The sequence below is a fragment of the Carica papaya genome, chromosome 2, assembly GCF_054855325.1.
Source record: "Carica papaya isolate Zhongbai chromosome 2, ASM5485532v1, whole genome shotgun sequence".
NCBI lineage: Eukaryota > Viridiplantae > Streptophyta > Magnoliopsida > Brassicales > Caricaceae > Carica > Carica papaya.
This window is the reverse complement of record NC_142310.1, coordinates 27,299,652-27,352,353: the sequence shown is the minus strand read 5'-3', so window position 1 is coordinate 27,352,353 and position 52,702 is coordinate 27,299,652. Positions and strand designations below refer to the sequence as shown.

Here is a 52,702-nt window from a genome sequence, read left to right as displayed (position 1 = left end):
ATGTATAATTTTGTATTTTTGTGAAAAATTAAAAAACTTAAAAACTAATTATAAGTTACTAGTGGAGCCAGAACCGGTTAGTTTACAATTTTCTTGATTTCCTGTTTATTTTCCTGTTCCGTCCTACCTGCTTGATTTTTGTATAATACATGTTCTTAATTTATAGTTCAATAGTCTTATCAACTTATCTGGTTGTTTTGGTTATATACTGTCAGCATGAATGTAGCATCATTGATATGTGAATGTGATATGAGATATTGGTATGAGTTATTAGTAGTTTGTTGATGGAAATCTATATGTAAAAGACTTGCTGGTTACCTAGAAAAATGGTAAATAGACATGGTATATAGGAAACCCTACCGTGAATGTTACCTCAGTCGGACGGGGCTGAGAAGTCGTTTATCGGAAAGGTTTAGGATATATGGTTTACCCTCATACCGAACGGGGTATCCAGGCGATGGAATGTTTGGTGCTCGTTACCAGACGGAGTATGGGGACGGTCGGTCAATTATAAAATTAGATATTGGATTCACGAGTAGAAAAGACACCCCTATGGACCTCTAGGGGTACTAGTAAGCTAGTAAGAAAAGAGAACTATTGTTTCTCGTTCTCTTATGCGTGAAAGTAAAAAGTGATATGGACATGAGTTTTCATAGGTTGTCTTTGAAAAACTTGTCATGGTAAGTATTAAAGAAATGTTTTCAAGTTTCAAATGTATTTAAATAAAGCAAGGGCTCCATTAGTTATTTTTCTGATTTTTTTACCAATCTTTAATTTTCTGTATATGTGATTAGTGTGATATTTTTACTGAGTTTGTGTATCTCACAATTTTATTAACTATTTTAAATCAAGAGGACCAAGATTCAGATTCCGATTAGTAAGAGGGTTGTGGTAGTTCACTATTTAGACTCCATTTAAGTACTAGTGAAGGTTGTCCTAAGATGCTTAGTTAATTCACTTTTCGTTTTATTTCTTTCATTTTCATTTGTCTTTTATAAGGGACATTCTTGTATCCCTATTAAACATTCAAAATTATTGTGTAAGGAATATACACCCCTAACTTTATTAATCGTTTTCACATCTAATTTATGAATTTATTTTATTTTAAGTTCCGAGTCTCTACAGTGCCTAATAAACTCAAAAAGATTATGCAAAGTCCAATTTTAAATTCTACAAGAGAGCAAGATCCTATATTGATTTTAAAAACCAGCTTCAATAATTGGCAAAAAATAAAAGAAAAAAAAACGATGAAGGGGATCTATCATTTTTCAAATCGATACAAATTCAACATGGATCTATGATCGTTTTAAAACTGTGATGTTTTAGAGAAGGCTGCTTGGGCGTTTGAGCTTTTGAGCTTCAAGGCCTGGCTTGAGAAAATTGAGAGTCGAGTTGAGTCAGAGTTATTTGTGTTCATTACAGAAAGCTAGTTGGATTTTAAAGAAAAACTTTTAAAGTTTTTGCTTGGGGTTTGGCCAATTTTTTTTTAAAAAACCTAAACTAATTTGACTTTTAAATAAAACTGAAGTATTACTTAATTACAATTATATAATATAATTGTATATGGATATATATATATATATATATATGTATAAATTGAAAGTTTCCATGGAAAGTTTTGGAAACACAGCTTTTCCTTGAACCTTTTAAATGCATATAGGACGGTATAATTACTTAAACAATTTGTTTCTTTTTTTGTTTTTTTCATTTTTTTTTTATAAATTTTTTTGATTCTTTGTTCTTTCATATTTTACATATCTTTAGCTAATAATAGAATATAAAAATTATATGGGAAATTAAGGATTTTTTTGTGTATTTTCGTTAGTTGTCATTTTTTATTTTAGTTAATCAAACCCCATAAAAATTAAAAGGGTATGACAATTTTCCATATTTACTTGGGTTTTTATTAAAGACTATAATAACATTAATTTTCTACAGACAGAAAAATCAATTTTTCTTGAATGGTAAAGTGTCATACTTCAATTTTGTTGAATTCAAATAATAATAATTATAAAAAATAACAGTAAGAATAATGACAATAATTGTAATAATAGTTATAGTAATAATAATAAAGTATTAAAATAATTAATAAAAAATTTAAACAACTATATCTATTTTTTTTACAATTAATATTGTTGTTATTATTATTTTTACTATCATTATCATTATTGTTATTAGTGTATTTTTGTTGCATTATTATTATTGTTATAATTCTTCATTCGATTTACTATTATTCTCTTATATGGCAAGCAAACAAAAAGAAAAAGTAAAAAAGAGAAGAAAAATAAAAATAAAAAATAGGAAAAACATGAAAAAGAAATTAAATGAATGAGAAAAGAGAAGTGCAAAATCAGGCTCGGACGTTTTATCCTAAACGCGTGCACAAAGCCTAGCTTCGACGAACGGATTCAGCCTAGGTTTTTAATTATGCTTCGCAAAACGATGTCGTTTCACGAAGCTTTTTGTTAACCGCCTCCAATGACGAAGATCAGAGAAATGGGGAGGGTTAAGGCTTACTTTCTTCCGGTATTTGAAAATATAAAATTCGAGAGAGGCTGGGGAAGGCAAACTACAAACCTGACTAGGGTTCAACGGTCGAGATTTCGAGAACCGATAAACATGAAGAAACGCTATGGTTAGTGTTCGAGGAGGATGACTCTGGTCAGAGGCCTTGCGTGAAGTGCGAAGAAAAGGAGGAAAACAGGAGCTTCAAGGCAGTCGTGGACTCGAGGTTTACAAGAAAAAGGAGGATGGACGTTGTCAAAGGAGAAGTTGATCCATCAGTCAATCAAAGCCGAAAGAGGAAAGAAAATTTAAATTTTCTTCCTCTCGCCGTGGTCATTTGTTGAAGGAAGAAGAAAAGCCAGAGGATTAAAAATGAAGATTCTGACGGTGCATGGTAACAGGGGAACCAATTTGAAAGTGACAATTCAGAGGAGAACATCAGGGTTCGCTATATCCCCTGCGTGTTCTTGAAATACCTTTCGGCCATAAGAAGGGAGGAAAGTAAATAGAAGGAGTACACCTTCTGGATTTTTAAAAAGGAAAAAGTTAAGGGGAAAAGGAAGAGAAAAAAAACGAAAAGTGAAGGAATGCCGTGATAAGCGATTGGCTAAGGAGAAAAGAAATGCGGAGGATACACATTATGAGAGAATGAGGTGATTCAGGCAAGAAGAAGTTGGCAGAAGGATGCGAGGCTTGGAGGTAGAGGAGTAGAAGCCTTAAGAAAGTCATTTAGGTATTTCCAACCAGGGTCCCTCAGGTAAAATCTAAAATCCTAAATTCTTGTGCTTTTGTGCTTGTTGCTTGGATTTTTGAAAACTTGTTGCTATTATTGAAGGACATTATAAGCTCGAAATGGACTCTTTCTTGTAATTTACGTTTAATGCATATTTGCGCGTGTTTGAACTGAGGATTTGGAATCTAGTAGCTTGAATCTGCTTATTGAAGTGCAAATTGAACGAAGATCTAAAGACTATGATATTTCAACTATTAAATGCACGTACTTGAATGGGGACAGTATGTGATTTCTTCCTACAGCTTGACTAGGCCTGTTAGTGCTCATAAATTTGGAAGCATTTTGTAATATTCAAAAAAAAATTTGTAAGCATTTTGTTCTTTGATACTTTCAAACTTCATTTTTTGGGATGGAAACGCCATTTCCCACTGTTTTAAGTTGTTTCAAGGTCCTTAAACTAAAAATCATTTCTTTCTTGAAACGTGAATATCTCGCTTAGGATTTTGGCCCTTTATTTTTCCTCTTTTCTTTAGGTTCTTAAATTCTCAGTGACTTCATGAATATGGTCGTGTTTTTCTTGTTATGCTATTAATTCGCTTTGCTTTCTTAGATTGATATAATGCCTCAACGGTTCTGCTTTGTATTTTCTAAACTAGAAAAAATCAATGTTTTATTTGCAGTTTTAGAAGTGAAATAAATTGGAGTGGAAGGCTGTTTTATGTCTTTTTGCATTTATTGTTTTGGGCTTTCACATTTAAATACTCTCTGGTGCTATTTGAATATAACACTTGCTGTTTGGAAATGAAATAAATGAATACTGAAGCTGTTTTAGGTACGTAAAAAAAGCGGTTTCAAGGCTTAAAGAGGGCCCATTTTCATGTATTTGCATTCACTAATTTTAGTTTAAACATCCAGGGACTACTAAAGGATATTTAAACTGGAAACTGAGATGTTATTCACTCTTTCATAAGTGAAATGAATGGGAATCAGGGGTGGTTCCATGTCCCTTTACATTCACTGTTTTGATTCTGCATTTAGAGGTTGTTTTGGTGTTCTTTAGACAAAAATTGACATGCTACTTATCTTGTTCTCCTAAATGCAATTAATAAAAAAGTTTTTTGACTTGAATAAAGACTTAATCATAGTTTCCATGTAGTTTTTAATGGATTTTTTTTGCATGAATTAGCATTTTTTCTAAATTAGGTATTTTATTTCATTTTTGTTATCTCACGAACTATCTTTTTGTGCAATTTTTGTTTTCATCTTTTGTTTTTACTTTTATTTTTATTTTGTTTTTTTAATAACCCAAACTAATTAACCTACACCACTAGATCGGTGCCTTGCCCCTTCACGTTTGGTTTCAATTTCTGGATTTAATTTCTCTTATTTAGACTAGTGTATGTTCTGGTGCCTAATCCGACATTAAAAAAAATTAATGATAACTCCTTTTTGCATTTATTCCAAATTCTCATTTTTGCGGAATTTCACTTCTGCTTCACAGCTGCGACAGTAAGAACTATAAAGACATATGTTCTTGTGACCAGTATGGTACTTGTCTCAAGAAGATATACATTGAATAGGGCCATTTTCACATGGAGCCTTGAAAGTTTACTTGTTAATGAATTTTGAAGTACTTGGGTTCTTGATGATATATGGTTCTAGATGGTATAGGAATTTTAAATCTTCAATCCCTTTGTAGACCCCACATCAATAGAATACATCTTTGTTGGTTATTCGTTAAATCAAAAGCAATATAAATGTTATTCACAGTCACCCGAAAGTTCTATAACTCCATGGATGTCACTTTTTTTTAAAAACAACCATACTATAAAATTGATATTTACAAGAATCCCATTTTTGGGATTCTACCATTGAATATCTTCATCTTCCTCCAACTAAACTTATTTAGTGGCTAAAGAGTGTATTTTGAGTAATGATAACTTGATGAGAAGAGGGAAGATTATAGGGAATAGATGCTTCCTTTGCAAGAGTGCTGCCAAGTCCAATAACCACTTACCACTTTGGTGTCCTCTAACCTACATTCTCTGGACCTTAGTCGATAGTCTTATGGGTATAAATTGGGCAATGGCGGGTTTGGTGAATAATGAACTATTGGCTTGGAAGGGCCTTCGTAGGAACAACAAATTTGCTCGTCTAATTATTTTGTCCATTTTTTGGATTATTTGGAAGAGGAGAAATAACAAGGCTTTTGAGGGAAAGGGAAGATTTTTTTGTGAATATTAAAGATAGGTAGTTTCATTATTTTAGTTTCGTCATTTTGGGACATAACCTTTATAGTATGGAGGATTTTTGAGTCATTGTAGATATGCTAATTGATATGTAAATCTTTTGTACATGGGTGACACCCTCTTGATGTCGTTTACTTAAAGAAAAAACCTATTCAGTCTTCAAAAAACATGGATCGAGATGAAATACCTGTACGTGAATCTACTCATTACATTGAAAAACCTAAACTTTGGTTCTACACCAGAAGGAACAAGAACCAAGAAGAGAAAGAGTCACAATCGGCTGATCAGAGTCATGAATCCAATTTGGATCTAAATCCACCATCATTGAATATTTCAAGTAATTCAAGTTCAGATCTCTTCATTAATAATTTGTATGATGATAAGTTTATTGCTCTAAGAAAATAAAAAAAGCATGTATTGATAATCCAATTTATAATTTTATTTCATACAAAAGTCTGTCATCAACTCGTTAGAAATTTTGTTAGCAATATTGATAATATACAAATATCAAGAACAATAAATGAAGCATTGAAAGTACTTGAATGGAAAACTGCAATCATAGAGGAAATCCAAAACTTATAAAAGAATGAGACTTGGTAACACAAATACCACTTGAGGAACATCTAGTTGACTCTAAGTTGATGTTCACAATCAAACATAATGTTGATGGTAGCATCAATAAGTTTAAAGGTTTATTAGTAACCAAATGCTTTACTCAATCCAATGGAGTTGATTATTAAGAGATATTTGCATCAGTAACAAAGCTTAACACAGTTTGGATACTAATATCCTAAACTGTCGATGTGGATTGATTACTACTAGATGTGAAAATTAATTTTTTTAATGGAGAATTGGAGGAAGAAGTGTATATGGAGATACCATTGGCTTTGAAAATTAAGTCACTAATAGAAATGTCTGCACACGCAAAAAGTCCATTTATGAACTTAAATGATCTTCAAGAGTATGGTTTGACAAATCCACTAAGGTAATCAAGGGGTTTAAATATAATTAATGCTAAACAAATCATACTATGTTTGTTAAGTATTATCCTCCAAGGAAAAAGCGCAATCCTCATCGTATATGTAGATAATGTAATAATTATAGGGAATGATACATTTGAGATACTCAGACTAAAAAAGGTCGTAGTTAAAGAATTTGAGATTAAAGATATAGGAAATCTCAAATATTTTTTGGAAATGGAAATTGCTAGACTGAAGAAAAAAATCTAAGTTTTTCAATAAAAATATGTATTGAATCTTTTAAATGAGATTGGAATCCTTGGATGCAAGCTCTCAAACACACCCATAGATCCCAATATTAAACTGAAAAGTAAAATTGGTAGTATAATTGACAAAGAAAGATACAAACCTCTAGTGAGTAAATTGATTTACTTGCACACATATCAAACCATATATGATCTTTTTCGTTAATGTAGTAAGTCAATTTAGGAATAACCTAACTGAAGAACATATAGAGGCAGTATTTCAGATTCTCAAGTATTTAAAAATGGCACCTGGATAAAGATAGTTTTTCAAGAAAGACAGAAGCTAAGAAATTGAATCATATATTGATGCAGACTATAACGATAGAAGATCCACTTTTGGGTACTTTACATACGTACAAAGAAACCTAGTTACTTAGAGAAGCAAGAATCAATCCGTGCTATCACAGAGTAGTGCTAAGGCTAAGTTTAGAGTTTTAACACGTGATATTTGTGAAGGAATGTAGTTACAAAGGGTATTGGATGAATTGAGAATTTTTCTCTTTAGAGCCTATGAAATTGTCATGTGATGATCAATTTACAATAAGTATATCAAAGAATCCAGTTCATCATGATCGAATTAAGCATGTGGAGATTGATAGACATTTTGTTAAAAAGAAAAAGAATTATGAGTACCATCTTTGTGGTATATTTACTCTTGCCATCAAATAACATATATTTTTACCAAGGCATTATTAAAGAAGAGTTCCGAAGAATAGAGTTTCAAGTTTGGTTTGCTTAACATCTTCAAACATTGAGGGGCAACATAGGAATCTGACTTTTTATAGAAATCCAATTCATATACAGATTGGTATTTTCAGAAAAATCTTCGCATAAAGTAGACTTATAGTCAATTTGTGTAAGTGAATTTTTTTTTTTCATGGGACTGATTTGCATTTAGTTTTCTACTAGAACTCTTATACGGGGTAACCCTTACCTTCGTGTATAATAATACTTTTAACTTTTATCTCAAAAAAAATTTTTCTACTAAAATTCTTTTTAATTTTCTTTTATATATTTATCAATTGTAAATTAATATTATGAATAAGAATTCAAAAAATTTAATTTCTAATTTTCAAATAAAGGATTCCATCTTGGCAAATTTGAGTTGGCTAAGGTGTAATGCTTTGTTGAACTATCAGGCAAGCTATATTTATATGTTTCTGTGAGAAATTGTTGAAAAAGAAGCTGTTAGAATGCAACACCAGTTTCAAAGAGTAATTTTCATGATTTTTCGTTGTTCATATTTATAGCACATAGAGTTAGTATTTAATCGAAACAATTTAATACAAAATGATTAGATCAGAAAAGTAGAAACTAAAATAGATCAGAAAAACTGATTCTTTTTCTGTCTTAAACTGCATTTTTTGCGGCAATTCCTTCTTCTAAGCTAAAGACTGGAAGTGCTGCAATAAGTCCAGAATCTTGTCTGACACCATAATTCTGGTTTCCAAGGTGAACTTTGTTTGGGATTTTTGTTCAGACTGAATTTCTGATGGATTTGGAAATTAAATCTTATCTTTTACAGGACGAAATGGGAGAACTGAAGACTTTCTTTTATCTGGTGGTGAAGGTATTAATTTTTGAACTAGACAAGTATAGTTTATTATGTTTGTTTTATGATGACTTGCATCAAGTAAAACTTTAGACATATACAAAGAAAAGCATGTTTTCTTACATGTGCTGGTGATTCCTGCAAACATGATATTTTGAAAACTCATTCTTTCCCTTCTGGACTAGCAATGAAAATAAAGAAGTAATCTTGGATCATATTGAAGTAACTTCATTTTATTGCGTATACATGAATATGATACAACATAATATGTAATTGGATGAATTATGAGACAAAATAATCCAATATTTAGTGATAAGATCAGATATAGCAAATATAATTAATTATACACATTGGTGGAAAGACCTTTATCAAGATTATTCATAATATTCCAGAATTATTTATACAAAAATATTGCAAAACAATTTATTTATTTTTAGTTTTAATTAATCATCATATCAACACAAGGTAAAAAGAAACTAAACTAAAATACAACATACAGAACCAGAACGCATTGGTTCAAGGAACTTGTGTATATTCATTTTATTAAAGTTACATGCTAGCCTTTGATGATTCTGCAAATTCTTCTAGGAGTTGCTCAATAATTTTTCGGGATGTAATCCTATCAGCTTCAAATGCCCTCATGTCATCTTTTAGACCTGCATCCGTTGCAGCAAAAAGAGTTAACTGGTCAATTCTTCAATGAAGATACATTTCGCCATTTGAATGAAGTACATGCATGGAAGATAACAAGCAGCCACATGCCACCACCACATGTTTGGTAATGGAATTTACGCTTTCCTCATTTTGGCAAAAACTAACCTGGCTTGTGGAGAAGTTTCAGTGGCAGTTGGGAGGCATTTGAATCCAAGAAGAAAAGGAAGTTCTTCATAAGCTCCATATATTCAGTTGAGATCAGTAATTCCCTCTGAATGCACAAACAACACTTTCATGTTGGATTGAGGAGAAAATATCTAAGGCGAATGAATGTTGTTTCAACCATAAGGATAGATTAAGAAATTACTGATTATCAGCATAGTCATTGACTTAAAAATATAAGATAATTTTAAAGACCTAATGTAAACTCCATTTGGATACTACCATCATCATGTTTCATTTGATTCAAGTTTTATTCTATTCCTTGAGATTACTTAATATATATATATATATATAGATATAAATGAATGATTGGATCGAAATTTGTATATTTGATACATAATTTAATCAATCCCACTTGTATATTAAATTCTATAGAAATAGATTTCTGGTTTTACTTGGCCAGGTAAGATTCACAACTTTATCGAACTTGAAAGTCTTGTGTGAGCAATGGTGCCTAACAAGATCAGCACTAATGAACTTGCTTCAGGCCATTAGATTTATAGGATGTTGTCTCCAAATGTTTGTTTGACGCCCAAAAGCAATGAGCAGTTGAAGTCTAAACTTGGTTTAGCAAAGGACTTACCAAGCGCGAAGGAAAGGGCCTTCACCACTTGGAGCCATATGCGCCCTGGGAGGGCTTGCACATGCAAAGCTAGTAAGAGTCATCTTATCCCAATAGCATATATTTGTAAGGCAATATGGAATATATAATACGAGTGTGTTTTGATAATTGATACACTTCACATTAAAAAATTTTCAAATATTTATTTATAAATAAAGAATAAAACAATTTTTTAACAAAGTTTGGATATTTGAATTTGTCATAAAATAATTGTATAAGATTGTCTAATTAAGTTGGATTGTTTTGATACTCAACACATATTCATTATGAAATTGTTTTCTAAAAGATCCATTATCCTTAAAAAGAAAGAGCCTCTAGTATACCTTAACATTGGCGATATGATTTTAGGTAAGTTTGCTTATTGATAACAAGTTACAATTTAAATTAGGTACAAACTACTCATTTTAAAGTTAATTCCTTTGAGATGTAAATATAATTTATTTTGATCACTCTTAAGCGAGATCAATCCGTTATTTTTACAGTAATGTTCTCTTGACATGGATTTTATTCTTGGAATAATGTTTCTTTTTCCATTACGTGATTAGATGTCTACGAGTCAATAATCCAAATATCTTAACTTTTGAAATAATATTAAGAACTGTAGAAAAATTATTTTCTCCGATTGTTTTCCCAAATCTTATGATGTTATTGATAGACTTTTGACGTAGGAACATTTTCTGAGGGATTCTATCTACACCTTGTTAAGTGAGCATCATTTCTTAATGAAGACACCTTCATCAATAGAGGTATGATTTTTTTTATTTTCCTTATCTGTGGTTAATTTGTGATCTTTAAATCAGTTGATTTTTCATAAATTTTTCAGAAATTGTCTCAATTATGATGTGGTCTTACATTTCTTTTTTGATTTTTTGAGTTAGGATGATGATCTTGGACAATCAAGACATAATAGGCCTTGTGGATCTATCTCCTTAAATTACCTTTTTTTCCTTTTGCTTCTTCTCTCCTTATTTTAGAAAATATCTCATGAAAATTAAATAATGGCTTCATTCCGAGTATTCGTCCTCAAACTTCAACTAAATTTTTATTCAATCTTATGAGAAATTTAAAAGTTCTTTCTCTTTCCAAAATTTCTATGTATTGTTTTGAATCATCTGAACAACTCCATGCAAGTTCCTCAAACACATTGAACTGTTATTAGTGACGAGTAAGCATACCATAATTTTAGGTTACAGATTGGTCTTCTTATTACAGGTCATGGAGGCTAAATTCGACTGTAAAATCTCCGATGTGTTTTCTCTACTAGAGTAAAACTCCTTGATTGTTTTCCAAATTTCGTGTGCTATCCCGTACAAAAAGAAACTCTCACTGATATCATTTATCATGGAGTTAATCAGACATGATATAATTACATTATTCTCGATCTTCTATATTCGAAGTTTTAAGTCTTCGATGCTCGGTTGAGTGACTTCTCTAGTGAGGTATTCTTCCCTATCTCTTTTGTAGTTAAACTGTCAGGAAACCCCTTAAGGTTTACTACAGAATGAAAGGTAAAAAAGAAAATATACACATAGCAAATTGGGAAAAACACATAACAACTGGGATTATGGTTGACTAATCCTAAATAGAATTCCACAACCGATGCATTTGCCTTTCAGTCCATCTCGTAGATGAAACCAATCATCATCATCACGCAATTCCGACTGCGCAACTCTAGCAAGCTTGATTCTACCTTGAAGAATGATTTTATTTAATGTATTTAAGTGTATAAAAAGGGGTTCATTCCATCGATTGTAAGCACAACTAGAGATTAATAAATCTTATGTTTTCTCTTATCGTTCTTCATATTCTCTATTTTTTTCTTCTTCTTCTCCATTTTTTCTTCACAAGTTCAGAGGCATGTCCAAGGCTTTGGACAAGTTAGTATTAGAAAAAGAACTGGTTGAATTTTACGCCGGTATTACCACTTGAACACGCTCAAAAGGAAAGGCCCCAATGGTCGAACCAGAAGGTTCCGATTCACCCACCACAAGGAACTTGATATGAAACTAACGGCCTTCATGGAGTAATCACACAAGTAGTACAACATGTTGCTGGAACTACTCCGATGCATAACAGAATGAATTGAAGGAAGTTCTGCGCTATAGGAAGCCGAGAATTTGCCCAAATTGGGGTTGTGGTTACCTCGTTTACCTGAATCTATATCTTTTGCACCAGATCTGATCGAAAGGAGAAACGGATCTAGACAAACCGATTTGACCCGACCCGATTTGACACGATCCAATTTGACTGAATCCTATTTGACCGAAATTGGTTCGAACTGAACTACTCAGAAATTACCCTATGGAGTTACTAGATCGCACTGGATCACCCGCAATCGTGCACTGAAGTGGTACACTCCCCATTTATGCACTCCCTAAGGTGAAAATTTCCCTTTTTAAAGGTGAAACCCTCGCGGGTGGGTTCGATTGTAAAAAATATTTTATGGTTCACCATACTCTCGAGAAACAAAAAGTTGAGATTGCATCCCTATATTTGGGTGAAATCGCGGACATATAGTATCGTGAGTGGTTAGTTAAGTTTGACACCCTACTTTGAAAATATTTTGTGGAAGAATTCTACTGACGTTTTGGAGGACTCTCACTGAAGGATTTCATAGAAAAGTTCGCAAAATTATACCAAACATGTATCATTCTCAAATTTATAGAAAAATTTGAATACTTACGTTCTCTTATAGATGCAGACAACCTAACACTTTCAGAAATATTTTTCATATCCACTTTTATTAGTGACGTCAGGCAACAACTATAACCATGATAAGGATCTTCAAATTACAAACACTCAACCAAGCATTCGAACAGACCTTACTGCAAGAATAATCTATCATAGAGCTCTGAAATCTCTATCTTCCCAACTATGAAGCTCCCTCAATGGAAAGAGACCGATATCATGATAGACCTTCCAGGAGCATGGGAAAGGGAGTAGATCCTAAAAGATCAACAACTTACTACAAATGTGGATATAGATATTTCTCAGAACATTGATGCTCTAACAAAGCAGTAATGATAACAGAAGAGATTTTGGAGGACAAAGCCTTTGAGAAAACTAAAGAGCTTGACGACGACTTTACTAGCACTCTATTTCTACAAGCAATAGAAGGGGTCACCATAGGAAGCACCCTAAAGATATGAGAGAAATATCATGTCATGATGTGTTGGTCCTATTGAATAGTGAAAGCTTACATTCCTTTCTGGACGAAAGAGCTTCTAAATGGATCAAGAACTAGGCGGTCAGCAGTAAACCCCTAACAATTATGTTGACCAACAGGTAAAAGATGTCTAGTCACCTTAAATGCCCAAAGGTGACATGAACCAAGCAAACAAGCTCATCTACAATTTTCGCATCATTGTATTAGGAGATTATGACATAATACTAGGGGTCGACTGGATGAAGCGATTTGGCCCAATGATTTTGACTTTCTCCACGCAACAATAAGATTTGATTATGGAAATTTACATATATTCCTACAGGTTGTGTCTCCCGCAAAACATCCAAGGCAAGAGAAATAAAGGCGAAACATTTGGTCAAACATAAGCAAGCGGTCAAAGGTGGAACTGTATTCTTAGTAATGGAGGTTCCAGAAGAGGTACCTAATTTCGAGAGGCCCAACCCAACACTCGAAGCACTACTAGGACAATATCAAGATGTCTTTCAGGAACCGCAAGGGTTGCCACCGCCCAAAGCTTTCAACTACGTCATCACCTTGTCCAAATAGAATGTATCGGTGAATATTCGACCTTACAGATATTTGTTCCATAAGAAGAACAAAATAGAAAAGTAGATACAACAAATTCTGAAGGATTTATTAATATGATCTAGCCGAAGTCCTTTCTCTTCACCAGTAGTGCTTGTTAAGAAGAAAGATGACACATAGAGGTTTTGTGTGGATTATAGAGAACTAAACTCCTTAACTGTAAAAGATAAGTTCCTCATGATCTTATTGATGAATTAGATGGAATAAATATCTTCTCTTAAACTAATCTTCGAGCAGGGTCTCATCAGATCAAGATCAAGGAGGAAGACATCTACAAGACGGCCTTCAGGACACACTAGGTCATTATGAATTCAGAGTGATGTCTTTTAGCCTGACTAACACATCTTCAAGGCCTTTCTTTGAAAATTTGTATTGATCTTCTTTGACGATATTCTATTCTACAGTACTACTGAGTAGGAGCACCTTATTCATTTGAATGAAGTTTTAAAGATATTCTGAAATAACAGGTTTTATGTAAAATAATCTAAGTGTTGTTTCTTCTAAACAGAGGTGGAATATTTACGGCATATCATCTCTGAACGAGAGGTAGAAACGAACCCCCGAAAGATTAAAGCTATGGTCACACAAAACGTCTGAACACTTAGAGGTTTTGTGGGGATTATAGAGAATTAAACTTCTTGACTGTAAAAGATAAATTTCTCATACCCATTATTGACGATCTTATTGATGAATTATATGGAATAAATATCTTCTCTAAAACTAATCTTTGAACAGGGTATCATCAGATCAGGATCAAGGAGGATGACATCTACAAGACGGCTTTCAGGACACACCAGGGTCATTATGAATTTAGAGTGATGCCTTTCAGCCTGGCTAACACATCTTCAAGGTCTTTCTTCAAAAATTTGTATTGGTCTTCTTTGACGACATTCTAGTCTACAGTACTACTAAGTAGGAGTACTTTATTTATTTGAATGAAGTTTTAAAGATACTCCAAAATAACAGGTTCTATGTAAAACAATCTAAGTGTTGTTTCTTCTAAACAGAGGTGGAGTATTTAGGGCATATCATCTCTGAAAGAGAGGTGGAAATGAACCCCCCGAAAGATTGAAGTTATGGTCAACTGGCCCACTCCCGGATGATTAAGGCTTTTTGAGATTTTTTGAATTTAACAAGATATTACCTCAAATTTATATAGAATTACGGAATCATCCCCAACTTCTCACCAATTTGTTAAAAAAAAATGTGTCTTCGAATGGAATTCAGAAGTTGAGCAGGCTTTTCAATCGTTGAAGACAACCACGACTTTCAGTCCGATTCTACGATTGCCCCAATTTAAAGACCCCTTTACTATTGAGACAAATGTAAGCAACAAAACTATTGGAACGGTCTTTATGCAAGAGAATCAACCTATAACCTTCATAAGCAAGATTCTATGTCGTAGGACAATGGCGATATTACTTAGAAGGAACCTCCTTCATCATCAGAACAGATCAGCGAAGTTTAAAGTACTTATTAGATCAAAGGGTTTCTTCCATGGTACAACAGAAGGACATCTTGAAGCTATTGGGTCTAAATTACACGATCCAATACAAGCAAGGATCGTCCAACAAGATAGCAGATGCTCTGTCAAGAAAGGACTCTCATAACTCTGCAGCAGAAATCTTATACACCCTCTCCATATCTATGCTTGCCTGAATGGTAGAAGTAAGTGATAGTTAATCCAACAACTGCTATCAGAACTGATGGTTTCTCCTAACAGTAGGTCACATTTTTCTCTACAACAGGGCATATTGAGATACAAGGGGAGATTGGTCATCGGTGATAAAAAGGATCTTCACAACCAACTGCTCTATCAGTGTCACAATTTAGCAGTGGGAGGTCACTTTAGAGTTAGAGCCACTTATGAGAGGACCAAACAACACTTCTATTGTTCCAATATGAAGAAACAAATTTTACAATGTGTCCAACAATGCGACATCTGTCAATGCTGCAAAACAGAATGAGCTCCCACTCCCGGACCACTGCAACCACTGCCTGTTCCACCACATGCTTGAACACACATATTCATGGACTTCGTTGAATGGTTGCCCAAATCAGAGGGCAAGAACACTATATTAATGGTAGTAGACCGCTTCACCAAGTATGGATATTTTATTCCCCTATGACACCCTTTCACTGCAGCTGGAGTAGCTCGAAGTTACATGGAGACGGTACACAAGCTACACGGGATTCTGCAAGTAATAGTAATTGATCGAGATAAAATATTCACCAGTTTATTCTAGAAGGAACTAATGACGGCAGAAATGACAAACTTGTTCTTCAGTACCACATACCACCCTCAGATCGATGGACAAACAAAAAAGCTCAATTAGTGTTTGAAAATGTACTTACGATTCATGGTTAGAAGACTTGGGCCAAATGGTTATGCAGGGGCATCTTGTATTGCTGAATAGAGCGCCTACTCTGCATAGATTAGGCATACAGACATTCCAACCCATTTTAATGGAAGGAGCTATTTGTTTACATCAATTAGTTCGTAAAGGATTCAATGCAAACTTTGATGGAAATCAAATGACTGTTCATGTGCCTTTATCTTTAGAGGGTCAAGGCTAAGTGGTGGTATAACACTTCGTACCATTTGAGTTTGAAGATGACACTTTTCCAAGCACCTCACGGATACCCACCTCCATATTTCTCAAATTCCATAGAGTTTGACTCTGCATTACCCTCCGTAGAGATGGTCTTAATAGAACGAGAGGAGACTAACAAGACCTTACGACAATAGCTCTTATAGATATAAGCCAGAATCAAGCAATATAATATGCTGATAACAATCGAAGTAAGAAAAGTTTTGAAATAAATGACTAGGTATTGCTCAAAGTACAATCTTTCAAATAAAAGATACTCAAGGGATAGGACTCCAAATTATCCATCCAATACCACAAACCATTCCAACTCTCTCAGAAAATTGAGAATGTAGCATACAAGCTCCTATAACTCGAAGAATCAAGGATTCACCCAGTTTTCCATGTATCCCAACTCAAGATATACATCCCCAACACACAGGACATCCAAAAAAACTTGCGACCATAGGCCACATAAGACTTCATTAGTGTACAACCCTAATAAATCTTGCAACATAGAAATATATTATGGGGTAATCGACCCGTGGATCAAGCTCTTATCCGCTGGGAAGGAGCTCCAACTGAAGAATGCACATGGGAAGATTATAAGTATTTACAACACCAATTCCCGCATCTCAACCTTAAGGACAAGGTTGCTATTCAAGGGAAAAATATTGTCAAGAAATCCCTTAGGGTTTACTACAGAAAGAAGGGTAAGAAGAGAAATATACACAAAGGGCAAATTCGAGAAAACACAAAATAGTTGGGATTAGGGTTGACTAACCCTAAACAGAATTCCACAATCGACATCAATCATCATCATCACGCAATTCCGACCGTGCAACTTCAGCAAGCTTGATTCCGCATTGAAAAACGATTTTATTTAATGTCTTTAGGCCTATAAAAAAAACCCCTCCCATCGATTGTAACCACAACCAAAAATCAATAAAATGTCTTCTTCTTTCTTTCTTATCGTTATTCATCTTCTCTATTTTCTTCTTCTTCTTATCCATTTTTTCTTCACAAGTTCAAGGTCATGTCCAAGGCTTCTGACATAACATCTTGACCGACTAAGACCATTGAACGTAGTTGTTTCAGTTTAAATTGTGATTAGTGATCAGAATTTGAGTGACTTTCAATTCGAGTAGTTTGATAAAAATAATTCTATCAGAACAAAATCTGACTTTAGAAAGGTCACTAATCCTTAGTGTGATCATCCTGTATTTAGTCATCAAAAAGAGAGTGAAAGAATTTTTTATTTTTATTTTTGTAGGTTCAGAGATTTTGTTTTGATACCATGAAACAAATTTTCTGTTTATTTGACCCGTATTTGGCCTTCCAATAGCTTTTATGAGTACTAGAATTTTTGGAGAAGAAATCCGTCCATTCCTAAATGCATTTGATCATCTTATGCCGCAAACAAAAAGTTCCTATAAAAATATCTTAAGTCATTTACCTAATAGAGAAAATTTTAAAATAAAATTCCTAATGTCCAATCCACCATTATCTTTAAAAACATAACATGCTTCCCACCTCACCATATTATCTCACAACACCTCCCCTATCCCATACCACATAAACTTCCTCATAACCTTCTCCAAACTCTTGGCCACCCCCAAATGGATTCTAAACAAGGATAGATAATAAATAAAAATACAAAACAGACAAGTTTGGGTTAGAGTGATTATACTGTCTAAAGAGATCCAACACTTGAGCCTTCTAGAATCTCTAGTAACAATGTCATCTTAGTGAGGAATTTTGCTATGCTACCTGCTGACCACTGTGAGTACTACGGTAGCAAAGTTATCCTCCATGTTAAACCGCACCAGACCACTCTTGTTTAGGTTTATGTCAAGCTCTGAAATACTCTCTAAATTTTGAACAAGGGTGAGAGCATTCTTAACCAATCTCTCATTATATGGAAAAACAAAAAACAAAAGAAAACAAAAACTAAACAAAACAAAATAGTAGCAATTGCAAACTGGAGGTTAGAGATCTTCACTCTATCTTTCCCAACAATGTGACACTTATCCAATCTCTTGCTGATCCTCGCATTAGTATCCAACTAAGCACACCAACCACCAAAGGGAAAGCAAACTGAGAGAAACGATTCCCCTGACTAATGCCTCCAGAACTTAAACAAGAAGCTCATGGCTTACCATTAACAATAATTGTAAACAAAATCGAAGATGAACACTCATGAACCCAACATCGACTTGATTCTCCATGAAGACACAACCAACCCCCCAATGGAGACATTGTTAAAGAGTGCAGATACTTGCCTTCATTTGATGCTGAGAGAACACAACTTTTTCATTGATTTTCAAGCAAAAATTGGCCTTAAGCTGCTGAATGTTTTCGCCATTATAGTAACCCTCTCTAAAGTATTGCTAAACTGTTAAGTGGGGATCTAATGGGCTGTGTTTCCTACTCTTGTGATAGACTTTCATTGCTAATAATAATAATAATAATAAATAACAAAATTAGTAGATTCACTCTGACCTTATTTCTTTTCTATAGCGTTCCTGCCTTTGGTTATGCGAAGTTAACATTCTCAACCCAACATAGCCTAAAATTTCAATCAACAGAATTCTATAACTGATTTGCAGGTTGAGGTGAATGTTGGTTTGGCAAATTCACCTATACTTTCAAGTGAAAAAATTGGGAATGACAACAGTTCCAAGACATGGAATCCTTGTCTCCCCTAAATAGATATGAGAAACATGTTCCAGGGAATTTCATTAATCACATGAATGTGCTATTTATAACTTTACGAAGGATTAGTTTGTGGAGGCTTAATGAACACAGAAAAAAAACAAGAGCATTTATGCAAACTACATAAAAAATTTAAAATCATATCAAATATAAGAATATATTTATCTCTTTATATACTACTGGCTGTATAATGTGATGTATAGGACCCTGGTTCTAAAAAGCAATAACACCATTTTCTTACCAAAAAAAAAAAAGAAGTCGTTATTCTCTAGATCTCAATAAAGAAATTGAGGATAAAACATATCAACAAACCTTGAAGTTTTTCTGTGTATCATAATACCCTGAGACAATTATAAGAAGCCGAATTTTCTCCAGCTCTGAAATTACAAAAGAAGCATTCAATATATAAATAAATAAGTCAATATTTATTGCTGAAAAATGCCAAGTTAATTTGACTAGAAGGTTTGCTGATGGGAAGAACAGAACAAAACATTTTACACTTGTATCAATTTTTAGTTTAGAAAGTCCCTCTTTCCTTCTACTACGCTTGTTGAACTCTTTCTAGCTAAAACGGAAAAGGAAAAAAAAAGCCTTTTTCTTGACCAGTTAATGATAATATAATTGTTTAAACTCTATACTTTCCAATAAGAAAAACATTTTCTCTCATCCTAACAACATATCCAGAAGATAATTTGAGGCAACGTGGTTTCCTTATTCCATTTACTCCTTTAGTCTTCACTTATTTTCAGCAAACTTACTATTTGGGTTAGGTTGTCCTACACCAGCTTCTCAGTGACAAGAACAAATACTGGTATTCTTATCTTAATATTGTATTTAAAATCTCATGTCCAGTAATATAAATTGATGCTGAACATGGCTTTTATCACTTACTTTGAAAATATTTTATTTCTTGAGCTGATGTATCCTCATGAGAAAAAAGTTGCTCCACCGAAATCCCAATAGAACTCATCCCTATGGATGCCATCTTTAATCTTGAACTACTTCCATCAGGTTTACCTGGTTCAATGATTCCTATGTCAACTAAATGCAAGATGAAATTAATAGTACAATTACAAAGGTGTTTTCTTGGATGACAAATAGCACCTCAAGACAACACAAATACTCGATAAGAAGATAGGATTGGTAGTTAAATGATATTATCAAACTTCAAAACGATTGCATGTAACATTGTGAATCCCTTCTTGTCAATCTGGGAATTAAATAGAAGTTGAGCATACAAGTAGAACTATTACAATATGTAGGCTTGGAACGAAAGCAACAACAAGTTTCAAAGAATATAATGTTAATACAGAAATCAAGACTATTTTTGGTACATGAAAACATTTTTAAGTTTCCATCTTCTAAATTTTTATGTATTTTATTTATAAAATTATGTAAGTTAAATGAAGTAAATAATAGTTAAAAGATGATGATAGAGTTAGAAAGTTTTAGAAGATTGTTGTTTTTTAGTATCTTCTAAAACAATATTTTGTTTTGTACTTTTATTATTCCATAAATATGCAACTCTCACATACTTTCATAAATAAACACATGCATAAACACATCTAAATTTAAAAAAATGAAAAACTATAAAATATTTTATGTACTATAAGTTTCATTTTTCTCTCTCTTCATGTTCCAATAATGGACAAAAAATTGGCACTAAAACTCTATCCCAATAAATTTTCCTTTCATTTCTTAAACATACATATGGATAGAGATAGACTGAGGGGAATAGAGGAGATGGAACAGAAAATCGTTTCACTTTCTCTTGCTTGGGAGTTTAATTTTCGATAGAATAGAAGTAAAAAATATAAACTTTAGTCTTCAATTTCTTCCTGCTCTATTATTTTTGTAATTCTCCAAATTGGAGTCAATGAAAAGAAAATTAAATTACCACGGTGAAAAGTTTGAATTATGCTTCCTACATTAGTACAATTATAAAAATAGATGTTTTCCTTTCTTTACAAGCAGACAACTTTAAATACTATTCTCTCTATTCACTTTTCACCCAGTTTTTAGCATCCAAACAAGAAAAGTAAAATAGTATCCTTTCTCTTCCTTTCCACCGTTCTTATGTTTTTCTTTTCTCTTCCCATGTAATGCTTGGTCCAAGAAAAATTTATTATTTTTATTCACCCAAAAGCGCTTAAATTGCTATTTCATAAAATAAAGAATTATTTCGAAATAAATAAAATTTATTTATAGTTTATTTATAGAGACTAATTTAGGAAACTCTAGGTAATCCTAACAGATGAGAAGAAAAGGCAAGAAGGAGCATTGATCTGCAATCAAGAAGTAATATCCAAACCTAATCTAGGCCTCAATTTAATAGCATCTGTGCTTTGGGGCTAGAAGACAAATAGAGAAGTTGAACATGCAGTACCATTCCAGCAATTCTGTCATTTTCTTCACCAATTTCTGAAGAGCAAACTTATATAGATAGAATATATATCATAATCTTTTAAGAAATCGAAATTGCATGATTTGGATGAGAACCGAGTAAATTATGATTTTTAAATAATTACTGCTAATTCTGGGATTTCACTTAGTTGATTTTGGGCTACTGGATCCCCTTCATCCAATGATCATGTCTAGTTTTTTAGGTATATAAGAACTGTATCTGGATTGTGTCTCTGCTAGGAGCATTGAATCCCAAAGTAGGCTGCATAATAATGCAAATCTGAAAATTCTTTTCAGTTTTAATGAATGATGTTGGTTACTGAAATTGATAATTTTTTTAACTCCTGGCAGAGAATTTGGATATGCAAGGTATTAGATATATATTACATATTAGAGTTTTTTTAGAGTCTATTGAATGTATAAAAAGGGAGGAAAAATGTTTGATGTTGCTAACATGAGCATGTTAGATTGCTAGAATTGCATGGTTTCTGATGATTTGAGAATTTTGCATAGATGCAAAGTGATTATCTTGAACACAATGCAGCAATAATTTAGCATTAAACAACGAAGTGGACCTTAGTTTGTGAATTTCGATGGTGGAATCAATTAGATGTAAATATTTCTACTTAGATTTAATTCTAAAGATTTCAGTGTGTTCTGTTTCCAGGACGTTGTTATTGGTCTCGTAACACTAAAATCTGTACAAATGGGTATTTTCTAGATCTTCCTTTACCTGTTTGGAAAGACGGTAATATAGGTTCTATTTAAAGAGAAAACCCAATTACCTCTCTGAGTAAGAAAGTGATCAATACTTTTCTGAATAAATTTCTGCATATTTATTCCACAATCAGCAGAAATACTTATTACAAAACTTTGGGATAATAACAGTTTCCTTAAGACCAGGAACTGCTGCCTGTCCAACTAACTTGTAATACACTAACTGACTACAAAAACTGTCATTACATCTGTCAGAATCTAGGATTTAGAACATGTTAAAACAGCCAACAATGTCAAACAACACCATACTAGAATAAATGAAATCTGTCACCTGACTATGGTTAATTATTTTTCTTCCTCCTTTAATATACTTAAACCAATGGCATAATACCATGACACATAACAAATGTCAATTATCTCTAGAGTCAGATTAAGCCCAGGACTGCGAACCAAATCAGGTTGGGATAGTAAACCCAAGTTGGCCCAAGCATGGTGGCAGTGGCCTAGGTTAAAATACGATCATGCCCTAGGTTGCGTTGGGTTTAATCAAATCGAAGTGACCCAGGACTGCGCCTAGTGTTTGGTCGAGTAGAGAGGGGAACCGTACTCAGGACAGGCCTAGGTAGTGCCTACTATGAGCCCAAACAAGCCAAGTCTATATGTAAGTTGAAGCAGTCAAGGTGGTTTAATGCAGAACCCAAGATCAACGTGCAATCCGAATCCCATATACACAATTAGCATTAAAGCTTACTCTTTAAATAAACTCTCTCTATATAACCCAAAATTACTAAATAATTGGAACTAAGATAATTGATAGTGTGCATAAATATCAGTTTTATTCTTCGATTTGAGGGCATAATTAGATCGATTACAGCCTAACAGAAGGAATTTTGTTGAATTCTAATGCAGGTATAAATGAAGGAGCCAATTTCAGAAAAGTTCCTGGTTGAGCTGATCTCTGCACAAGAAAGTTCGTCCGTACACAGTTAAGCCTTGAATAAGGTTTACACCCTAAAAGCGGCAGCAGACATTAGTTCGTACACAATTAAGCCTTGGGCAAGCCTAACACCTTAGTGGCGGCAGCAGGTATTAATTTTTCAGGATTCTTTCAAACTCAAAGAAAAGAGCAAAAATAGGAAACCAAGTAAAAGAGATACTTTTAAAAATAGAAAGAAGGCCGAAATCAGGGAAAGAAAAACCCTATCTGCACACGGCTTCACTCTGTAAGTAGAAGCAGAAAGGAGAGCCGCAAGAGAGCCAGAACAGAGAAGAAGTTGACGAGCAGATTTTCGTACCTGGTTAAGCCTTGGGTAAGGCTTACACCCTAAAAGCAGCAGCAGACATTAGTTCGTACACAAATTAAGCCTTGGGCAAGGCTTAGGTAGCAGCATATATTAATTTTTCAGAATTCTTTCAAACTCAAAGAAAAGAGCAAAAGCTAGAAACCAAGTAAAAAAAATACTTTTAAAAATAGAAAGAAGGTTGAAATCAGGGGAAGAAAAACCCTATCTGCACACGGCTTCACTCTTTAAATAGAAGCAAAAAAGGAGAGCTGCAGGAGAGCCAGAACCGAAAAGAAGCTGACGAGTAGATTTCTTTTTTGTTTTTCTGTAATTTTTCTCTGTTATTCTAAACAATTGCTGATGTACTAAAGTCACTATAAGCGGTTAGATACTTCTATTTTCTAACTAAGGATTTAATTGAAGTTTTAATATCATGATTGTAAAATCTAATCGCTTTACTTTTGTTCTTTTTTATTTTAAATATTTGTCTATTCTTTTGTACATACAAAAATTACTGTTTGTTATTCGTTACAATAGGGCTTATTGTGAGCGCCTAATGTAAATCATCATTCGAAATTTCTGAATCCATAATTATTTCAGAAATTTCGATAACTAGTGGTAAATTAGTGTTTATTCTAAAAAGTATATAATCTAATTTGAATAAATCACACGGTTGAGTTCATTGGTTAGAATTAGATCTTTTTAGTTATTAATACTGTGAGTGAATTAAATTCTACAAGCATCTTTGGGATTGTTCATTAATAAAGGTTAATCAACGAGCGTCTCTTGGTTAATCTAAGATTAAGCAAAGGTTGGTTATTAAAAGCGTCTCCAATAAATAGAACTGATTTATTGAAAATTAGTAAGAACTATTTTTGCATCAATGATCAATCTGCATATTGAAACTGATGTTATTTTTTGATAGGAACCTATTTACAATTAATTCTTATGTTACTTAATTTGGTGAATTATTTTCTATCAATTTCATTTAGTTGACTTTTATTTGTTGATATGTTTTAATCCATTGGTTGTTTAATTTCAACTCAAAATAAAAATTCTCATTTTTTATTTTTATTTTATTTTTGGTAGTAAAAGAATATTAGAACTCAATTTTATGTGAATTCGACCCTATTTATCACTGCTACAATATTATTTTCTTATTTCAATAGAAATTTATTTTTGATGAATTCGATATTCATCAATAATAGGGACGAAAAAAAATGAATTAATTAAAATGCCATAAAAATATCTTGATAATTCTTGATGCAACAAAAAGATTTAAATACCTCCTAAGAAGCAAGCTAGCCATTGGCTACCTTAAGTTTGAGTACTTTATTGATTTATTGAATGAATAAAATAATTACAAGATGGTCTATTCATAGGAGAATTCAGTAAGACTCCTAATAGGAAAAGACTACTTAAAGTAGGATTCCTATCAAACAATAATGCTTATTCTTAGATGGCATAAGAACTCTAGATAATAAAATACTTTTAGGTGATAAGGTAAAGCACTCTTAATTAAATCATATTTTTATACATGCCATATTACACATTATAAGGACTCTTTATGCTTCATTTGGCTAGCCATGACTTGTAGTATATGTATTCTTATTCTTCATGAGATTGGAACTTCGATCATGATACGAAGAGTGGTTGGCAAGGACTCTTAATTAAGAAGAGAATTCGGTTTGTTGATGAGTTGAAATCTGGTTATACCTTGTAGGATAAGGTCTCTTTATTTTTTATGAAATTGAGGTTAAAATCCGGGAAAAATTAGAGGAGTGATCGACAAGACTTGTAGAAGAATGATTGGCAAAGTGTCCAAGACTTTAAAGACTCTTTAACTTGTAGAAGAATGATTGCCGAGTGTTCAAGACTTGTAGGACTCGTAGTGATTAGTTACCATGAGTTGTAGAAGAGTAAAGATTCTTATTGGTTGGTTTGTAGCAAAGTTGGCCAAGTGTCCATGACTTATAGGAGAATGATTGGTCGTCTCTCCCAATGGCTTAATGGATTCAGTTTGCATCTTTCATGGGTCTCCAAATCTAGTCTAAGCCTTCCTTTTTCATTGATCCATTCTTGAACATAGGCTTGAAAGATTTACTTGAATTTCTTGACTCATGATCTTGTGATTGGTCCATTTGGCATAATCATATTCTGCCCATGTGGTTCAGGTGCATCTTGACTAGTGTCCATCCTAGGCCCACCTCCATGTGGTCCATGTGGCGCATCTCCTTGCTACTCATGCAACTCATCTCCTTGATGCTCATATGGCCCATTAGGATTTCTGCTATCTTGATCTCCATCATTCCCCCCTTCCTTAAAAAAATTCGTTTTCGAATCAGGACCATCACCTATTAGAGCTGATTTGGATTTACTTTATTTAGAAAACCTCTCTTTCCTCATATGATCTCCATCCTTAAAATCCTGAAAGAGAGAAAGAACACCACTAGGCAAAAGAGGGTTAAGGTTAGTCGAATTCAATAAAGTCTCTTTGTACTTAAGTACAATTAGACTTTTTCGCTCATAAAATTCATTTTAACTCTCTTTATTTTCTTTTCTTCTCACTTCCTCATTTTCTCTCACCAATGGGTCATTGTTATCTTTTTCTTTCTTGGCCTCTTTTCCTTCTTTGTTTTCATTTTTATTTTCACAACTCGAATTCCCCTCAAGTGATTTCTTGATCTTCATTTGATCTTTAAACACTTCTTTGAGCGATAGTGGAGTAAAAATATAACTCTAATAATTCAAGTTAAGGGAATAGCGATTCCTAAAGTCATTATGAATGTGCCTTATCATACTGTTATGGTTGTCCACATAGAATGTGACTAGCGTGCATGGGTATAACATCATAGTAAACTTCATTGTAAAAGAAACTAAAAGAACCTAAAACTTGTTTGGTTATTTCCAACTCCTCACATTCATGTAACCACTGTAACTTGTAGGAATTACGATGTCTAGTGCATGTCAAACCTAATTTATCAACTAGTATAGTACTAGCAACAGGTATGGAAGATATTCTCTCTTTGGTCACTATTTTCTTATTTCACTTGCATATTCAAAGCTCTTCTAATGGTGGCTGTCAGAAGCCTTTGACATGGTTATGATCTAAAGGAAAAATAAGAATGAAGAAAAAGAAAAAGAACAGAGAAGAAGATGAAGAATATTGGAGAGAAAGACAAATAATTTTATTGATTGATTTTTGATATATTACAATTGATAGAATCAGCCTTTTATAGGCCAAAAGGAAAACATCTTTCTTGGCAGAATCGTCCTTGTCGTAATCGCACGACGATGAATGGCACAGTGTCTGCCACAGGATGAGAAAGGATGGTTGAGGCGTTAGCTGCGGCATTGATGAGCTGATCAAGATTGACAAATTCTAACCCTAGTTTTCTTATTGGTGTGAATTTCCTAACTTACCATTCTTTTTATTATACCCTAAATGTGTTCCTGACAATACTCTCCCCTTGTGCATCAACCTTGTCTGCAAGGTTAAATTGTAGAAATTTTTTCTTCAAGATTCTCTTCCGTAACAATTTCCTCCATAGCCATTACTATTTTTTTGTACAACGGTGTCTTGGGAAATACCTATCTCCACATTTGTAACAGACTATTGATTTTCTAGGTTCTGCTCTTTTTTTACGCTCCTGGGGAGTCTATCATTATATTGATCTTTTTATGATAATGGAGCATTGTTGTTGGGAAGATAGGGATTTAGATACAACTCTATTACTGTTTGTTCTTGTAGTAAGATTTATTCGAATGCTTGATTAAGCGTTTGTGTCTTGAAGAGTCTTATTTTGGGCGTAACTGCGGTCTGAGGCCACTAGTAAAGATAGATATGAAAATTTTTTCTGAAAGTGTTGAGTTATTTGCATCCATAAGAGAATGTAAATATTCAAATTATTCTACATGCTTAAAAACAGTACCTGATTGGTGAACTTCTCACTGAAATCTTTCCGTAACGGTCCTCCGAATCACTTGTAGAGTTCTTCTACAAAATATTCCTAATTCATTGTATCAACTTTGGCTACCCACAGCAGTACTATATATCGGCGACTTCTCCTAAATATACCGATGCCATATCCACTTTCTGCTCATCAAAAGTGTTGTGCATTATAAAATATTTTTCACATCTTCAAACCTATCCACGGGAGGTTTGCCCTTTCAAAAAGAGGAATTTTCACATTAGAAAATTCGAAACTATGGGCAAAACGGGTACAATTCATTGTTGTGGGCGATCCAATGCATTCTAGAGGCTCCACTGGGTTGCTCCGGTTCAGCTAAGTCGGACCCAGTCGGGTCGGACCAGTTCGATTTGGTCTGTTTTTTTCTTAGTAGAACTGGGTATAGAGGAAATCCTAACCCAATTCTACCTCCTTCTGCAGATGCGCCATTCAGGAGAGACAGGATGCCCTTGTTTTCGTGAGCCTCAATCGCCAAGCGCGACAAGCTTCCTTTGGCCCAGTCGATGGAGATGCTGCGAAGCATATCCAATATTGATGTGAGTTGCCAACGCATTTCATGGCGGAATTCGTTCATTTTGTCCATGAACACAGAAAGCTTCAGGTCAACCTCTTTCGCAATGACCGTCTCAGGGCTTTCGGGTTCAGCCATCGCGGCCTTGCCTTTGGTTCGAGTTCAGGTGGCTACACCGGTGTAAGATTCGGCTAGTTTTAGCTCTGATACTATCTTGTCAGAAGCCTTTGACATGGTTCTAATATGAAGGAAAATTAAGAACGAAGAAGAAGAAGAACAGATAAGAAGATGAAGAATATTAAAGAGATAGACAAATAATTTTATTAATTAATTTTTTATATATTACAACTGATAGAATAAGCCTTTTATAGGTCTAAAGGAAAACGTCTTTTTTGGTGCAATTGCCCTTGTCGTAATCGCATGGATATGAATGGCACGGTGTCCGTCGCAGGATAAGATGAGGATGGCTGAGGTGTCGGCTACATGATCGATGAGCTGATCAGGATTGACAAACCCTAACCCTAGTTTTCTTATTATTTTGTTTTTTTGTGTAAATTTCTTAACTTACCATTCCTTTTATTACATTCTAAATGAGTTACTGACATTGAGATGCTCTTATTATCTTCACAATCATACTCACTAGCAGTATCAATTTCACCATTATTTTTTAACAACATAATCTTTTTATTAGGTGATATGATATTGGATGACCCAAATTTGATGTCAAAGATGTCAATGTACATCAAGGAGGAATTCAGTAGGTCCTGACTCAAATAAGAAAGTAAGTTCCAATTTTTTAAACAGAAACGCCTAGAACAGGAAAGTAGTTTAATCCCTAATTACTTTCCTAATTAGGATTATTACAAAAGATGGATCAAATTTGTTCAAGCCAAAAGACTTAAGACCCAAGTAAGATTGGGCTTGAAGAATTGTAAGAAAGCCCATGCTCGAGGAAGATGGCCCACGTAAACCAAGCGTGTGCAACCCACATGCGCGCAGCAAGGCCTGCGCCCAAATGGACCTAGCTGTCCGCCTCATGGCCCAGAAGGCCTGCAAGCACCGCTCATGGAAATAGTTGCGTGTGTGCAGGCCCAAGGGACCGAACACGTGCACCCCATGCGGATGGGCCCGGAACCAGCCCAGCCATCCCAGCACGCAACCTGCGTCGGCCCGTGCGGATCGGCCCCCCGGGCTGACAAACCTGGCTGGCCCGTTCTCCACCTTTTAATTAATTAAGTTCTTTTATTATTTTTATTTTTTATTTTTTTAAAAGGCTTTGGGATCCACTTTTTTAATCACTCATGTTTTAAATTAAAATCTCACTTGCCTAAATTAACTTCTCCATGTGTTTTACATGAAAATCATATAGGATAACTCTTATCTTAATTTTATTATTATTTTAATGTAAATCTTATCCTTAAAATTATTTAATTAATTTTTTTGTATTTAGATAAGATAGAATAAATATTTTATTACGTAATTATCCTAGAATTAGATAGAATTTTATATAGGATATTATGTTATTATTTTATTTTAAAATTTTGTACTCATTTAGATTTTCTAGAAAAATGTATAAATAAACTTTCACCTATAGATTGTAAACACACCAATTACAATCAATTTGAGAAAATTCTTGAAAGTTTAGACTTTTCTTCTTTTAGCATTTTTACTAAATTATTTTCTTCAAGTTTTTCAGGAAGTAGTAGTCTTTAGAAATCTTATTAAACCAAGGACAGAGATCAACTTATCGGTAAATGCGTGGCATTTTTCCTTTCCTTATTTATTTTCCCTAATCTATATTTTTACATTCCTTTTAAAATTGTAGATTCAATTAGAGGGAAGAGCTCATCTAAGCGGTTAAGTTTTTGTTATTGCATACGTTGAGTGGGTTATAAGAGTTGCTTCGATCCTCCCTATACCCTATCGCATCATCTGGTATCAAAGCTTAAGCTTTTACAACCCAAATATATCTTTATTACTTTTAGCATTTTTGTTCTTTAATTAACTTTCAAATTTATTTGATTGTTAATTTGTGTTGCATCCCGCTTGAATTTATATCTATCTGTTCAATTCAAGTGGTTCGTGTTTATTATTAAAAAAAATTATACATATCAAAATACCAAAAATATCCCCATTGCAACGCATAAGCCAATTGACACATTGTTTGCATTTTGCATGGCAAAAGCAGAATAGTTGTCTGATTGGTGACTAGAAATCCTTTGAGAAATCAAAGACAAAGTACGTTACCTAACGGGTACGAGCAAAAATTTTTGTTTTCATTCCGCACATTGTCCACATTTAATTTTCGAATTGCATTTTTATAATTCTGCATCAACGTTGCAAAAAAAAACTTGACCAGTTGTAGAGTGTAGCTAACAAATTGGGGATAGTATAAGTAGATACACCTGTCGATTATATTCATCGAGATTGATCAGATCCCTATGCATCAGTTAGTCTTTTCAATCTTTATGATCTACATTTCTTTCTTTTATTTTACGATTGTTCTATTAAAAAATTAAGTAACTAGTCGATACTAGTTGTTTAACACACAAGAGGCACACTATCCCTTTTTCTGTGTGCTTCATTTTGAGTTTCAATAGAAATTGGAATCCTTTGAGGTTCTTTGTTGTGTCATAATGACTAACATGCAGTCCCGATTCAATTGATTTTGATTACGAACGCTCAACTCGACAGATGAAACTCTCAATTGAGAGATTATCAGGTAAACACGAGGGAATGTGAGGGAGAGAATGTATTATTTTCACTAACCTTTCTTACAAGTACTACATTATGTCCCAACCCATCGAAGATACTCCTCTTGGGAGTAATGTCCTTGTTGTCCGAAAAGCTCTCAACGTTCAAGTTAGGAGTGAAGACAACAAGCATAAGAAGAACATATTTCACACGTGATGTCGTGTCAATAGTAAGGTATGTGGAATGATCATTGACGGTGGTACCTATGCTAATGTGACAAACACTCTACTCGTGGGAAGAGCAGGGTTGGCATGCATCAAGCATCCAAATCTTTACCAGTTACAGTGGTGAAATTTAAGTTATCGAACTACTCATAATACCGTTCTCCATAAAAAAAATATCACGATGAGTTACTTGATACTTGGGAGACCATAGAAGTTTGATAGACAGGTACAATATTACAGCCGCACTAATTGATATTCATTGCGAAAAGACAGTTTAAATCATGTCCTTACGCCTTTATCACCAAAAGAGATACATGAAGATTAGTTCAAAATTAAAATATCCTTTGATGAATACTCAAGAAGGGCAAAGAAGAGAAAGAAGGCCACAGAGAAAGTCAATGGCTCATTGAGCATAAAGACTGCCCAATAAACAGTTAAAGATGATCCATTACGAGAAAAATAAAGAGAGAAAACAAGAGAGTGTCCTGATGATAGGGACAGAATGTTAACGAATATCTTTTGTGAAAAGGGAAATTTGATTATGCTTACTTACAAAGAGATTCATTTTTACCTTAACCACTCTTTGCATAGTCATACTGTTTTCCTCTTACAGCTAATTACCATGGCAAATGTGATATTGGATGGCTCAAATTTGTTGTCAATGATGCCAATCTACATCAAGGAGGAATCCAGCTGGTACCGACTCAAACAGAAAGTAAGTTCCAATCTACTAAACGGGAATGCCCAAAACAGGAAAGTAATTTCATCCCTACTACTTTCCTAATTGGGATTATTCCAAGAGATGGACCAAATTTTTTCAAGCCAAAAGACTTAAAACCCAAATAAGATTAATGGACTTGAAGAATTGTAAGAAAGCCCACACCTGAGGAAGATGGCGCATGTAAACCAAGTGTGCGGATTCACATGCGCGCAGCAAGACCCAAACACAGGCTGACCCAGCTGCTCCGCTGCATGGCCTAGAAGGCCCGTCAGCACTGCTTGCAGAAACAATCGCATGCGTGCCGGTCCAAGGGGCCGAACGTGCACACCCCATGCGGACGGGCCCGGAACTAGTCCAGCCAGCCCAGAACGTGACCCGTGGCCCAACCCGCAGGCTTGCTGTTCGTGGCCCGTGCCGACCGGCCCCCCCAGGTTGCCCAAACCCGGCCGACCCGTTCTTCACCTTTTAATTATTAAGTTATTTTATTATTTTAAAAGGCTTTGGGACCCACTTTTTTAATTACCCATGTTTTAAATTAAAATCTCACATATCTAAATTAATTTTTCCATATGTTTAACATAGAAATCACATGAGATAAATCTTATCTTAGTTTTATTATTATTTTAATATAAATCTTATCCTTAGGATTATTTAATTAATTTATTTATATTTAGACGGGATAGAATAAATATTTTATCATGTAATTATCTTAAAATTATATAGAATTTTATTTATGATATTATTTTATTATTTTATTTCAAGAGTTTGTATTCATTTAGATCGATTGGGAAAAGTTATAAATAGCTTTTTGCCTATAGGTTGTTCTTCTTTTAGCATTTTTGTTAAATTAACTTCTTCAAACTCTTCGAGAAGTAAGAGTCTTCAGAAGTTTTGTTGAGATAATGAGTGGGGATCAACTTATCGGTAAGTCTGTGACATTTTTTCTTTTCTGTTTTATTTTCTTTAATCTTTATTTTTGCATTCCTTCTAGAATTGTAAATTCAATTAAAAGGATGGATTTATATAAGCGGCTAAGTTTTTGTTATTGCATACGTTGAGTGATTATATAAGCTGATTTGATTCTCCCCATACCCTCATGCGTCATTAAGACATTGTGATACAATATGATTAACACCTAAACACCTAAAGCATTTAATATTGTTATGATTTTGATTAGAGTTAGATATTTTAGAAATATCTTTAGGGTTGATTTGGACTTACTTTTCTTGTCTGTTCATATCAACCCCATCTTCCTTAAATCTCTCATATTTTCTTGGACATCTTGAACTATGATTGCAGATGAAATTTGAAAGTCCCTTTGTGGACCCCTATGCTTTAGCTGCTTTTGAACTTTCATGGGCATTTGCACCATGTTTTCTAACTCCACATAATATTGCAACTCAACTACATTGGCAATGTCTCTATTGAAACCATTCAAAAACTATGCCGAAGTAGTTTCAGAATCCTTCTCTACATTGGCTCTAGTCATTGCTACCTCCATCTGCTTGTGATAATCCTCAACGGACAAGGATTCTTGTGTCAATGGTTGCAACTTATGGTGCATCACATGATAATAGTATGAAGGCACAAATCTTTCCTCATGATAGTCTTCATCTCTCTCCATGTTGAGATAGGTCTTTCTCTATCGCGTCTCTTTCTAGTTAATAGTTGATCCCACCAAAGCATGGCATAGTCGGTGAACTCAACCGTAACAATCTTTGCCTTCTCTCCTCACTAAAATTGTGGCAATCAAAGATTTTCACTTTTCGCTCCCATTCCAAGTAAGCATCTATGTTATTCCTTCCTTTAAAACGTGGTATCTTCATCTTAATGAGCTCAAGTTGTTATCTCTTTTATCTTCCTTTCGAGTCGATTATACTTCCTCCAAATCATTATATAGTTCAGCCTTCTCTTCTTGAATTCGACTTTTGGACTTTGATGAGATAGATGATCTTTGCTTTACTTCCTCATGGTTAGATCTCAAATCTCCCATCTCTGTACCAAGTTTTATAAGCTCTCTTTTTATAGTTCCATGTAGAGCTAGATATCATGTAGGCATGATGCTCATTAGATAATGAAATTATGAAAATCTGCAAGAAAATGATAGTAAAAAATAGTCCTATTTAACACTTTCTTACGTGTTTCACTCTTGTGCTTCACTCAAAATTTAGCTTTAACCTTCTTTTGAGCTCACCATCTCAAGCCATTTATCACTCAATATTCTCTCTTCAAGTTGGACTTTAGAATTGAAATCACTTAAATCAGGATAATTAAGTTTTGTTTTAGGACATTGCAAAGAATCTAATGGAAAAAAAATGGTAAATAATCAAATATCTTATTAATGTTAAACACCGGATGCAAAAGGTGAGTGTTTATATTATTAATGTTAAGTAGCTAGAATACAATTAGTTACTTAATAATGTATAAAAACAAGATTATAAGAAAGAAAGAACTATGAGTACAAAGAAGAAAATATGAATATGTTGTAATGGATTCAGTTTAACTCCTAATGAGTAACCGAAGATGGGAACCTAAATACTAAACCTAATAAGCTATAATATATTGATTTTGTTTATTGCTAATAATGTGTCTGAGTAAAATATGGATGCAAATTAACTTGAATAGGAAAAAAAATTTGTAACAAGGGGAAATGCACCTCTAATTGTTGAAGAGCTTGACTTTAAGCAACTTGAATTAATAATATAAGGAATTAACTTTATCAAGCCGAAATTAAAGACAAGATTTTGCAATTGGTTATGACCAAAGAAGGTTAAACCAATGGATCAAAATCAAGGATAAAACCAAATTGAAATAAGCAAATTGACAAGTGCACGGTTTGAAAAACATAACATAAGCAAGATAAATTGAGATTTATCTGGTGTATAAGCTCTGAAACCAATTTGATATGGAATCCATAATCAACATACGATCCAAACCCACACATAAACAATTAGTATTAAAGCTTAATTCCTAAATAAATCCTCCCTATTAACCTACTGTTGATTTTTGGAGAAAAAATAAATAATTTTATTTATCATCATAAGCAAGATAAATTGAGATTTACCTAGTGTCTAAGCTCTGATACTAATTTGATATGGAATCCATAATCAACATACGATCCAAACTCACACATAAAAAATTAGTATTAAAGCTTAATTTCTAAATAAATCCTCCTTATTTAACCTATTGTTGATTTTTAGAGAAAAAATAAATAATTTTATTTATCATCCTTTAGGTTGTTACATTTAGGGTATTTATAAAATTTCTAACCTACTAATAAGTAAATTCTTATTATACTAAAATTATAATAATATGAAATCATTATTCTCATAAAATCTTAATTACAAAATGCCAAATAATCAAACAATTAACTAATAAAATATGATATTCAACAACCCTCTCAAGTTGGTGCATGGATATCACACATGCTAAACTTGCAAACTAAGTTCTGAAGAGTCATCCAACAGTTTATCAATGCTAAATATGCCAAAAAAAGTGTTGCAAACTAAAACCAGATTTATGAGGCAACAGCTCAGGTCGGGTTCGGCTCAAAAATAGCTTAGGTTTGGCTCAAAACGGCTTGGATTTGACTTAAAACGGCTCGGATTCAGCTCAAAACGACTTGAAATCAGCTTAAATATGGCTAAAAAATGACTTAAACTCAGCTTCAAATGGCTCCAAACAGCTCAACCTCGGCTCGAAAAACGACTTAAACAAATCTGCACGACGCGTCGTGGCTAGAAAAAGGCCGATGATGGATCTGATTTGGTTAAGACAAATCGCAACAATGGCACAACTAGGCGGATTTGGTACGCACGAAGTGTTCTGCGGTGAGTTCTGGTCACTTTGCGGCGAGGTGCGGTGGTTCGGCAGCAGTCTGACAGTAATCTGGCCTTTCTTCCTCTGATCTGGCTCTTTTTTTACTATTTTTAGGGTTTGAAAAAAAATTTAAAATTAGAACCCCAAAATGGGGGATGAAGGTAGCTTTGTAAGTGTGTACCAACTCAGCCTATTGGGAATATTAGGAGTTAAAAGAAAACCCTAAAATTAGAATCCTAAAATAGATTTATTTTGCTTTGATACTATATTGATTTTTTGAGAAAAAATAAATAATTTTTTTTCTCACCATTTGTTACATTTAGGGTATTTATAGAATTCTTAACCTACTAATAAGAAAATTCTTATTCTACTAGAATTCTAATAATATAAAATTATTATTCTCATAAAATCTTGATTATATAATACTAAATAGTTAAATAATAGAATATGATATTCAACACCTACAATTAACAAGTAATTGAAACTAAGATAATAGAGATGAAAGGAAAAGGAATTGATTAAAATGCCACAAGAATACCTTAATAAGTTAAAATCAATTCTCGATTCAACAAGAAAGTCGAAAGAAACCTCCCAAGAAGCAAGCTAGTTGTCGGCTATTTTAACTTGAATACTTTATTGATTTGTTGAATGAATGAAACAATTACAAGAGAGTCAATTTAGCAAGAGTCCTAATAGAAAAAGATTACTTAAAGTAAGACTCCTATCTAACAACGATGCTTCTTCTTAGGTGGCATAAGAACTCTGAATAATAAAATACGTTTAGGTGATAAGGTAAAGGACTCTTAATTAAATCATAATTTTATACATGACATATGACACATTAAGGCCTCTTTATGCTTCATTCGGCTAGCCATGACTTGTAGTATAAGGATTCTTATTCTTCATGATATTGGAACTTCAATCAAAATAAGAAGAGTTGTTGGTAAAGACTCTTTATGCTTCATTCGGCCAGCCATGACTTGTAGTATAAGGATTCTTATTCTTCATGATATTGGAACTTAAATCAAAATAAGAAGAGTTGTTGGTAAGGACTCTTAATTAAGAGGAGTATTCAGTTTGTTGATGAGTTGAAATCCGGTCATGCCTTATAGGATAAAGAATCTTTATTCTTTATGAGTTTGAGGTTGAAATCTGGCTAAGATAAGAGGAGTGATCGGGTAAACTTGTAGAAGAGTTATTGAACAAGTGTCCAAAACATTAAAGATTCTTTAACTTGTAAAAGCATGATTGATTGAGTGTCCAAGACTTGTAGGACTCTTAGTGATTGGTTATCATGAGTTGTAGAAGAGTAAGGACTTTTAAAAATTGGTTTGTAGCAAAGTTGACCGAGTGTCTATGACTTGTAGGAGAGTGATTGGCCACCTCTCCCAATGGTTTAATGGATTCGTCTTCCATCTTTCATGGGTCTCCAAATTTGGTCCAAGTCTTCCTTCTTAATTGATTCATTCTTGAATATAAGCTTGAAAGACTTACTTGAGTTTCTTGGCCCTTAATCTTATGATTGGTCCACTTGCCATAATGATATTCCGCTCATGTGACTCAAAAGCATCTTGATAAGCCCATTTCCATCTGACCCATGTAGCTCATCTCCTTGCCACTCATATGGCCCATTAGGATTTGTGCTATCTTGATCTCCATCATGGTTCCTCTTTCTTGGTAGGTTTACAAACGTTTTACATATGGAAAAAAGGTAAATTGATAAAGTCATTGCATGACTCAAATCCAATGTGATTTTTTATTATGCGTAAAGGTGGGGGAATTACTAGAAATATTGACCCCTAAATTAGTTAGTTAGGTAAATGGGTAGCAAAGGGGAACAATTGTAATAGATTCAGTGATAAAAACCTGTATAGCCAATGACGAAATTATAGAATTGAACCTGGATTTGAAACTCCCTCCTGTGTGTCTTCTTCTCCTTGTCTTTCTTCTGATATCTTCTGTCTGCCTATTTCTCTCTGTCTCAATTTTTTCTTGCATCATTCCCTCTGCTTATCTCTGGTCTATTTCTCTTTTTCTCTCCAATTCTAGTTTTATGCTTCTGATTTTTCCTTTATGTCTAGAATAATTGGAAGTGTTTTAATTTTTTTTTAGTTTACTTAAGTTTATAAGTTTTACTTATTAAGAAGCTATTTATGTAACAGATGATAAATATCTGTTAAGATGGAAATGCAAGTATGCAAAATTTGTTTCAGATTTGAAGTCACTTATAAACTTTGAGATCAAGGGTTCTTTCTGAGAAGTCTTTTCTATCCTCATAATTGTATAGAAAAGTTAAGATGCATATAAAATTTCTAATTTCCTCTTAGATTACCTTGTTTCTAGACCCATCATCTGATCCTTAAACCATAAACCAAACAATTGGCAAAAGAGAAGTGTGTTTTTTACTTCCTTCATCAGCAGGTAAAATCCTTTTCACCTATCTATTAGGAGATTGAGCGATTTTTTGCTCTTATTAGCAGACTTTAGCCAGATAGTTGGAAGAACTTATTAGGGAATTATCTGGCATTTGCTTTGAAGGAAGTGAGGCAGTAAAGGAAATTATCATATCGACCAAGTGCCTACCAATGAAGGTGTTGGAACTAGCTGTGTTGCCAAATCCTCAAAACTAGATTTCCCTCGCTTTGATTGTATGGTTGATCCAATAGGTTGACTTAGTCGTTCTGATCATTTCTTTTGCCACCAACATACTGAAAAGAGAGAAAATGTAGCACTTGCCCTTGAGGACAAGCACTCTCTTAAGGTGGGGAAATGATGTTATGAGCCTAAAGAGGGTAAGTCTCAATGAATTACGGGGTGGAAGCAATCAAGACGGTTCCTTTTTTAGAAGAAAAATGTGAGAATATTCAAAAAGCACCAAGAGGATGCAATCCATATATATATATATATAAAACAAAATATCAACCAGAATATGGTTACTTTTTATAGGTAGTTCTATAAATGTTTTACCATGGAAAACGAAAATTGACCAAGTCAAGGAATAATCCAAATAAGCTTCACTTAGTTGTTTATGAAAGTTGTTGGTTTCTTTCCAAACTTTGAAACCCTAGTGTGTTATGTCTAATGAGCCCTTATTGTTATAATGGGGAAGAAACACACGAAATCTTCTTAACATTCACTGCATCACTTAGTGTTAGAATATTATAAAATATTTTTTATACATAATAATATGATTATCTGTCTAAATATGTAAGCATAATTAGGAAGAAAATAATTAGGATAATTTATGTTGGTTACCGTATATGAATCCGTATACATGTATATATATCTATACTTTTCATTTCAATAAGAACATAAGAGTTATTCAGTATTTTTCTTTCCTAACTCGTTATATGGTATCAGAGCTCAGGTTAAGTTTAGAGTTTTAGAGGTCAAATCACATCAGACCAAAAGAAGGGTTGAACAACCCATTCCCGATGTCGGAGAAAGACAACCACCAATCTCCAACTAGTTCAAAGTGCAGCCAGCACAGTTGTGTATGCGGGAGAAGCCGAGGAAGCGGTTCGTGCGGCGGTTTGTGGCTGTGTGCGGCAGGATTGCCGGAGGAGAGCATTTTCGTGCGTTCTGGGTTCCTATTCGAGGATAGAAGCAACAGAGGAGTTAGGTTGGCCGGTTTTGTGCACGAAACCAGAAGGTTGAAGAGAAAAAAGGTGCGGCGGAGCAAATCACCCGACGGCCAGCGATTCTCCACTCTCCTGCACGATTTGGGGTGTTTCTGCGAGCACCATTCTGGATTAGGGCTGGCATTGAAGTTCTGTGGTGATTACTGGCCGAAAGGAGAAGGTTTGGTGGTTTTAGGCAGGGTTCATGCGGCAACGCAAGTCCTTCGGTGGTTGACAATGAGATCCTTGTAGGATTGTTGATACCCGTGTGTGAAGAGATACTCTGTTTTATTAGATTTTCTAGTTTCTTTGAAATGTTTTCTGAGTATCTCTACTGTTGTGATTTGGGTATTATGAGTGGTATTTTTTTGTAATTTCTGAATTAAAATAGATGATAATATTGTCTGCTATTACTGCCATGAATAAGGGCATATAAAGTGGTACTGTAAGAAATTGCAGAATCACAATCGGATGACACAGACTACTAATATATTGTTGCTGCTATTGTAGTTTATCTTCTGAGAGAACTGTTATAATTTCAGCTGATGAGTATACTAAATTTACTCAATATCAGGAATCTTTGAATAAATTTTCTAATCTTACTGAATCTGGAAAAAAATGTCTTATCTCCTCCTCAAACAGATGGGTGATTGATTCTGATGTTACGGATCACATGACAGGTAATCTTTATATTTTTTCTAGTTTTCAACCACACAAAATATCTTTTCCTGTAACTATTGCTGATGGGTCGACATATAATATTGTGGGTTTGAGGACCACAAAACCAACATCATCTATTACTCTATCTATTTAAACTTGTCTTCAATCTAATTTATGTAAGTTAACTAAATATTTGAATTGTTGTATTACATTTTTTTCTAATCACTGTGTTCTTCAAGATCTTATGACGAAACAAATTATTGATAAAGCAAATACGTCGAATGGTTTTTACATTCTTGATACTTGGGTACCTCGATCTGTTGCATGCTCCAGTATTATCTCTCCATTTGAAGCACATTGTCAATTGAGACATCGATCTCTACCTGTGTTAAAGAAGTTATGTCCTCAATTTCACAATATATCCTCACTGAATTGTGAGTCATGTCGATTTGCAAAACATCACCGTAGTCCATCAAGTCCAAAGGTTAATATGAATCTATTTTTAAGTTAGTTTATTTTGATATTTGGGGCCCCTGCCCTATTCCGTCCAAAACTGGGTTCAAGTATTTCGTTACTTTTGTCGATGATTTTTCTTGCATGACTTGAATATATTTTATAGGAAATCGTTCATAAATATTTTCTAATTTTTGTGCTTTATATGCTGAAATTAAGACACAATTCAATATTTTTGTGCATGTATTGAGGATGAGTGATAATGTCAAGAAATATATGTCAGATTCATTTCAGAACTATATGACTCAACATAGGATCATTCACCAATTCTTGTGGGTTGATACACCATCTCAAAATGGGATCGCTGAGAGGAAGAACAAACATTTACTTGAGACAGCTCGAGCCCTCTTGTTTCAAACACAAGTCCTTAAGCGATTCTGCGTTGATGTTGTTTCTACAGCTTATTTCTTGATTAATCGTATGTCATCAACAATACTTGATGGGATGTTCCTTACAATCTCCTTTTTTCGAACAAGTATTTGTTTTCCGTACAACCTAAGATATTTGATAGTACCTGTTATATTCGAAATGTGCAACCTACTGTGACAAAATTATACTCAAATATCTTGAAGTGTGTATTTTTGGGGTATTCTCATCTCCAAAAAGGATACAGTTGCTACTTTCCAGATCTCAATAAATATTTGGTATCAACTGATGTGGTTTTTTCAGAGAATATACCATTCTTCTCCTCATCGTCCAAGTATACAAGTCCGAAGGTAGACAACAAGTGACTCATTTATAACTTCAAACCAAGCGCCTTTACTGAGCAAACAAATAAAAGTACTCCTCCAGATGATGTGCCTCTAGCTCTACTCTAGTAAGTTGATAATAATGTTCTTGTGTCTCTGACCCGACTACCACCACCAATTGTTCATGTTTATTTTAGAAGACAACAAACTAATGATACATGTCCTGCACCAAATCTGTCGTCATCTGATTCTATCGCACAGGACTTTGATCTTCTCATTGGTCTTTGTAAAGGCAAATGTCAGTGCACCATTCCTACGCTAACTTATCTCATTGCTAATTTTATATCATATGACCATCTCTTTCTTTCATCTAGTACTTTAATTACTTTTATAAATTCAATCTCTATACTCAAGACAGTTAAGGAGGCTCTGAATCACCCTGGTTGGCGTAATGCTATGCTTGAGGAGATAAATGCTCTTGATGATAATCATACTTGAGATCTGGTAGATTTACCTAAAGGAAAAAAGATTGTAGGGTGCAAATGGGTATTTGCAATCAAAGTGAATCCAGATGGCTTTGTGGTAAAACTTAAAACTCGACTGGTAACGAAAGACTATGCTTAAACTTATGAGGTGGACTATTCTGATACATTCTTTCCTATGGTCATATTTATCTCTATCCATTTATCCATATCTATTGCAGCCTCTCAAGATTGGCCCTTACACCAGTTGGATATTAAAAATGCATTTCTTCATGGTGATCTCTTAAAAAAAGTGTATATGAAACAACCACCTGGGTTTATTGCTCAATGAGAGTATAGGAAAGTATGTCATTTAAACAAATCTTTTGTATGGTTTGAAGCAGAGTCCCTGTGCATGGTTTGACAAGTTTAGTGAGGTAGATGTGAGTTCGGATTGAAGAAAAGAAAATGTGATCATTCAGTCTTCTATAGACAATCAACTGATGATATTATACTTTTTATTGTTTATGTTGATGATATTGTGATCACAGGAGATGACCATGTAGAAATATCTTCTCTCAAGTCATTCTTGCATACCAAGTTCAATACTGAAGACTTGGGACAGGTAAAATACTTTTTAGGGGTTGAAGTAACAAGAAGTAAGGAAAAGATTCTGTTATCTCAAAGAAAGTATGTATTTGATCTACTTGCAGAAACAAGAAAACTGGAAGCTAAGCCATACAATACACCAATGCTACTAAATGTACATCTTACTAAAGATGATGATGATCCCCTTGATGACCCAGATAAATACAGACGACTTGTTAGAAAATTAAATTATCTTATTTTGACTCGTTCAAATATTGTATTCCCTGTCAGAGTTGTCAGTTTATGTCGACACTTACAGTCAAACATTGGGAGGTTTTGGAACAGATTTTGTGCTGCTTAAAAAGTGCCCCGTGGCTTAGCATAGTATTCAAAAATTAGGGGCATACTCATATTGAATATTTTACAGATTCTGATTGGGCTAGATTTAAGATTGATAAGAGGTCTACTACGGAATATTGTGTTTTTGTTGATTGGAATCTCATCTTATAGAAAAGTAATAAGGAAACAGTTGTATCTCGCTCAAGTGCAGAGTCCGAATATAAAGCTATGCCCCAATCCATAGGCGAAATCTTATGGATATATCATATGTTAGATGAAGTGGGTTTGAAACCCACATCTCCTGCAAAACTCTGGTGTGATAATCAGGTTGCGGTTCATATTGCTTCAAATCCTATGTATTATAAGAGAACCAAACATATTGAAGTTGATTGTCACTTTATCCGAGAGAAAATTTAAAAAAACTTTATATTTACTGGTTATGTGAAGACAGGATAACAACTTAGTGATATATTCACAAAACTTTTTAATGGAATACGGATTGAATATTTTCGGAATAAACTGTGCATAATTAATATTCATACTTCAATTTGAAAGGGAGTATTAGAATATTACAGAATATTTTCTATATATAATAATATGATTATCTTTCTAAATATGTAAGTGTAATTAAAAAGAAAATAATTAGGGTAATTTATGTTGGTTACATATATGAATTTATTTACATGTATATATATCCCTACTTTTTATTTCAATAAAAACACAAGAATTATTCAGTATTTTTCTTCTCTAACCCATTACACTTAACAATCAGCTGTATAACTGCTGACTTGCTAAATTATCATATTGTATGAAGGTCTTCCCACAATTTATCTCTTTCTAAACGGGGTCACTGTCTAGTAAAAAGTAATTTGAGGATTCAATTCACTAAAACAAACCTTCATATGAAAGACAATGAAAGATACAATGTCCCTATCCGTAAATGATTTTGGAAAACAACAATTAACGAATTAAACCCTTTACTATAGCTTGATAATTTGGAGGTATGAACTACACTTCATGCAAGAGCTAATATTGATGTAATAAAGAAATGTATACTCAAGAAGGCATTAATCTATTTTAATACATCTTAAAGTCTCAGATCGGAGTAGCTCAATATAAGGAAATCCTAACACCCTAAACTCCCCAAAAGAAAGATTCATAGACCCTAATTCTGAGTTCATGACCTCATCCAAAAGTAAAATATTTATAAAGCCATGAGCTGCTGCAACAGGCAGGCTATGGCTATCGGCAAAAGCTAAAATTCACACAAGTAAAAAAAAAGGTCCCTATTGACTTGATCGCCTAACCTACTGTAAGTACTAAACATGTGAGTCTAACGTGCAGGAACTACTGCCACTAGTAACTCAATTTGGTTATGATACTTGGGTCATCCATAAAATTTTCCACAGTTAGAAAAGCTATTTTGCATAGAAAAATTGCTCATCAAACACAAAGGCTAGATATTTTCCAGCTAAAAAGATAGATTCTAGGTATTCTCAGGAGTTTATCAAATCAATAACTGACATCCATATTCAGATTGAAAGTAAGAGGAAGCAACAGAAATTTGGGTCAGATGCTCTAGTTTTTATCAAATAATAACACAAGAGGATAGTGCATTTCCAGACCTACTCTTGTCCACTTCTTGAAATCCTTCCGCAAGACATCCACTAATTTAAGAGTGGACACATCAAACATCTTGTATCTCACTTCAACAAGAAAATGAGAACCACGAATTAGCATAGAAGTATCAAAAGGAACAGCAACAGAAAAGCTGAGGACAAAGCAACCTACATATCTCGTAAAGACCATCACAACCAAAACGGCCAGCACCATTGAGCAACAATGTAGCCATATATTTGTCTTTGGAGGTACAACCAGGGGATGTTAGGTTCCCAGTATCTAGGAGGATGCCAGCTAACTGTGTGTACAGGAAGACCAGAGAACAAACAGATTGAAAAGAGATGTGTGAGTTATAAAGGAAAAGAAGGCTACAGCAATAACATTAGGAGCAGTAACTACCAGAAGTCGACTAAATCCTTGCCCAGCCAATATTTCAGGTGAAGTCAGGGCAAACTTCTCAGCAACAAGCGTGGAGCATGAACAATCCTGGAAGCAGAGATACGATATGTGATTACTCAGGCTGGTCCAAAATTAAGAGAAGCTATGAAAAAGCCACTTGCTCTGTTTATCCCAATGAAAAGTTCCACATTATTCTGAATGATGTTTTTCTTCTCCATTACTACTATTCCGTTTCTAAAGAATCAGTTATGCCACATTATTCTAAAGAATCATTTGAGATCTATTTTCACAAATTCCCAAATGAGATTCCCATGAAAAAGGTGGAAAAAGAAAGAACAATTCTTCTGCCAGAAAACTGAAGTAATGATAAATTACAAGATATAAAAAGGAAGAATTTTAGGGTTATAGAACATTATGAGAGTGATTATATAATCTTGATGTCTTTTACTATGTTATGGAAATATTTAGCTAATTTAGAAGTTCTGGGTCTTGTAAAGTTTGTTCAGGGTTCAATAGTCTTGTTTCTTTTATCTTCACTAGAATTTACTTTCCTATTTGAGAGATAAGTTCTCAAAACCTGGTGTCTATATAGGAGGACCTTTCTTCCCCTAATTTCTCTATTCTTTCCTATGAATTTCTCCATCTTTTCCTTTTGCTTCTTGCCTTGGATCAATTAGCGTCGTAGCTTGTCTATCTCATACCATAAAGTTGCTAAATGGCAACTAAAAATACAATATAGGTCTGCCTCATATTATAATTAAATTTGTGAACTCGTCAAGATCCAGAATAGAATCTCAGAATTCAAATGTATCATTAAAAGTTTGAAGAAATGATACCTGCCCCTCAGTAATAGTCTCAACCCAAGGATATAAAGAGTTCTCCTGTAAGACAAAAATCAGTGTTATTATGCATCCTCACATGTGAATATATCTTGACATAAAAATAAAAATAAAAAACAAAAAAATTAAAAAAAAAAATGCCAAAAGAAAACCATACAGCAACAAGTATGTGTACCTTTCTGCAATTGAAGATTTCAACTACTGCTTCTTTTAGTGCCTGATCCAGAAAGAACATATATCCGTTGTTTATTAATAAGAAGAGAGTTGGTTTTTCTAACAAAATCTTACCTCTTGTTTGGTTGGTAGCTTATCACCATTCAGAAGAACTAGCTTTAGACCACCAAATATATCATAATATGACAGGTCAACCTGTTCAATGTTTCATCATTCAGAAAGAAGAAAATTACACAATAATCATGGCGCACGACTTATGAAACTCAGCTGAAAGTCAATTCATGAAGAGTTCTAAGTGAGCATACTTCATCTGCAAAGATTAAGGATGACTGATCGATTTGACAAAAATCCAGGAGCCATTTTAGCTCAGCATGGGAATTCAGGTCTGCTCTCCTCATGTTGATGACAGGCACAGTGCACAAATGATCATTCTCAAGAGTTTCACTCAAGTAGAAAGAATACATTATTGTTGAAGCAACAGTGCCAACATCTGTGAATAGTTTAGTGACAATTAGAACAACATGATATATTGTTCATTAGCAGTTGGAATACAATATTGGAATGTCTTCCTTTTGCGGACAGAAATGCTTAAAAAAGAGCATAATTTCTGGCAATTACCAGTTGAAACAAAATCCTGGAACATTTTCCTTTTTGGACAGTAATGCTTAGCAAGAGAAATTATTATATATTATGAGAAGGACAAACAAACTAGTTCACCAGATTACCAATAATATAACAAGAATAATGCTTTTACATTAGAGAATAAAGGGAAAGACTGTTAATTTAGTTTGTCCAACTACAAATGGAATTTTTATTTCATTCAAGTTGAGAACAAATTTCTAGATATAAACGATGACTAGGAGATCACTTGAACAAAAAAAGTGATGCAGAAGCAGCATATGAAACCTGAATAAATATTTGTTTTCAGCTATTGAAATATCATTACAGTCTCTTCATCCTCGGTTTCATGCATTACTATCTTTGTTTGAGAAATATTCATGCAGACATTGCTATAATATATGGACCTAGGCATATTCTGTTTAATATATGTTTACAGTACTCCAAACCCACAAAAGCCAACACTTTAATGATCTTGACAAAGTAGCAACGGGTAGAACAATTAACCAGTAGGGATTACCAGAGCCATCTTGCCCAATTACAGCATGTAAGAATCTTCCAGGGACACCAGCATGGAGGTCGTCTCTTCTTGCTTTCAGATACAAGTTAAGTCTTTTGATGCCTTGACATGATTCCACAATTTCCATTTGTGGTGAGTACCCATTATAAAATGATGCTGCTGACCTCGGGAGTGGAATCCTCGAGAAATCGTGCTTCCTTCTATTCAAGATATATGACTTTTCAAATGAAGGTGTCACTAGAAGAGATGAAGTATGGCTATCTTCAGTTTCCATAGACTTGGGACTATAGTCTACTGATTCACTTGGATTACCCAACTCAAGGCTTGACTCTGACTGAACATTTGAACTAGTAAATGGAGTTGTTTTAGTAACAATTGATAAAGCTTCTGATGAAGTATGTTCATAAGATCTGATTATAATATCAGAGGACATGGCTAATTCAAGCTTTGCAAATCTTGTATCACTTATATCAGAAGTCGACCTAAAAAAATTCTGATTTCCAGGACTTCTGTGAATGTCAGAAAAAGAAGCTTGATTCCTCGGGTCACTGTCAACTCTTAACAGACCATTGAAGTATGGATCATAACGACCTCGGATATATGGTTCCTTCAAACCAAAGATAAGAAAAGAAGACAGAATAAATAAGAACAGTGAGGGTGGGAAGAAAATGAAGCTACCAAGAACAGTAATTTGCATAGAAGAAACAAATGAACCAATAACCAAAAAATCAAAGAATCAAAGCATATTAAAATCACTCTTTGCTAACATAATTACTATTAACAATAAAGTTACGATAGTAAGAGATGCAATTCCTATGAGTCCAAACTACAAAGCAGGCAGTTTATATCATAAGATTAATCACTGGCCTAGTTTTCCAATTACAACTTTCTAACCAATGCTCCAAGGGCCACCACCCATGTACAAACAATATTCTAAATCTTGACTTTTTAGTATTTATTATTATAAATCAATATTTGCTGAACAAGACAGAAATCACTTGCCCATTTTTCACATTGCTTTTGAAGTTTGAAGATGTATACATAATTGAACAGCAGTATAGGTTGAGAATCTTCAGCTATCAAAACTGGGACATCGCAAACAAATATATTAACAAGAGAAATCATCCGATTGAATAACCAAAAATAAAAACGAAACATCAACGACAGAACAACTTCTGCTTCCAAAGAATGCGATCGGAAATTAATCAAGATGACGCAAAGAAGCAAATGGAATAATAGACAGCCAAAGCCATGGAAATAAATCAAGTTTAACACTAACCTGAACGCCCGCTCTGTTAGACCTCATTTCAGGGAGAAAAGAGAGAAGAAGACACCAAGAAAAGAAGAGGTGCTTTTGCGCGCTGGCTAGCAGACGGTACGTATAGAAAAATAGAGACGAAAGCCGGCAACAAGAAACCCTTCGTAGAACCCGCCATTACAAGAACTCAAAAGCTGTTTTCGTGCCACCATATTTTGGCGTTTGCGTATGTGACATTTGAGTTCCCTTCGCGAAAGCCAAAACAGAATCGCCTCGTCGCCACCTTTCATCGCCATCATCATCTTCAAGAAAACGAGTCTCCCATAGCAGACACTTTGACTCTTCCCTTTGTTGTTCTCTGGTGCGAACTGACACGAGTTCAGTATAGAGAGAACCAAAGGTAGATAAAGAAGAAGAATCCATGAGAAACATTGAAGAAAGAAAGAAAGAAAATGAAGAGGATGAAGATAATTTTACTCATCTGCAAATATTTTGCTTCCGTGTCTAATGAGGTGCAAGGAGATTCGAGAGTGAAAATAAGACGTTGGATTGAAGTCCCAACGGTTATTAAGTCAAGAACTTGCCGAGAGGAGCTGATTTTAAAAAATTCAAAATTTACCGTGTCTGTTTGAATGGCGGTATAATAAGAGCTAAATCTTAAATTTACTCCTCCGGGTGCGGATCCAAAACTTTATTTGTCTTTTGGGACCGTAATTTAATGAATAATACAATATGATAATATTATGTTATTATATATTAAATATCATGTGATTAAATTTAGGCATAACTCTTATTAAGTTATAATTAAAAATATTGTGCATGACTCTTATTAAAAATTAAATTAAAGTTACATAGCCTTTCTATGTGTATATTTAGGCTTCAGCCAATAATATTTGTACTTCAATTTAATTTAATTTAATTTAATTTAATTTTTAATTGTATAGAATACATATAAGTAAGCTACACCCATTGTGGAATATTATTATCAGTAGCTCTTCTAATTAATAAATTTCGAGAAATTATAATAACTTTTTGTAAAACAATAATATTTTGCCTCCCTCATTTTCTTTTGCTTTAAAACTCAATATATAAATGAAAGAAGTAATAATTTACTAAATATTTGCAAGTAAAAATATAATTAGAACAAAAACAAAATTTCAGTCCTGTAATTTGTTCAAATTATTTCATTATCACTAAATTTCTAATATTAAATAATTATAATTCAAGTATAAGGAGTTAATATTAAAAAAATGAGTGTAAACATTATGCAGCAAGAAAAACTTCATTAAAACATTTCAAGATCAACAACCAGGCAATTAAAATCCAAAAAAAAAAAGTTAACAAATAACAAAACTTGACTGATAAGAGCTGCCATTAATAGAACTAAAGAAACTCAGTATAAGCAAAAACATCAAAACCCCTGGCCTTCATTCTTCCTCTTCTTCATCTCCATCACCACCACCAGCTTTCTTAGCAGCTGCTCTCATGTTCTTCCTCTTCACTCTTCCGGGACGACCACCGCCAAATGGACTTGTGAGTGAGAAATCAATGTGCTTCTGTGAGTCAACCCTCACCATGAAAGATGGAATGTTCACAACCTGTCTCCCAACCCTGCCAAACCAAGAACAAATACATATGTTCAAACAGTAACTTGCTTTTTTTTAATGGAAAGTTATAATATTATATCAAGGTAAACCCAGAACTCGTATTTTACGGGAAAGGTAGAAAATGCATCATCATACTCCTTTCTTTTCCACCAGGGGAAAAAAAGAGAAAAAACAACAATGAACAAACTTTCCTATGTCTTGCAAGATTGCTTCTAATGGAATAAACCAACGACTTCAAATTCATATTGCAGACAGTTTTTCTTTCAATGAGAAAAGTACTTTTTAGGAACGAATACTTTGTTGACAAACTTTAGCATCTTATATAATGCTAAGCTATATCAAAACACAGCAGCAACAGTTCTTTCTTGATATATCAACACCAAAATAATATTTATCAAATATATTTTACCATATTCCTTAAGAAGAATACATATTTGCCATACTGGTGTCTGAAGTGCCGTCAGCTAAAGCTATATGCAAAACAACCGTTATCATCCTTCAGGGATACAACCATATCCATGGTCTCAACAGTAACCAGACAACAGGGTTTTGCAAACATTAAAAAAACTACATGGTTTCACTGTAACATCCGTCTGTCATCTTAATCAGGATTTTTGACAATGAAATCATAATGCCCATAGGAATATTATCCATTGTTCCATTGGAAACCCAAAATCCCTTCAAATTTAAATATTCTCAAGTTAAGTTCTTTCAAAATAGCATCTTATTGCTAGTTTGGGCTTTGCGGTTTTCCCCCAGAAACATGCACTTGGATTAAAACATGTTCAAGAGATACAAAGTAAGATACCATGATCAGAACAACTGTTTAGTAGAAAAGAATCGACCATAAGCTGCTAATATCCCAATGACAGGCACCAAATTAGATAACTTTACCTGATATGCTTCTGTCTAATGAGCACTCTGGCATGATGAATGGACTTTGCCATACCCGACTTGAAAACAAGGGTCTGCAAGCGACGCTCAAGGAAGTTCTCCACGGTCAATGCTAAGACATAATCAAGCTTGTTCTGGCTCTCATCCAAAAGCCCATAGCGGTTCATCCTCCGTAGCAGAGCCTCACCTTCAAAGATCCGGCGTGGGTTCTTCTCATCCAAGGTGAGCAACTCCCTTGCAGCATTTCGGATGCGGCTTAGAGCATACTGAATCCTCCACAACTCTCTCTTGCATCGCAATCCATACTCACCCACCAGCTTCAGCTCAGCATCCAACCGCTCCTTCTCATAAGGGCGGCGTGGCTTCTTGAATGTCTTTCCACCTGCATCGTTCAGGATTTACAGAACATATCAAAACTCAGCCAAGACAAGAAAACAGTTAATTTTGTCACATCCATAAATAGACACCTAAAAGCACCCAGGAGGCATACAGGGAAACAGAAAATGAGCTTACAGTTGCGGTAAGAGGAAACATTCACCATACTTGTCCTTCAGCAAGCAAAAGCCACTCTCCTCACAATCTCAGTCCTGTTAGCAACCACACCTTTTCGTTAAAAATAAACAATTTTGCATATAGATAAATTACATGTACCAGAATTTCTCTTAACCCAAATAACAGCATGTTTAGAATGCGAAATAAATCTAATTAAGCGAAGAGCGTAAAATGAAAATTGCTCACATAGTAAGAAGGTGTTAGACACTTAACCTGGGATGTGACTCATCAACTAAGCCTATTAAGAATGTTCTACTTAGGTGCCTTTTGGGTCCATATTACGATACACAAAAGAAACAAAATCTCTCGTGAGTGAACTACAACCATTGGACTCTCAGCTCAACTAAAAATGAATCACACAATTTACTAATGGAGATAGGGAACTAATACGATCCAAAGAGAAAATAAGGGGAAGTCCTAATCTACTAGGAAGAGTTACAGACCAAAGAATCCAAATAGACAAACAAAGGGGAAAAGTTTTGAAGAAAAATTCATACAGGATCGTATGAAGTAAAGAGAATCAAAAAGAGACAATAAACCATGATCATAACTTATGCAACATACTCTAAATAGCAGACAGACTCCAACTGAGAATGGAGATTTGTTTCATTAATTGCAAAACTAGTCTATATGCAATGCAAAAGAATTATAATATTTTTTGTTTGTAGTAATCTGTAAAACCATTTTTATCATATATGCACTGAAACCCATTCCATTATACAACCAACGAGTTAAGGAAGAAAACATTTTAAACCTTTTCTCCACGCCCTAAACATCATACTACCTACAGACACTGCAAAGCTTAAATAACTAACTGGTTACATGTTCGACAAGTGACAGATAATATACACTGCCATTGACAAATCAATCATGAAGTCTAACATAAACCATTGTAATTTATCAATACCCAGAAAAGGATATTCGGATAGAAAAAATACAAACCAATATTTCAGAAACATAAATCAATCAAGGTAATTTATTGATCCTCAAATAGAAGGGAAATATGTAACACACAAAAAGGTCACATATATCAGAAAACAAAAAAAGTAAACAAAAGAAAACAGAGGAAGCAGCCTTTGGCTCACCTAGTTATTTACTTTAAGCATCAACAAGACACCAATCAATAAACAGAATCGAACCTCAAGTAAAACAGACAAGACAGACGAAACAAGCAACAGGTAAATTGAATAGGCAATAAATAAATCCAAGGAACAAAATTAGCAGGCATTTTCAACATGTATGTTCATTCACTTGTGCCAAAAAAAAAACAGATTGAAAAGAAATCAGACAGAACATAGGGCAAAGACAGCTAAAGCAACACGAAATAAGTGAAATATGGAAATCTGAAAAAAAAAAAAGAAAGATAATGAAACAAAAATCGGAAATAGTGTAATGCCTTCGATATAAATCCACAATCTCAGTTTTCAATTAACGATATTCAAAACAAGAAAAATGAGTAGGGGACGCAATACCTTGTTTGCCGAGATTGGAGCTGCACGCGGTGTTCCGTGAGATTTCTTAGCCGTCGATGCTTCTGATTCCGGCAGTTTCTTAGTGCTGCTAGGATATTCCGAGACGGCAAAAGGACGCGAGTTATGAAAGAGAGGGTATTTATACGGTAGAGGGTAGTGTTAGGGTTTTTTGACAGGACGGGAAAACAGACACGTGAGTTTTCAAGTTTGGATTATTAGCTAAAATAAAATAGATAGAAATTTACTTTTTATTTTTCTAATTTTCTTAAATATTTCTTGTTTTCACTTTTTAAATTTTTATTTTTTTCTCCTTTTTATTACAAGAGCAAAAAAAAAAAGTAAAAATGATACATAAATAATTAAATTTTATGCAAAAGTTTAAAGCAAGGTAGAAAATATTAAATGAAACAAACTGAATTAAATTAAAAAAATTTGGACTCTTCAATTTCAGACTAAAAAAATTATAATCTAAGAAAAAATTAGTCCAATTTTTTTTCAAATTATTTTGATTAGAAATAATTAATTAAGATTGAAAAATTAAAAACTTATAAATCATAATTATCTATGAAATACGTAATTAATAAAATTAATAAAATAAAAAATAATTTATTAAATATCAAATTCATAATTATGATTTTTTATTTTTAAAAAAAAATTAGT

General features: G+C 33.9%; 2 protein-coding genes and 2 long non-coding RNA genes across 4 annotated transcripts; 1 reads left to right on the top strand and 3 right to left on the bottom strand.

Moving 5' to 3' along the window:
* Positions 1-2,369: 2,369 nt before the first annotated feature.
* LOC110806895 (uncharacterized) lies at positions 2,370-9,461 on the top strand. Its single transcript, XR_002538375.2, has 3 exons — positions 2,370-3,262; positions 8,277-8,321; positions 8,892-9,461. It is a non-coding gene; the product is annotated as an uncharacterized LOC110806895 (long non-coding RNA).
* LOC110806903 (uncharacterized) lies at positions 8,654-48,086 on the bottom strand. The gene is made up of 13 exons (XM_022031892.2): positions 47,539-48,086; positions 46,260-46,866; positions 45,427-45,611; positions 45,236-45,316; positions 45,123-45,164; positions 44,945-44,989; positions 44,109-44,195; positions 43,881-44,007; positions 43,715-43,795; positions 19,768-19,893; positions 19,189-19,253; positions 9,123-9,228; positions 8,654-8,959 (listed from the first exon to the last, which is right to left on the bottom strand). Exons 1-13 carry the CDS (start codon positions 47,563-47,565, stop codon positions 8,853-8,855), a joined length of 1,686 nt encoding a protein of 561 aa, XP_021887584.2. The 5' UTR covers positions 47,566-48,086; the 3' UTR covers positions 8,654-8,852.
* On the bottom strand, positions 24,557-28,477 carry LOC148268930 (uncharacterized). The gene is made up of 2 exons (XR_015817174.1): positions 27,212-28,477; positions 24,557-26,589 (listed from the first exon to the last, which is right to left on the bottom strand). It is a non-coding gene; the product is annotated as an uncharacterized LOC148268930 (long non-coding RNA).
* A 694-nt stretch (positions 48,087-48,780) lies between the features above and the next one.
* LOC110806909 (small ribosomal subunit protein uS4y-like) lies at positions 48,781-52,183 on the bottom strand. The gene is made up of 4 exons (XM_022031898.2): positions 52,043-52,183; positions 50,532-50,605; positions 50,019-50,400; positions 48,781-49,128 (listed from the first exon to the last, which is right to left on the bottom strand). Exons 2-4 carry the CDS (start codon positions 50,557-50,559, stop codon positions 48,945-48,947), a joined length of 594 nt encoding a protein of 197 aa, XP_021887590.1. The 5' UTR covers positions 50,560-50,605; positions 52,043-52,183; the 3' UTR covers positions 48,781-48,944.
* Positions 52,184-52,702: the final 519 nt, after the last annotated feature.

Excerpts from the sequence above, each read along its gene's own strand:
- LOC110806903 (XM_022031892.2), bottom strand. The coding sequence starts at position 47,565 with ATGAGGTCTAACAGAGCGGGCGTTCAG. Across the intron at positions 45,612-46,259 it reads AATTGGGCAAGATGGCTCTG|ATGTTGGCACTGTTGCTTCA; the intron begins GTAATCCCTACT and ends AACTATTCACAG. Across the intron at positions 19,254-19,767 it reads AGAAATAAAATATTTTCAAA|AGCTGGAGAAAATTCGGCTT; the intron begins GTAAGTGATAAA and ends TTGTAATTTCAG.
- LOC110806909 (XM_022031898.2), bottom strand. The coding sequence starts at position 50,559 with ATGGTGAATGTTTCCTCTTACCGCAACT. Across the intron at positions 50,401-50,531 it reads TGTTTCCTCTTACCGCAACT|GTGGAAAGACATTCAAGAAG; the intron begins GTAAGCTCATTT and ends TGAACGATGCAG. Across the intron at positions 49,129-50,018 it reads ATTAGACAGAAGCATATCAG|GGTTGGGAGACAGGTTGTGA; the intron begins GTAAAGTTATCT and ends TTGGTTTGGCAG.